This window comes from Phaseolus vulgaris, chromosome 7 (assembly GCF_000499845.2).
Source record: "Phaseolus vulgaris cultivar G19833 chromosome 7, P. vulgaris v2.0, whole genome shotgun sequence".
In the NCBI taxonomy this organism is placed as follows: domain Eukaryota; kingdom Viridiplantae; phylum Streptophyta; class Magnoliopsida; order Fabales; family Fabaceae; genus Phaseolus; species Phaseolus vulgaris.
The window spans coordinates 33,850,304-33,921,440 of record NC_023753.2 but is presented as its reverse complement, the minus strand read 5'-3'; the positions used below and the strand labels follow the sequence as shown (position 1 = coordinate 33,921,440).

General features: G+C 30.8%; 8 protein-coding genes across 8 annotated transcripts; 4 read left to right on the top strand and 4 right to left on the bottom strand.

Annotated features, from left to right (window-relative positions):
- Positions 1 to 6,374: 6,374 nt before the first annotated feature.
- On the bottom strand, positions 6,375 to 7,383 carry LOC137830226 (histone H1-like). The gene is made up of 2 exons (XM_068637419.1): positions 7,181 to 7,383; positions 6,375 to 7,112 (listed from the first exon to the last, which is right to left on the bottom strand). Exons 1-2 carry the CDS (start codon positions 7,238 to 7,240, stop codon positions 6,582 to 6,584), a joined length of 591 nt encoding a protein of 196 aa, XP_068493520.1. The 5' UTR covers positions 7,241 to 7,383; the 3' UTR covers positions 6,375 to 6,581.
- An 11,614-nt stretch (positions 7,384 to 18,997) lies between these two features.
- On the top strand, positions 18,998 to 22,177 carry LOC137830222 (uncharacterized). Its single transcript, XM_068637415.1, has 9 exons — positions 18,998 to 19,232; positions 19,338 to 19,468; positions 19,558 to 19,643; positions 20,062 to 20,156; positions 20,666 to 20,762; positions 21,129 to 21,243; positions 21,331 to 21,485; positions 21,589 to 21,714; positions 21,838 to 22,177. Exons 1-9 carry the CDS (start codon positions 19,051 to 19,053, stop codon positions 22,060 to 22,062), a joined length of 1,212 nt encoding a protein of 403 aa, XP_068493516.1. The 5' UTR covers positions 18,998 to 19,050; the 3' UTR covers positions 22,063 to 22,177.
- Positions 22,178 to 24,179: 2,002 nt separating this feature from the next.
- On the top strand, positions 24,180 to 30,412 carry LOC137830221 (uncharacterized). The gene is made up of 13 exons (XM_068637414.1): positions 24,180 to 24,430; positions 24,703 to 24,840; positions 25,020 to 25,101; positions 25,292 to 25,368; positions 26,012 to 26,121; positions 26,862 to 26,982; positions 28,067 to 28,183; positions 28,292 to 28,383; positions 28,654 to 28,720; positions 28,822 to 28,900; positions 28,972 to 29,063; positions 29,412 to 29,555; positions 30,177 to 30,412. The coding sequence occupies exons 1-13, from the start codon at positions 24,215 to 24,217 to the stop codon at positions 30,315 to 30,317; spliced, it is 1,476 nt and encodes a 491-aa protein (XP_068493515.1). The 5' UTR covers positions 24,180 to 24,214; the 3' UTR covers positions 30,318 to 30,412.
- A 7,935-nt stretch (positions 30,413 to 38,347) lies between these two features.
- LOC137828246 (uncharacterized) lies at positions 38,348 to 39,613 on the bottom strand. Its single transcript, XM_068634729.1, has one exon. The coding sequence runs from the start codon at positions 39,504 to 39,506 to the stop codon at positions 38,880 to 38,882; it is 627 nt and encodes a 208-aa protein (XP_068490830.1). The 5' UTR covers positions 39,507 to 39,613; the 3' UTR covers positions 38,348 to 38,879.
- A 3,501-nt stretch (positions 39,614 to 43,114) lies between these two features.
- LOC137830218 (uncharacterized) lies at positions 43,115 to 44,043 on the top strand. The gene has a single exon (XM_068637410.1). It carries the CDS (start codon positions 43,223 to 43,225, stop codon positions 43,799 to 43,801), a length of 579 nt encoding a protein of 192 aa, XP_068493511.1. The 5' UTR covers positions 43,115 to 43,222; the 3' UTR covers positions 43,802 to 44,043.
- A 1,320-nt stretch (positions 44,044 to 45,363) lies between these two features.
- Positions 45,364 to 53,274, bottom strand: LOC137830217 (uncharacterized). Its single transcript, XM_068637409.1, has 22 exons — positions 52,857 to 53,274; positions 52,688 to 52,767; positions 52,484 to 52,570; positions 52,319 to 52,369; positions 52,087 to 52,204; positions 51,941 to 51,997; positions 51,479 to 51,543; positions 51,307 to 51,390; positions 49,494 to 49,544; positions 49,344 to 49,406; positions 49,205 to 49,251; positions 48,718 to 48,787; positions 48,567 to 48,629; positions 48,074 to 48,163; positions 47,943 to 47,981; positions 47,518 to 47,667; positions 47,360 to 47,437; positions 47,192 to 47,277; positions 46,634 to 46,682; positions 46,455 to 46,535; positions 46,177 to 46,270; positions 45,364 to 45,981 (listed from the first exon to the last, which is right to left on the bottom strand). Exons 1-22 carry the CDS (start codon positions 52,972 to 52,974, stop codon positions 45,920 to 45,922), a joined length of 1,683 nt encoding a protein of 560 aa, XP_068493510.1. The 5' UTR covers positions 52,975 to 53,274; the 3' UTR covers positions 45,364 to 45,919.
- A 3,939-nt stretch (positions 53,275 to 57,213) lies between these two features.
- On the top strand, positions 57,214 to 60,705 carry LOC137830220 (uncharacterized). Its single transcript, XM_068637413.1, has 3 exons — positions 57,214 to 57,584; positions 58,097 to 58,194; positions 59,944 to 60,705. The coding sequence occupies exons 1-3, from the start codon at positions 57,459 to 57,461 to the stop codon at positions 60,404 to 60,406; spliced, it is 687 nt and encodes a 228-aa protein (XP_068493514.1). The 5' UTR covers positions 57,214 to 57,458; the 3' UTR covers positions 60,407 to 60,705.
- Positions 60,706 to 60,744: 39 nt separating this feature from the next.
- LOC137830219 (probable protein disulfide-isomerase A6) lies at positions 60,745 to 65,591 on the bottom strand. Its single transcript, XM_068637411.1, has 11 exons — positions 65,242 to 65,591; positions 64,153 to 64,237; positions 63,464 to 63,561; positions 63,288 to 63,343; positions 62,800 to 62,917; positions 62,640 to 62,667; positions 62,444 to 62,535; positions 61,868 to 62,024; positions 61,640 to 61,764; positions 61,335 to 61,434; positions 60,745 to 61,098 (listed from the first exon to the last, which is right to left on the bottom strand). Exons 1-11 carry the CDS (start codon positions 65,406 to 65,408, stop codon positions 61,033 to 61,035), a joined length of 1,092 nt encoding a protein of 363 aa, XP_068493512.1. The 5' UTR covers positions 65,409 to 65,591; the 3' UTR covers positions 60,745 to 61,032.
- Positions 65,592 to 71,137: the final 5,546 nt, after the last annotated feature.

Here is a 71,137-nt window from a genome sequence, read left to right as displayed (position 1 = left end):
TATATATTATATCCAACATAGGGTCTACATATCTAAGTATTTCAAAATAAGTATTCATCCACAATATACAGATAAACATATTAAACATAAAGTTATAGATTCATCCAAAACTACCTTTTAAATTGACAACATCTTTTGTTGATGTATCACGTACAATCACAATATAAGATCACACAAGAAACAACATAACGGTAAACTATTGAGAATTCACATCACAAAATATATATATATATATATATATATATTTATTTGTATTAATCATATCTTATTAGAAACTAACATTAAATACATTTGAAGCACACGATCTATAAAATTAAATTCCAAATATCAAAATGAGCTTATTGTACAAATAACTTCACTAAAGTCATGTTTCAATAATGTCAAACTCATCCTTAACTTCATACCACTCAATGTTTCAATCTATATTATATAGATTATTAGTGAAATAATGATATCTCCATGTAGTTATAGATTATATCTTCAATAAAAAAGTTCACTAAACATATAATCTCAAATATAAAATTTCAAACAATTCAATCAGAATTATTATATAACATCTCAATATTCATGTGCAAATCATATATATAAACATTTATAATCATTTAAACTCATTAGCAAAATAACTTTTAATATTGTCTTAAAAAAGGTTTTTAATTTACAATTATAACTATAAAATTTAAAGAGTTTAGTAACTATATCTTAGTAGCATAAGAAACAGTTATACAATTATATTTTATCTTACGGCTTATAAGACAACTATTATAAAAATTAATAATTATGTTTAATGCAATGTATAGTTGGATTATGAAACTCCTCGATCTAGCTTCCTACAAGAAAAATAAATTTTGTTTTTCTTTGGTTCCTAACAGTGCGTGATTATACCCAGGAGTAGGTGGGGTAGCACTAAAGTTAAATTTGACTTCCTAACATCAAAAAGTAATAGTTAAGGGATAATTGTCGCCTTCAATATTGGCAAGGATATAAACTAATTATTTTAAAGACTAAAATTTAATAATACAAACTAATTACATTTTGTATTTTCTTACTATTGGAATTGTTTTCCTCAATAGAGTTATAAATATAATATTTTAAAAATTTAAGGAGGTATATATATATATATAATTTAAAAAAGAGGTAATAATGTACTATTTTTAAAAAAAAAAAAATATGCTTGTTTTGAATTTTAGAAATGGAAGTATCCATGTGATCTATAAAAATATGAGAAAGTATAGGATAATTTATTTCATCCAAATTTTAATTTATCAGAATATATATATATATATATATATATATGAAAAATCTTTTTAATTATTATTAAAAAAAATATTATTGTGTAAAATTATTTATTAAATATTTTCATTTATTATTTTATTAATATTATATATTTATAAGCATAAATTTAAATTTTATTTTTATATTTTTATATACTTATTTATTTACAGTAAATATTAGTTTTTTTTCTTCTAAATGTTATACTTTCAAAAATTGTTGTGTTTTTATGAGATACTTAAATTTGAGATTAAAAAATTGTGAACAATAGTTTTTTTTTTTTTTTAATTTATACTTAAAGATTAGTAAACTTTTAGTTATGCTACATGGGTCATTATAATATTAGTTACATAAATTTTATGGAGTGGAGGTCACATACACTCGTTTTCAGCATGTCCAATGGAGGGTGAACCCCAACAAAATAGATTGACTCATATTATCACTCTTATTTAATTTTAACTTTTCATTATTTAAAATTAATAGCTCTTTTTATCTAATTATTAAGATGTGTCTTAACTTAATCAATTTCGTTTTACTATTTAAAATATTTTTAATTTTTTCTAATTTTTTAAAACGAGTCTAGAAAGTTCTTTTAATCAAATTAATGATAAGAACATTATCATGTTAACACGTCCAACATGTATATATTTAAATATTTGTTACCATCTTCTTAACTTAAAAAAATCAAATAAATTTGAAAACACATCTTATTAAGAATTAAATATATTTTTAATAACACAAAATTGATTATTGTTTTTTATTTAATTTTTTTAGATATTTATAATAAGTAAATTATTGAAATGACTCTTTATTTGTTTTTTTTAACATGAGATCTCCCGTTTAGATTATATTATAATACTATAACATTCACATCAACCATGACATCCTAGTCCACACTAGAAGTTTGTTTGTCTATTAAAAAAAGTTGACAAATAACACTACATCATTAAATATAAACCAATTTTAGAAAAAAAAAATGATTAGTTGTTATCTTGACTAAATTAGATACTATTTTATACACTAAAAAGATTATTAGTATCTAAATTATTTCTTATCATTGATAAATAGTTGGTATCTAATTAGTTTTTATGATTTTAACTATCAATTGGTTAGATTATAAAGTTGGTAGCTAAATAGATATCGAAAACTATTATCAATAATAAAAAATAATTTAGATACTAATAATTTTTTAATCTATTAAATAATATCTAATTTAGTAAATATAACGATTAATATTTTTTTTCTCTAAAATTAGTTTTTATTTAATGATTTTATAGTAATGGACTCATTCTAATAATTTCTTTATATAAAAAAATATAAACTTTAGATTTAGAATGAAAACTACATTAACAAAAAAATATATACTCTAATAATTTCCTTATTAAAAAAAATATATACTATAATAATTTCCTAAGTAAAAAAAAAATCTTTAGATTTAGAAGCTCTTAGTAAAAAATTTATTAAGTCCAAAATAAGTGATGTATGAGGAATTAAATTTTAAATCATATAATGAGGTAAAAAAAAATGATGTAAGACGTAGCAGTTGGTATAGCAGGAAGGAACGAGATAATGGAAACAACAGACACCGAAAGGATTTGAATTTGATGTTGTTTTTATTGTGGGACGACAATTCTGTTGGTGGCATTATTTGTCATTGATTGTGTTGAAGCAGAGATTGGTTATTTTCAGGTAGCTTAATATCAATTGTATTAATAATGCCAATTGTGTCACCACGTTAGGTATAACTTAAAGTATATGGCTACATCAACCACTAAGTGAAGTCTAAGGTGATAGTTAAAGGGAAGAATTTTGTGACGTAGGAGTGCACCTCAACTAAGTAAAGAATAGCAACAATTCAGAGACATTAAATTAGACTCCAGATTCTCTTTTACTTTTTCTGCTCAAAATACTTTGTTAATATATTTTTAAATATAAATATCAATGTAACTTAAAAGACATAATCTAAAAAACCTATAAGCTTTGCTTCTCAAACAAATAATTTTTTTTGTATATTTTAGTTCTTTATATTGATTTAACACTGTTACTATTTATTGTTGCAAAATGAAGGCAAACTTTAAGTATTTCACCCTGTTACACTATCTAATGTAACTTCTTCCCGAATATTTTTCTCTCTTTCTCTTTTTTTATTTATTTATAATTTTTATTCTTTTATACTTCGTTTATTTTAGAATTGGATTTCACCTAACAATAATTGATGAACCAACAATTAATCTCATCTTATCATATTTTTAAATAGAATACATTTTTATTTATTATAAATATATTTTTCTTTTATGATTTTGTCATCAATTTTAATGAAATCAGTTCAAAAAAGTAATCATTTCAACTTGTTTTATTATATACAGAAATTTTGTTATGTTTAAATACCTTACTTTAAACTCCTAAATTTTGGAATAATCTTGTTGTTTGGTTTTGAAAATTACTTTGATGACAAATATTTTAAGTAAGGAAAGTTATTTATGTTTTTTTTTATATAATTTTAGGATAACTTATTTAGATAAATTAATCTAGTAATTAAATTATGTGTACTAAAGTATAAAACTAGTTAAACCAAATTTGATTATAGTTTGGTGAATATAATAATATATATATATATGAGTTTGATTGATTTAGATTGATTGAAGGATGATATTTAAACAAATTATAGTTTGGATTAATATTTTGAACTAATTAGAAGTTGTTCCGTTAGAATATTTTTTTAAATATTATTAAAAACACATTTGATTATGTTATTGAGGTTGATTGTATATTATTTGTGCTCAAGCAAGACGATTCTCACTTCATCAAAAATAGTCATGCACTTAAGCTTGTTTTCAAACCTGTTTTCACTCAAACAAATAATTTTTTGTTAAGTGAAAACAACATTGGAAATCAACCTTCTTGACTAAATCTAAGTTAAAATATTTTTCTCAAACTAAAATAAAACTTCTTTCTTTTCTTGTCCAGGAATATTGGAATCCTAAGTCAATCCTCCACTTTACTTCCCTAATCTCTCTTTTATATATTTGTGCACCCTCCTCTTGAATGTGTATCTCTTCCTATTATAGTTCCGATACATCATCTTTATTACTCATTATTCTTTGGGATCTTTCCCAATTTGTTCGTTATGATGATAATATATCTATATACATGAATTTTTATTTTCTTAAGAACATAGTTATTTTTAAAAGTTGTAATTTAAAAATAAACTTATTCTGATATTTAATTTTAAATTAGTGTTAAATAATTTATTTTCTAATTCTCGAAAATTAGACATTTTATCTCTAAAACAGAAATAATAATAATTTCTTACATTTTAAAGATTAACAATTAAATACATTAAATTATAAATAATTTTATTTTTTTATTTTTCTGTTTTTTTTATAGAAATTTCTAAGCTAATGTTAGTAATAAAGAGTGAATAATAAATAACTTTTACTGGAAAAGATGTTTACCGGATGCTACAAGACCAAATGTGAAAACTGAGCATTGTAAGTAAACTGTTTTGATTCTTCTCCTCTTCCTTGGCCCTTTCATTTCGCTCCTATTACTTTTTATTGTTTGGAGTGACGGTGGTGTCCAACACATAAATATCATAGGGGATTTAGAAAAGGGTTTAGGGCATGTGAAATTTTCTAATCCTTCCCTAGATGAATTTTCTCATCAAAGTGCAGAAAGATAAGTAAAGGGAAGATATTCTTTCAGTTTTGTTGATCGAAGATTTTGTTATTCATGAGTCACATGAACACAAATCATGATAGTGATAATATTTTGTGTAGACATGGAAAATTTTAAATAACTCGCAAGAATATTCATGTTGAGTTTTATTTTGCATCTAGACGCTCTTTGGGGGTAGACGTGCTCTCAGACGCTTTCTATTAAACAGTATTCTTATACACTAAACAATGCTCTCAAACGCTCTCTGGTAGACGATGTTCTTAGACACTCGACGATACTCTTAGATGCAGTCTGTTAGACAATGCTCACTTTGTCAGACACTCAGTTTAAGAACCTATATATCCAGACATTGAACTCTATTTTTGCTAAATGAAAAAAACCAACTCTTTGTTTTTTGTTTTCCTTCTTTCTTGAGTGTGTTTTCCTCCCAATTAGTGGAGCATGATTTTTTCATGTATGGATATAGATGCATAGTTTTCATTTTGTTTAAAACTCATGATGCAGAAAATCCAATAGAATGTTTTGAAGGTACTTGAAAAATGATGATGATGATCAGGGTTTCATTTTCTCTAAAGTTAAGGGATGCTTTGGTCGTAGAATAAACAAGACAATGCTGGTTTTGAGGAAGATGACAAACAAAAATGCGGATTCACAACTAAGGCTTGGTGTTGTTGTTAAACGGGTTTGGGACTTGGGTGATTTATGCGAAACAAAGGGAGTTGATCAAAGATAGTGATCCTTGATTAACTGGGACTAGTTCATGGTTGGCACTAGCATGAAGGCTTAGGTAGTGATCGAGTTTTTTAGCTACATATCTTGTTTCATAATTTGCATTATAAATTGCCCTTTTGATGGAGCTTCTAGTCATATTCTACGTCTAAGAAAGTTGAAGCCGCAAGACTAAGCGTGTTGATGGCTCTAACGTTGTTTTAAGCCAAAATCCAAACACAAGTATAGAGACATGGTGATGCTGAGCATTATCCCAAACAACAACCACGATGGCTAGGCTAGTTTGCCAGAAAAAATACACATACAAAACAAGGCAACATCAAAATTTATAAGCACACTTATGCTTAAGGCTGAAGATAACAGAAAGTTACTTGGGAAAGAATATAAAAAGAATAATAGTGAACATCTGCAGAAAATATAAAGCATATCATTATCCAAATATTCAACGTTAGACATCTAAAGTTTTTTTTTTTTAATCAGAAAAAAGACAACTAAAGTAATCCGTTTCTAAAAACTCAAAAAGTTGGTTACTCAAAAGACAAAAAGGTAACAGACAAGTCATAAGATTTATTGTTTGGGTGTGGCAAATGAAAAAACACAGGATAATAAATAAGAAGTTGGAGAAAAAATGCACTAACCTATAATATCATCTTGCGACATGTTTGCTGATCCCTAATTTCCTTGTACTAAAACAGACAAAGACAATTCAAAATTGATTAGTTAGTAAACCAGATCCTTACAGCAAATGTCAGGAACATATTTCTATGCTAAAACTGAAATTAAACTAGCACATTGCGTTCGTCAACAGTCATAAGCTGATCATAACAACAATCCACTGCAAGGCAACAGAACTAAACAAACTACGGAGAAAAAAATTTTATCACACGACAAAAACTGGTTTCATTTCATTTCCTAGCTTTCTTCTTGTCCTTGGAAGGTTTAGGAGTGATCTTGCGTTTGGCAGGTGATAAATTGGGCTTCTTCTTCATGGCCTCGGGGGTCTTCACCTGACTCAAACGCTTCACTTTCCCTCCTCCGGAGGCTGCCACCGCCTCCACATATTTCTTCATGTTGGGGGCTTGCTTCAGTTTCCCTCCTCCAGAGGCTGCCACCGCCTCCACATATTTCTTCTTGCTGGGGGCTTTCTTCTTCAGAGCTTCGGGCGTCTTCACCTGACTCAGCTTCTTCGTCTTCTCCGTCACCTCCTTCTCTTTCGGAGCGGTTTTGGGGTTCTTGGTTTGCGTAGAAGAAAGCTTGTAGGAGTTCTTGACCTTGTAGAGCTTCTCCGATTTGACCAAACTTTTCAACTGAACGGAGAGAAGTTTCCGGAAGTTGGGAGGAAGAACTTTGCTGTGCTTGTCCTCGACGAACTTGGCTATCGCGGGTTGACTCGAACCCGTGCGTTCCTTCAACGACGTTATTGCGTCGGCGATCATCTAAAAAGAAAACCGTAACAAAATGAAAACGCTGTTATTAAAATCTGGAATAGGAGAGAGGGTAATACCTGGAAGTAGGGAGGGTGGAGCGCATCGGTGGATTTGTTCTTGCCATTTGCTTTTGCCATTTTTCTCGGAGAGAGGAGAGAACAAAATATGTTACAATGTAAAAAGGGATAAGTAAAGTTTCCGGTGTTACTGTTTTGACCCTGGCTAGGTTGGGAGTTGGAACTCGAAGGTGTGGAAAGAAAACAGTAACTGCTACGTGTCAGTGCCGAAAAAAGAGTTCACTTTATCGCCAAATTCTTAGTTTGAATTTCAATTTTCAATCAGAATTTGGCGGCTTAAATTGTTGGTATCATTGGGCAGCCAAAAATAAAAGAGCTTTAAAGTGGGCGTTTGTTTTTCCGAGTTTTGTGGAACTTGAAACTACCTTTTCTGCAGGTCGTGGTTGATATAGTAGGATGACAACGAAGTATGAGTACTTTTGTGGTTTTTGGAATGATATTTTCAATTTTACTGGAAATGGGCGACAAACTGGGAGGTGGATTTGGAAAATTTTCGTTAAGCTGAATCTTCTAAAAATTGGTAAGGGAGCTTCTTCAGAAAAGATCGAAATGGAGTATACGGTTCTATCACCTTCGTGTCAACCGTGGTGTCTTAGAGAGAGTCTTTTTTCTATTATATGGGGATGTACCGTTGACTGTCAAAGAAATTAAAGAATATTTGTTATTTGGATTTAGAGTTTTATGAAAAAAAAAGATATCTTGAATTTATTTTCATTTATTTTATTTTATTTTATTATTTATAACATTTTTTATTTTTTATTATTGTAAGGTTTTTTAATATTAAAAAATAATATTTTTTATTTATTTATATAAGATGTAATTTATTTTCTAATTTTATAGTATATATTTAATATTTTAAAAATTATATTTGTTTTTATTTAGTTTTTGTTGTGTTTATGTTAATATATTTTTGTGTATAATTATTATGTTTATGAGTTATATATTATACTTTTATTGATGTAGTATTTTTTTCTTTTTCATTACTAGTTGCTTTTAATATTAAAAAATAATATTTTTTTATTTATATAAGATTTTATTTATTTTTTAATTTTATAGTACATGATTAATATTTTAATAAATTAATTGAAGTTTTATTTATTTAATTTATTGAATAAATTATTTTTTCTAATTATAATTTTTAAATTATATCTATTTATATTTAATACATGTTTATTTTTTAATTATAATTTTTAAATCTATAAATATGTGAAAGTTGTTTATTTTTTTAAAAAATAACTCATTTCATTATTAAATTTTTTTAATAGGCAAGAGTAAATTTGTAAAATAACATTTTACATCTTAAAAAAAATAAAATTCTTTCATACACAAATTCCCATAAACTTTTCCCACACATCCAAACAACCTCACTTTTTTTTTCACATTTTCTTCTCACATCTTTACATGTTTACTTCTTCAAATCCTCACACATCCCCTCCCAAATCCAAACACACTCACTACAAGAAAATGATGAAATAGAAACCAATTTTTAGAGACCAAAATAATTAGTTGCAATAGTAACTAAATTAGAGACCATTTTGAAAACTAAAACAAAAATTGGTTTCTAAATTAGTTTATATTATTTTCTATTATTGTTAAATAGTTTCTAAATTGGTCTCTAATTAGCAACCAAGGTTTTAGAAACTAAATTTAGAAACTAAATAATTGGTAGATAAAACATTGGTTGCTAATTATTTTGGTTTCTAAAAATTGGTTTCTATTTGACGATTTTCTTGTAGTGACTCTTCATGAAATTTTGGAAGTACATATAGCTTTAAAACATGAACAATTTTGATTTTTTTGAAGTTTTTGAAGGAGTTCATCCAGATTTCGACCGACCTTGGCTAGAACATTTAGTACTCACCGTAAGGCTAGGTAAAACTTTTCCTACCTCCACAATATATATGTAAAATTTTCCTTATTTCACACAAGGTAACCACCCATGAAATCACCGTTCTAACATGCCAAGTATATCAAGGTTGCCTTTATATTTAAATGAGCATATTAATTTCTATTTTGTTATTATTCTCATCCATGATTGATCACCTTGAACACAAAAATCAAATGGTAATGAAAAAACATGTGTAAAACGGTCACATTACCATATGCTTAACAACATATATACTATTTATTCATGTATGGAAATCATGTTTTGTGATTGGGTGTTCAACTCCGTTGTTATAAGTTTATGCCATTGATGTTTTGTTTATTCTCTATTTTAAAATATCAAGAATTAATTTAGTTAATGAAATATTATTGTGATAATGATTTATAGACGTTATATTTTACCTATTAGGTTGATTGAAACAATTTAAGTACTAATTAAATAATTAAAGAAATAAAAAAGGAAAGCATTTGATATCATATTAATAAACTGGAAAATTATTATTATAATTTAATATAACAATTAGTAATATTTTGTTACATATAGAAGAATAAATATGGTCACACATGTTTCGATTAGAAGTGAGAATTTATACGACTATAAATTAATTATTTTAAAATATATTTGGTAAGAATTAGGTAAAGAGAATTTTGGAAATATTTTTAACATTTTTGTCAATGATGTTTATAATACACTTTCATAAGTTTATTGTGCCTTCGCAACCTCTGGTAATTTTTCTGAATTTTAAGAAGTTTTTTGTTATTCTTGAATGAATATTGTTTTCTATTGGTTCAATTTGTCATGTGTTGGATTTTATTTGGTTAAAATATTTAAGAGGAGATTATGCAAAACTAGAAGAAATGTTATGTTGGTTATATATGGTGTTTTATGATTTTTCCTTTACAATTCCAGTTAATAATTTTCTATTAATATAAACTATACACGGCAAGCTTTTTAAGTTTTACAATTTATAAAAATTAAAAAAAAAATTTATCATCCTGAAATTCTATAAGGATGTTTATAAATGTTTAAATATGTTTTTATTTTTATTAAGGTGAATTTCTTTTACTATAAACAAAGAATTATCTTTTATGATATTATATAGATTAGAAAACTTATACAAAGAATTTTTGAAAAAATAAATATAACTTACCTATTTATCCATACCTTTTTCTTCTCAAGTTTTTAAGAATATGTCATATTGTGTTATAAAAACTTACTATACAATGTTGTTCTTATTAAAGAAATAGTACAAAAGTAAGTGGAAGAGGAAAAAATAATGATGGAGGATTTAGGGTTTAGGGTTTACTTCTTTTAATTACAACCAATTAAACATTTATAAAATTCGATTGTTGATTTATCAAATTTATATTTGGTGCAATTTGATTCATTTCAAATTTATGTTGATTGAAAATAAGAGTGTTTATTTAATATACTATTTGGTGTAGAAGTTTGAAATATGTAGGAGTAGGATCGGTGGTCCAATTTAAAAAACCTCACTCGGGTGAAGAGCTTGGGGGTGCCGACAATGTCGATTTAATACAAAAAAATCTATGTTGATCATGGTGCCAAGCTAGATGTTTGGTCCAAAGAAAATCCATGTTGATCATGGTGCTAAGCTAGATGTTTGGTCCAAAGAAAATCCATGTTAATCATGGTGTCAAGCTAGATGCTTGGTCTAAATAAAATTCATGTTGATCATGTTGATCAACCCGCCAATTCATATTGATCTGATCTGCCTAATCCATCAACCTGTCGGGCCAAAATGGGGCAAATTGGGCTAGCCCACTAACCCACCCTCCTTTATATTTTTGTATCTTTAAATAGAATGTCATGCGTTTTGAAATCAAAATAGCTAATTGTCAATATTTTTTATAGAACTTTATTTATATTAATTTCTTTATACATTATTTTATTCATTGGACTATTGTTGATATTTACTTTGTTTTGTAAGATACTAAACCTTATTTCATTAGAATATTAAAGTTAGATTTAATTTTATTGTTCTCTCTTACATTTTTATTGTCCAAAATGTGATATCAATAATTATAACCACATAAATAGGTCAAAAAAAAGTTATAAAAAAATAAAAAAATTGATTTTTTTTAAAGCTTACGAGTCAATCTGCCGCCCATCCTTTGATAGGATAAGTTACCAATTTCAGTTTGTAGAACCTAGACAAATCAATCTGTCATGTCATATCATGTTCCTCTATTGGTGGACCAACAACAAATCTTGCTAAAACGATCGAATTGACTTGTTTTATCACCCCTAATTTACAATGAAAAGTAAAATTATTTAAATAAATTAAAAATATTTATTTATTTATTTTTAATGTTATTTTTTTGTAAGGATGATGTATAAAAATAAGAAAAAAATTATACGTAATACCTTTAATTTTCTTATACTCTTTTAGCACCTAATGCAAAAAATACTTTTACTTTTCTAGTTGATTCATCCTAAATTATTTATATTTTAAAATAAAAATATGATAATGTTAGTGTTGGATAGGTGTTTAGAAAAAAAATGGGGTGTTCGGGGTATGATCACCCTTTTAATAATATTTCAAAACACTTAATTGTATAATTGTTTTGTTTACTGCATAATCGTTTGTAGTAGCTCATCACCTTCAAACTAAAAGCCAAACATGGCTTTCTTTTTCTATTCCAGCCATAAAGGAACAAAATTTGTAGTAACACCCACGTAATAATCATCTGAATCAATGCCCAATAGCTATGTTGAAGCGAGAAGAGGCTAAAACTAATCTCTGTTTTATTTATTTCTCAGGCAATTATAATATGTGAATCCACTATAACAAGAATTACCTAGACAATGGATGCATCAAATGAATAAGTAATAGGGAAGGCAAAGAAAGAGCAAATAAAGGAAGAAGTTGAACGAGAAGTAACTCGGTTGCAGTGGCATCATTGCTGCCCCGTTGAGATAATCAATATCTACTCCTGGCGGATTCGGAGCAGCCGGTGGAATGAGGTATCCGGGTCCGTCTGGTGATTCCGGTATAGGGGGTACCAGTGATGGCACGCACCCACCACCTCCACCTTCACACGGTGGTTTTGGCGGTGGTGGTACAGGTGGCAGAGGCGACGGTGGAATCGGAGGTGGAGACAATGGCGGAATAGGGGGTGGAGGTGGACACTGTATTACTGGGGGTGGAGGTGGAAGTTCGCACTGATTGCACAAGATGCGTGGAAATTGGTCTTTCCCCAGTGTTGAGGTAGTTGGGGTAGCAGAGGATAGTGTTGATAAGAGATAAATAATGGAGGAGAAGGTGAAGAGAAGAGGAAGATGAGCCATGTTCTTGAATTGGATATGGTTTGTTCCAGAGGGAGTGAAATTGAAGGCTCAAATATGAGAAAGAAAAGAACAAGGGAATGAAGGCTTTTTTTGGTGGCCACACCATTTGTTGGTGTTTAATATTCTACCATATGGTTGGAGGATAGTTTTGTTCAAAGGCAATTTGGAATTAACTTATCCCTTATATATATATATATATATTAACTTTTAAAATAAATTAAAATTAGTTTATATATAAATTACTCAGTAAAACTTGTTTTCAACTAGCTTATTCAAAATATATTTTTTTAATTCATATAGATTAGTTTTAGATTATAAATTAATTAATTTTGTTTTAAATTATTATTATTATTTTGATAAATTTTCTCCGCGTTCCAAAGTTAACTAAGAAACACTTGTTTCCTTTTTATTGGTTAAAACTAATTTAAAAAAGAAGAATAAAAAATTGACAGAAATTGATCAAATTCATTAACATTTTCTTGCTTTTTGTTAAAAACTCCTCTCCTACCGTTAAGCAATTTCCTTTTTCCTTTGGTACATAAGAGGGTTGCTGGTTAGAATATAATATTTTTTACGAAACCCTAATGGTAGTTTTTAAACCAGATATTGATTAAAGTATTTAAAACACCTATGTCTATGGTAAAATATTTAATTTAAATTATAAATAAAATTGATAGATGAAATTTTGATAAAATTATTTAATATATGTTAAGTAAAATATTTTTTAGTAACTTTTATAAAATTAACTTTTTGTTAAGTAAAATTATTCATATTATCACTTCAAAATAACTTATCCATATAAAACTTATATTTTTTTATTTTACCTTTTAGCCTAATAATAGAAAACTCAAATATATCCAAACATTATTTATTGTTATTTTTAAATTACTTTTACATTTGTTTTAAATTATTGATTAAATGGTACAGTGATATATTACTGTTTTAATTATTTTTTCATTTTTAATAAAATATTTATTTTTTATTGAGAAGTGATAAATATTTTTAATTATAATGAAAAATAAACTTTTTATGCAAATATCACTTGAGGTGTGTAATTTATATAAAAAAATTAGATTATAAAAATATAAATTTATAATATTAAAATATGTATTTTGCCTAATGTTGAGATTTAATTTAATAATTAATCCTATCTTTATTTGTATTTTACAACTTACAATTAATTGATATGCTAATTACTTTTTTCAGATTTTGAAGCTCACTGCTGCATGAGATGCAAGATATATATAAAGAGAACAGATAAAGAGATATCACTCTGGAAGTTGCAGTAATTTATTTGATGGTACATTCAACAGTTATCAAAGACATGCACAAACCTAAACTAAACAACAAATTGACGCTTCAGTCAAGATACTTCTATTGTTTTTCATTTTCTTCCCTCTTCTCTTTCACAGTTTGTTTTCCTCGTTCACCGAGAGAGGAGAAGAATTATGGAAACAATAATGCATGTATCAGATGAACAAGTAATAAGGAAGGCAAAGAAGGAAGACAAAAATGAAGAATTGCAAGGAGAAGTAACTAGGGCTTGAAAAGTGTATCATCTTTGCACCGCTCATGATCCCGTCAAGATCTAGTGTTCCTGGAAGGTACGGAAGCCTCGGTGGCGATAAATATTTCGGTTCCTCTGGTGTCCCCGGTATAGGGGGTAGCAAGCAGTCAATACCTCCACCTCCACACGGTGGTCTTGGCGGCGGTGGACATTCAACAACAGCTGGTGGTGGTGGAGGTGATGGTGGTATCGGCGGCGGAGGTGAGGGTGGTGGAGGTGATGACGGTATCGGCGGCGGAGGTGAGGGTGGCAGTGGACAATTTATTTCTGGAGGTGGGGGTGGAGGTGGAAGCTCGCACTCATTGCACATTAATCGTGGAACTTGGTCTTTTCCCACTGCTGAGGTAGTTTGGGTGGCGGTGGCTAATGCAGGTGATGATAGGAGAAAAATAATGGAGGAAAAGGTGAAGAGAAGAGGAAGATTAGTCATGTTGTTGAATTGGAAATGGGTTGTTTCAGAGGGAATGAAAGTGAAGAAACAACGAGAAAGAGAAGAACACAGAGAAGAATGAAAGGGTTTTGGTTACGAGGTAGAGCGATATATGGTTGTGTATTAATGGCCGCACCATTTGTCGGTGTTTTATCCTCTACCATAGATATTGTCTCATCATCATCGTTTAACATTTCTCACAACAGTTAAAACAAATTATAACGATTTGTTTCTGTGGTAAGAGATGGACAAAAACCAGAGGAAGATATGTATGGGCTTTGTGAGATATTTTATAGGTTTATTGGCTGCATATACATATACATCGCATTCTTTATCACTGGCAATTTTAGAGAATCTTGTAAAAAGAAAAAAAAAACGTGTAATATTATTGCAGCAACTCTTGCTAAGCTAGCTAGCTGTGTACGTAAGTGAGTATGATATATTTCTATTTGTATTGATCCTATTATTCATAGTTTTGAAGAAGGAGAGTTGTCAATATGCTATTGGAGATTTCAAATTCAGAAAATGTTATAAATTCTTCTTGAATGAGCATTGAATGATATATGAAGAACCCATTTTCCTATACAACCATATTACAATTTCCAATAATATTATTTTAATATTCTTTTATATTATTTAATTACAAATTTATCATTTACTATATATTTATTTTTAAACCTCACATCATAATTTTACTATATTTTCTTTCTTGAATTATGTAACCACTACAATTGGTCCTGATGGTTTGGTAAGGAGTCTTACGATCTATTCCATTCTCATCACTGTATACAATTTTTTTTATCCAATTATATGTAAAAATAATAATTTAATAATACATTTTCAGTCAGATAAGCTAGCTTTTTTAATGATATGCCCTAAGTTTTATCACTAGTATTTATAATACCAACTTAACTCATAAAAGATTATAAATAAATATAAGAAAATTAATATTTTGACACTCAAATAATTATTTATAAGAACATGTCATTTAAATAAAAACTAAATTCACTACAAAAATAGTATCCGACAGAAAAAAAATGACCACAATAAAAAAGATGGGAACGTTCATACGTTATTTACGTTCGAATAGCATTGGTCAAAAAGCCTACCCTAAAAAGGTTGGAAACTACATAATTTAACATCGATCTTACAACGTGAGATCTATCTTTCAATGTGGGCCTAGTATCATATGATAAACGGACGCAAATCAAAAGAATAATATTGAATTATAAAATTTTAGAGTGGATTAAGTGAGCGCTATTGTTTTGAAAAAATAAATAAAGTTGGGCTAACCTAAATGAAAAAAAAGAAAGTTGAAAACATTGGTATATTTTAAATGTTGTTTGCTTTCTCATGGTTGAATTAAATGTTTCACTTGAATTCTAGGAGAATGTGTCATTTACCTCATAAATTGAAATACCATTGTTATCCAACAAATCTCCATTTGAAGTCTTATGTAACCGTCCTTCTTCTCTTGCAGATTTACCGGTCTTTGGTTGTGAATGTTACACGACCAATGTTCTTCCTAAACAAAAATTTGATCATCGTGCATCTATTTGTGTCTTATAGGGTATCCACATGGCCAAACGGGGTATACATTTTATTTATTTATTTACAAACCAAAAAAATATCCATCAGTCATGACATATTCCCTTACTTTATCACAATTCCGAATCACCTACACATTCCTCGGATGTTGCTATTCCAGAATCCTCATTCCCAGAAACAATCATACCATCCTCATCTCACTCTCCATTGCCTACTCTGTCTTCTTCCTCACCTTCCGCAACGTCAGAACCCTCCATTGTCACCAATTTCGACCCTCGATGAACCTCCTCTCCGCCGCTCCACTCGTCATATTCAACTTCTTTATGTCTTAAAGAAAATATGCAATGGATATTTTACAAAACATGGGATTATCAAGTGTGAAGGCAGAAAAATTTCTAATGGAGCAAAACTTAAAACTGACAAATGAAGATGCGAAATACTTCATGACCCGAGCAAGTATCGGAGACTGGTTAGAAGATTAATATACTTGACATATACCAAACCTGACATAGTATATTCAATACGTACCCTTAGTCAATTTACGAACACACCCCGAAAGCGACATTGGGAAACAGTGTTGCGGGTTCTTAGATATATTAAAGGGACGCCAGGTCAAGGTCTTTTTTCTACCATCTAAAAATAATTTAACTTTTAATGCATATTGTGATTCAGATTAGGGAGGAAGTCGTACTACAAGGCGTTATGTGTCTTATTTATGTGTTTTTCTAGGATCATCCCTCATCTCTTGGAAATTGAAGAAACAAACGAATGTATCACGTTCGTCGCCAAATACTTGTATGAAATTGGCTTGGTTGAGATATATGCTTCGGGATTTGAATGTTGAATTGCACAAATCGACTTCGTTATTTTGTGATAATCAACTAGCTTTATATATTGAAGCTTATTCAGATCTTCCCGAACTTACAAAACACATTGAGATTGATTGTCAGGGAAAAACTCCAAACAAGTGTGATTCATCCATGTTATGTTTCTACAACGGTGTAGTTGGCAATTATTTTTACAAAATCGCTTGGCAAGAGAGCAGCTTACACTCTCCCACTTGAGGAGAAGTATTAATGAAATTATATACCAGTTATTATATGATATAATTAATTATTAAGAAAATTATACATCAGCTATTATATGATATAATTAGTTCTTATATGACATAATCAGTTGATTAAATAGACATAATTAGGTTTATATTATTTCTTTGTCTATATAGTTACAATTTTGGAATAGATGAGATCAAATCTTTTTATATATACTACACTCTTTGATGCAAAACTAGCTTGTTTTGGCTTTTTTTTTTGTAGTTGTGTATGTTGCGGAAGAGTGGACTTGAAAGTGACATCAATGGCTGAATTGAAGTGTGGTGAAGATGAAATGAAGAGGAGAGGTAGAGGCTTAGAAGAGGTGTGACCAACTTTTAAGAAGATTCAAGCAAAACACTAATAGAAGTGCAAACTTGAGAGTGAGAATTTGAAGAAAAATGAGCTAGCAACTTGGGCAACATTTCGTTATCAATTCAAATATGATTTTCAAGAGGGCTAGCACTTGTGTTTATAGTGCTCTGTGTAGCCAAGGTGCAAACTTTAACCCTAAAAACTCTCCACTCATAGAAGGACAAATGACTCTCTCTAATTGGAGCAAATCCTCTCCAATTAGAGGTTGACAAGTGTCCTCCTCTAATTGGAGAGAATCCTCTCCATTAAGGAGATGCCATGTGGACCTTCATGCCTTCCTTGTCACTCCATGCTTTCTATTTGCACTCTAGTAATTTATTTGTGCACCCTAGATGGTCTAGAGTTGCATTGGGTCCAAGGCTCAATTGTAACTCTAGCTAGACTCTTTCTTTTTCTATTTACACCCTTCTAATTGGTCCAATACATGACCCATGAAAATTGACTCAAGATAATGGCCAAAATACAAGCCCAAAATAAAGCATATACTACTTTTTACAAATTTATAAGGTTAGGAAATTTGGAAGAAAAGTTAAAAATTAATTCTCCATAAAAATAGAGTTTTATGAATTCCTTCTTTTTCCATTCTTCTAGCCATGACTCTAGTTAAAGACCCAATATGTGTTCTTCCAGATGGTCTTCCATCACTCTTTCAATGAGAATTCATTTAATTTAAAATCAATCTCTTTATTCTTGTTTACACAGAGTAAAAAAAACAGTAAACTTATGTTTACAGGCACAATTTAAAATAAAAATAAAAATATATAATATAATGTTAAACTTGTGCTTTTAATAAACAATTTAAAAAATAGTAGAAAGAATTTTTGGAAACACGATTGAAAGTACACTTTTCTTTATAAACTCCTCTTTCTGTGCAAAATTTACTTTTTTTCCTTACAAATTTTGTAATTTAACCATTTTGATAAATTTAATAAAAGATTACACCCTTTGTTAAATTAGCCAAAAACATATTTTATTTCCATTTATTCACATGAATAGGTTTTCCCCCTTATTTTATATACATCATCTTATTTTTTCCTTCTTTTTTTGTTTGTTTTTTTATCACACCTCCCATGGCATCTTAATATTTTGGGTGATGATAACTATTCACATTAAAAAATATTTTTCATTTAAGAACCCCTAAAAATAATATAATAATATTTTATATGAAAATATAAAATAAATTTACATAAATATTAATTTTAAAAATGATTAAGTTTGTGTTTTTAATTTGAGCCATTGATGATATAGAAAAAGATATTTTTGTAATTTTATATAAAAATTGAAATTTTAGAAAAAAAATTGTATATTGAAGTATAATTTTTTTTAAGAAGTGAGTTGTAGTTAAAAGCGGGTTCAGAGGTTTTCTTTTTAAACATTGTGGAACTATTTTTTTTTCTCATTTTATTAAAATGAGGTCATTTTTTAAAAAACTAAAAATTTGAGTAAGTCGTTGATGAAAAAGCCATGCCAATTTGATGAATCACGGAAGAAGTTCACACGATTTATCTAAATTTATAATTTTTAAAAAAATAAGCTCATTTTGTTAAATAGAAAAAAAATGTCCCAGTATGGTAAAAAAACCCGGTTCAGAGGCTAATCACTGTACAGATAAAGATAAGGCACGAGATGAAGTGCTAAGAAAGAGAAAAACAAATAAAAGCAATGGAAAGAAAGTTGTCACGCAGAGCAAAGAAGATCATACCCTCTTCCATTCAAGAACTCTCCCACCTCGCTCAGCGATGCAGCGCCATCAACCTCGCCGAGGGCTTCCCCGACTTCCCCGCCCCTCCCCACATAAAAATCGCCGCCGTTTCCGCCATCAACTCCGACTTCAACCAGTACAGGTTTCTTCACTTCACACAGCATCAAACAACTACTACCATAACCTAACTTCCTTGCTTAACTTCTGCATGTCTTCATTTTCCCAACAATTGATGAAATTAAACTAGGCACGTGCAAGGTGTATGCGACAACTTGGCCAAGATGATGAAGGAAAGGCATGGTTTAGATATCGACCCTCTTACGGACGTAGCTATTTGCTGCGGTCAAAGCGAGGCCTTTGCGGCTGCAATCTTTGCAAGTGTGTTCTGTTTTCTTGTTCTCGTAGCATTGTTAGTTTAGTTTACAAACTTTAAGGTTATGAGTTGTTGAATGTTCTGTTTCAAACAGCAATTGACCCGGGTGACGAGGTCATACTATTCGACCCTTCCTATGAATCATATGAAGGATGTGTTACCCTGGCCGGTGGAGTCCCTGTAAGCTTGCTATCTTCTACCTTGTTTATGTTTGTATCATATATTGTTACTCATGATTTATGAACAATGATTAGTAGTGTAGCTTTCTTTCTGTGGGTGTTGTGTCCATTTTTCTGTGTACAATGCATGTTCACCTGATTCAATGATCCTGTAGAGATTTACACAAGGAAAGAGAAAGAACTCAGATTATGAAGTGTAAAATTAGGGAATTTACTTTTCTTCAATGATGAAGAATGCAATGTTTTATATAGAGTATCATCCTCTAAATAACAAACACAATTTACACTAACACACTTGCTCTTAGCAGGTTCAGGATGTTTGTTGTCTTCGGATGTGTTATTGATACTACATTTTGTAATTTTTTGTTTGTCCTTTATGTGTGTAATGTCTCCTTGTTTTTGTAAACTTAATTGGACAGATTCACGTGCCACTTGATCCACCTCAATGGACCCTGGATTCAAGCAAATTACTCGGATCATTTACTGAGAGAACTAAAGTCGTAGTACTGAACAGGTTACAAATTCATTATTGCCTCCACTTTAGATAGACTTCATCCTCATCTGGGGAAGCCTCCTTCCTCAGATTAGTTCCCTTGATATCCTTCAATTCAACCATTAGATTAGCGATTCAGTGAATTTTTTAAAGTAAAGATGTGAATTATAAATGCTATTCCTATCAATTTATGGTTTAAGCTTGTAATCATTTTAAATTTTGCATGTTACAAATGATTCGTATTATCCATTCCCAAGTATTACGCATCTGATATGCCGAATTTTGCGGAGGCAATGGCAGTATTTCCTTTTTTTTATGTGGTTGCAAATTTCTCTTTTGCAGGCTTATTAGAAAGGGTTAAGCATTGAGGAGATGCTTGTTTTCCTTTCATTATTTCGGATGCTTGCAGCGACTGTTATAATAAAAGCAATCACACACTACAAATTTTTTTATTACACGTCACAAATGTCTGTTAAAAATGTTCAGTTTCATGACATGAAATACAAAATGCTGACAAAAAGTTTAAACAGTCCTCACAATCCTACTGGCAAAGTTTTCACAAAAGGGGAACTTGAGATTATTGCTGGAGAATGCTGCAGCAGGAATTGCCTGGCTATAACAGATGAAGTATGTACTCCTTTACTTTGTACAATTTCAGGATTTAAACATGATATTGTGGCATGAATTAAAAGAATTAGATATACACGTCTGATATATGATTCTTCTTCTGCCCTTGCGCGAGCGCACATGTGTGTGTGGTTTGAGGGGCACAGCTTAGGCATGCTAACTATCTCATCATAGTATACTTATTTTTTTCTATTAATTGATTTCTCTTGGAAAAGTAATCACTTTTATCTGCTTTTAACTTGGATTGTGGTACTTCTCTGCATGTTTTAGCATAAGCATAGAAGTTACTGGGAATTTAAAATATGTAAGAGTAGAGCATTTCTTTATATAATGTATGTTTTGCCTTGTTTTGGATTCTTTATGTAGGTATATGAACACATAACGTATGACAATCTAAAACATATATCCCTTGTCTCATTTCCTGGAATGCAAGAGCGGACTATAATAACATCTTCTTTGTCCAAAGCATTTAGTGTCACAGGTAAACACGTGAAAGCTGGAAGTTTTTTAGCTTTATCATTATTTCTATGAAGAACTAACTCACTGTTGATCTGTCATGTATCATCAGGTTGGAGGGTTGGATGGGCAATTGCACCAACTTTTCTTGCATCTGCTATAAAAAATATCCACATTAGACTTACAGATTGTGCTCCGGCACCTTTTCAGGAAGCTGCGTTGAGTGCTTTGAGAAGTCCTCCTGAATACTTTGAATCACTACGAAGTGTAAGAGATCAAATTACATTTGATGGCAGTATTCACTCTCCTCAGAACAAAATGCTATATTTCTTAATTGTCTTTTTCCTGGTGTTATTTTTAATCTATGCAGGATTATCAATCAAAAAGAGACTATATCATAAATTTGCTAGGGGGAGTAGGTTTCAAGATTGAGTTTATACCTCAGGGCTCCTTCTTTTTATTTGCTGAGCTTCCTGACAATTGTCTACTTTCAGATGTATGTGCACTCTTTACTCTCTTCTCTTGTGGATATTAGTGTAGTAACTATTCCTTGACTCCATATAAGTAACAATTTGATTGTTCTACTGTTTTCTAGCAATAAATGTTTTGTTGTTCACAGGTAGAATTTGTGAAGAAACTAATACTAGAAGCAGGGGTAGTGGCTGTTCCAGGACGAGGATTTTTTCATACAAACTTATCATCAGATGAAGTTTCTAACCTACGTTATTCCTACCAGAAGAGATACATCAGGTTTGCATTCTGCAAGAGCGATGCGACTTTAACTACGGTGGCAGAAAAACTGGGTAAGCTTTTGGATGCTAAAGGACATCTTGTGCTATATTAAATTTGGAGAAAGAATAATGTAATGACAGAAACAGAAAACTATGATTGAGGATGGTCGAATTAAGAAGCTTGTATTACAGATTAATTTTAGGAAAACTACTGCGAAATTTGCTAAACTTTTATTTTCCTTCCCTTTTTTTCCCAGCCTTAAATGACATGTAGTTGGATCATAGCAAAATCATGCAAATGCAGTACCAAGAGAAAAAAAAGTGTAACTTGTTTTATGCACCATCGCCACCTAGGTCATGATTAATATAAAGTTGTGGTTTTAATAACGGTCTTAAGAGAGCTTATTGTCTGAAAACTAGGACAAAAATAAATTTGGTAAAAAAGGTAAAATAATATTTAATGTATTTTTTAATGCATTAAATATTTAAAAAATATGATTTGGAATGGTTGACTGATCAATTTTTGACCGGTTACAGTCAAAGGATAAAAATATTTAAAAAGTTAGTTGATTTCACTCTCCAAATTGTATATTTTAAATTATAATCCAAGAGTGTAAATTGTTTGAGTACTATTGTATATTAGAATTAGATAGTACCATTGTATACTATAATTGAGTTCAAACTATTATTAGAAATAATTAATAGAAACTAAATTCAAACGGTTCAATTGATCATTTAATATAATATTTAAATATAATATTGAAGACACATAAATTATATTATAACTTAGTTATAGGTGTTATATGTTATTATTATACAATTCATTTATATCTCATTATAACTATTTAATTTTTTAATGATTTGGGTATCTATAAATATGGCATAAATTGAATTATATATATATATATAAACAAAAAGTCAAAGAAAATCATTACTATTTTTTTTGACAAATCGAATGCAAAACAAAAGAAAAAAAAAATAGAAATCTTTAAAATAAAGAAGATACAAACTTTTAATATCTCAATTAGAACGGAAGAAAAATAATTATTAGTTAATGTAATTTTACAGTGAATTAATGCGAAAAACTACATATAAAAATATGATTATTGTGGATATATTCTCACTGATAAAAGACAAAATAAACTGATTAAAAATTTGTTTTTTCAAAACCTATATTCTCCGTTAAATTTTTACTTAAATACAAAAGATAATATTTTAATTACTATTCATTAAGAAATCACTCTTCCACCTAAGCAAATTTATTTGCTTCAACTCTTATTTACAAAAAAATCATCCATTTAATCACATTTATTAATAATTAATAATATAAACTATAATTGTAAAAGATTGGCCGATTATACTGGAGGCGTAGTCTCTTTCTTCATGCATCTCCATAACTCCTATCATCCCATTGTAAAAAGGCAAATTCTTCCTGCACCATATCAATTTTAACCTCCACCATATCAATTTTTTAAATTTCCAAAACTACCCTTATTCTAAATTAAAAAATCCAAAATAATAATTATAATTGAGAAATAACAAAATACATACTGGAAAAAAAATTCTGAACACAAAACTAAAAATACATTCTAGATTTTATAATTAAAAATTGTAATTTTTTTTTCTCTTTACAGCTCTTGGATCGTAATATACTTCTAAATTTTACAATCTAAAATATTTTTTTAAAAATAGATTATAGATTACAGAATTAAGAAAGTACTATTGGATCCAAAAATCCTTTTCGGATTCTATACTTTAGAAATATGTTTTAAAGATAAATCATTCTAAATTATAGAATTTTAGATTATATAAGTTGGAATGTATTTTTTAAAAGAAATTCATTTTGAACTCTACAATCCAGGTTAATTTATAGTACATTCCATATTTTTTAGACAAATTCTTCCTATACATAACATTTTTCAACTTTAAAATTCAAAAAATAATCTTTATTCCAAAAATGAAAATCCTGAATAGAAAGTAATACATTCCGAAAAAATAGATCGGAAGAATTTTTTGTGTTCTGGATATAAAAATTTGGACCCATTTCAGATAAAAAAATCCGCAAAACAACAAATAATACATTAAGGCATTTTCATCTTTTCCATTGGAATTGGGTGCAATGATATGGTGCAGGGAGCAATTGTGCATTTTTTAAACTATGATACGGGCTTCAGCCCAAATACAGAAGCCCCACCTAACGACAAAAGTACTAAAATAGCCTCGTGGGAGACTTGGAGTGGAACGAAGAGGAGTTCGTGGGAAGAAATGCCGAGTGAGGTAGATGATGGTGTTGCAGAAGAACAGGAAAGACCTCTCATCATCAACCATGATTTTGATTCTTCAATTCATATCCTTCATCAAAATGAAGACACTATTACTTCTTTGCCATTCAGTCACACGGACACGCTATCTTTACCCTCTCTTTCCGTTCCTAACCAACGCCTTGCTTCTCTCGATGTCTTCCGCGGTCTAACCGTTGCGGTTCGTCTCCGCTACTTCCTTCATCACTTCAATTACTTCATGTTTATCATTCAATCGAAAGCGCCACTAATTCAACACGGTTCTAAATACTTTTACTAGCTTAGCGTTAATTGCTTACCATCGATTAAACAACGCGAAGAAAATTAGCTTATAAGACAATTATTTTTTAATTTTACTGTCAGTTACTTACTTGTATCCATCTTGTGATTTCAATAACTGGATTGTAGTTGCTTCTTCTTGCATTAAAATGAATCTCTTAAACTCTGCTGCAGTTGATGATATTAGTTGATAATGTGGGAAGAGAATTCCCGTCCTTGAATCATTCACCATGGTTTGGGGTGACGCTAGCCGATTTTGTAATGCCATTTTTTCTCTTTGTGGTTGGCGTTTCGATTGCTCTTGTATTCAAGGTACGCAATCTCCCAAATTTTCGTAAAATTTACGAAACTCGTGTTCTATGCTGCGGGTTTGTACTGTATATCACTTAATGAGTGCTGTTTAGGGTTTATGGCTTTCTTATTTATAGGCGCTCAAATAATGAAATAACAATAACTTTGAATGAAGTTTTCGTTCTTGGACAATCTTTCAGAAAGTCTCTAGCAAACCGAAAGCCACGAAAAAGGTTGTATTGAGGACAATTAAGCTTTTCCTTTTGGGGCTGTTACTTCAAGGTATGCTACCCGCTGAAACTTGTCACGCAAGGTTCCCATGTATTCTTTTGAGCAACTTGTTATTCATTGTCCATATTATTTAAATCCAGGTTTTGTGTATTTGTAGTAATTCTCTCTCTATATGTATGTATAAGGGACGCAACTGAAAAAAACCCTTGCTTTAATGCTTTTGTCTGAAACTTATTCATAGGTGGGTATTTCCATGGACGTGGCAAATTGACGTATGGAGTTGATTTGAGCAAGATTCGCTGGTTTGGTGTACTTCAGGTAGCTGCTATCAGTAAATTTGTTAACCGTAACTTATTGCTTTTTTCTTTCGGTTATTTCTAATTCAGTAGGTTTTGTATTATTGTTGTACATGTAATTTTATTTATGATTCACTACATGCTACTAACAATTGGCAGTTTAATTGGTATTTTGTCAAATAACTTATCTGTTTTATCTATAGGTTAATGAGTGATTTTCACTTGCTATCTTTATAATGTCACTTTTTGACTATAGTCAATGCTTGGTGAATTGTGTTGGGAAAGTACATCCAATGTTTTCTCAGTAATGTTTTATGTTAAGGATGGTTTCAGATTTGCGATAAGTAGAAGGGTCATATGTCATTGAAATTAGTTGTACTATTTTAGGATATAGGTATTACTGCTGAGAAAAAAAGGTTGACACTTAAGAAAATAATCAATCACCTATCACTTTAATTTTTATAAATGTGTCATCAGTTTGATGCATAATTTTTTTGTATGGTATCCAGAGGATATCTATTGGATATCTATTGTACTATTTTAGGATATAGGTATTACTGCTGAGAAAAAAAGGTTGACACTTAAGAAAATAAGCAATCACCTATCACTTTAATTTTTATAAATTGTCATGAGTTTGATGCATGATTTCTTTGTATGGTACCCAGAGGATATCTATTGGATATTTCTTGGCCTCAATATCAGAGATTTGGCTTGTAAACCATAATATTTTGGTTGACTCACCGGCAGCTTTTGTGAGGAAATACTCCATCCAGTGGTTAGTTTACTTTTCTTGTGTTTAGTTTTTTTCAGGGGATTGAGCTTGGCAATTAAAAGTTTAGATTTCTATGTTGAATATCACTATAAAATACACATAACAATGCCATGCTTTTGTCATTTTCTTATAAATGTTTGTATAGTAGATGATTTCTTTATGCTAATTCTCATACATACCGATGCAGATTCTGTCACCTGATTCATGAAATGATGCATATTACTTTGGGTTCTATAATGCTCTTAAGTTTTAATTTTTGACATTATGAAATGGACGTACTTGTCATGTGTCATGGATCTTTTTGATATACAGTTCACTATGCTGGATTTTAAGGTGAAAACTTGATTAAGATAAACATTTTTTTCTGCGTATTCTGATTTAATTCCAACTTTTGTTGATTGGATTTTAGTCTCTTGAGATGAAAATGTCTCAGCTATCATTAGAACCTGACAATTCAATATAAACTAATGCTACAACTTGCACCTGAACTTTGTTACAAAAGATTAATAATGGACTAGTTGTGAATCATGAAATTTTGACCTTCACATTGTTAGGCTAAATGCGACCTTTATTCAAAAGCCTAAACATATCTTTTATAAACTTTTCAAGCTACTATTTGCAAAAATAAATATATAAATGAAATTCAGGTTACATTAATGGATCCAAGATACTAGCTCTCAGCATCACTACCTTTGCTTGCCTTATGATATTCTTTGGCGCTGATTGCTTGTTTCTTTATGCAGGATGTTTTCTATCTTACTATGCTCTGTGTACCTTTGCTTGCTCTATGGTCTCTACGTTCCAAATTGGAATTTTGAACATTCTAATTTGCTTGGGCCCAGTCATTTATCAATTATCCAAAGTGTGAGGATTGTCACTGTTTTGTTGAATTCTGAAAGACATATGATAAATTTTTTATTTATTATTTCTTCTTGTGCACTTAACTCATGACTCATTGCATACAGTAGACAAAGTCAACATATAATTTGTTTTTTGTTGCTGATATCCTTTGTGGAATCTGTGACAAGTATATAACCCCTATACATCTCCAATTCTGGTAAAAAAGCGACTCTTAAAATATAGTAGGGAGGTTTTTGTTTGGACTCTGTTACATGTAATTTGGGTTATTATTGCTGATAGTCAATATAATTTATGAAACCCCTCCCTTAATTTTCAGAAAAAGAAACTCATAATTTTTGGAATTATTCATAAACTGTCTATTGATCATGGTTAATTCTCATAGATCAGAGTGTTTACAATTGTTGTATTTTGTTTAGAAATAGAATTGCATATTTAGTATCCCCTTCTGTTTGTTAATAAGTTGCTTGGTTAACCAATAAGAGCATTGTTGTGAACTTACAACATTTATAATTACATAAGCTAAACTATATGCTAGTGAAAACCTCTTTTTGTGACAAATCTATTTTTTATAATTCTAAAATTGGCCAAACAGTTACCTTGGAAATTTGCTTATACTATCAAGTAGTTGTTTAGTATTCGGATGGCATATAAGCTTCTGTTTTGTACTTCAAAATATCACAAACCCTCTCTTTGACTAATCCATGGATCTTCGCTTTTTAAAAGTCAAACTTTAATTTGCATTTAATAAAATGAACTATCGTAGACTAGCAGCAAAGCATCTTGCTAGTTAAAAATGATGTAGCGTACTTAATGAACTGAGAAAACAATAATCTAAAGAGATTATTATTCATAGATAATCCATAAATATTAGAGAATAGATGCAGATGTGTGTAGTGTCACATTATGATGATTGGCATTTAATTTCATTTTTCATAGATTATGATGGGTTGGTTTTCGTGATTATTATCATTTTTAAATTATGTGTTATTTTTATGACTCTCCCTAGCTACGGGAAAAAAATTGGTTTGTAGTTATGTATTTTTGTTATCATGGAGAATGAACTCAACATACCATATTTGTTTGTCAGGTTCATTGTGAAGTGCGGGGCAGTCTTGAACCTCCTTGTAATGCTGTGGGATTTGTTGATAGATTAATTCTTGGTGAAGATCATTTATACCAGCGACCTGTGTACATAAGAACAGAGGTTATTTATCCTCTCAGTGACACCTTATTCCTTTATTGAATCTACTGCCGCCTCAAATTTAATTTATCTTATCTGTTAAATGATCTTATTCGTGATTTTCATTTTCAGGAGTGTAGTGTCAACTCTCCTGACTATGGACCCTTGCCTCCAAATTCACCTGGATGGTGCCTTGCACCATTTGATCCTGAGGGTATTTTGAGGTGGAAAAACATTTCCTGCTCCCTCCTTTTATCCCTTCTTTTATAATTATTAGAGTGCCATTGAAAATGATGTTTTAAATCTTATAATTTGAGTCACCAAAAACAAGATATTTTATTGATTTTTTGGGGAGTACTTATTTATGTTATGTTAATATGTTTTCACTGTTCTCTCGTGTATTGGTATTTTTATCCTTGAGATTAGATTGGCATTGACAGCTTTAAAATATAATCAATGTAATGTCTGCTAATTAATTTTCTTTAATCTTCCAGTTCACTGATGGCCGTGATTACTTGTTTCATGGGATTGCAATTTGGGCGCATAATTGTACTTTTGCAGGTTTCGATTATGATTCCTTTATGATGCCTTAGGTGGAAGATTTAAATTTGTCCCTGGGATATGTCTATTTCTATGATTCAACTGGTGTCTTGTCCATTCAGGATAACAAGAAGAGGGTACTTCTTTGGTCTGTGTTTTCCTTCGCTCTATTGTTAGTAGGATACATTCTGGAGATTTTAGGTACTCTTCTAATTATAAATTTCTTAATATAAAAAAAGGTTCTATTCTCTAACAGCAGAATAGTTTTTCAGGAATTCCTTTATCAAAAGCACTGTACACGTTAAGCTACATGTGCATAACAGCGGGGGCATCGGGCTTAGTCTTGACTGCCATCTATTACATTGTAAGTTCATCTTAGTGTTCTAAGTAGAAATAATTTATATCCCAGGAAAGCGGAGATTATAGGCAAATAAACAAAAGGTGGTAGGCCTTCATGCAGTTAATCTCCTACTCCCAATGGACAAATGTACATGTGTTTTGAGGGCCATTGTTTGGACCCATACAGCCCGATAGCCTTATGTGGTGCAGTTGTTGAGCCTATAAGCAGCCACCCACCCATTGTTGAGCCCATTTTTTAATCCAATTGAATCACTGCCAAAAAACATATTGACATTCTGTTCTTAATAGGGGACTATAATTGCTGGCTAATGTTTAAAAACATGCAACTTCATCGAAACATATTTTCTTGCAGGTTGACATAGAACATCACAGAAAGCCTACAATTTTACTGCAATGGATGGGAATGAATGCTCTTATTGTATATGCATTGGCAGCTTGTGACATTTTCCCAGCAGTTATCCAGGGTTTCTATTGGCATGCTCCTGAAAATAATTTGGTAATGTTTGTTTCCGAATGATTCTTTGAATATCTCCTCTTTTATTATAAGTTTATACCTAGAGCTTGTTTTTCCTTTGAAGATTAAACTTTTACTAATGAGAGTTAACATTCCCCATCCTAGATTTCTGTAAACTCCTCTTTGGAATTAGAATTAAACTGCTATTGCCCTGTCAAGTGGCATTTGCCCAAATACTAACCAAACCGTTTGCCTTCTTTGTTTGTGGAGGATGTGTAGATTATACTTGTTTGAGTACCTGGTGAATTTGGAATCATAAATTGCTTCACACTTGCTTTGTACGAGAAAAAAGTGACAGTGCTGAATGTACAGTGCAACCTATATACATAACTATTCACATATTTTGTCCACTGCAATTGAAATGATTCAAAGTATTTTTCACCCTCTACACAAGCAAAATGTAAACTAAAAGCTATTTAACTCCATTTTCATAGTCGAACAAATATAGCATGGTTTGTTTCCATATGGCGAGAATTGTGAAAACTACGTTTTTCTAGCATTCCTTAATTTGTCACAACTGCATTTTTGGTGGAGGGATATCGCTGCAATTACCTTTTTCATACTTAATTAGTAAATTTGGTTATTTGGTAATTTAATATGCAGGTTGACGCCACTGAAGCTTTAATGCAGGCCATACTTCATTCCGAAAGGTGGGGTACAATGGCCTTTGTAACGGTTGAGATTTTATTCTGGGGTATTTTTGCTGGTTTCCTCCACAAGAAAGGGATATATATAAAATTGTAATTGATGATGCAATCTCGCAAAAGGCAATGAATTGTACATATATATGTTCCTTGTGTATATCTTCCATTAGAAACTACCCATGCTTTTTTCAGTAACTACATATCTTGTTGGTTATATTTGTTGATTCGCCTATGACCAGTCAAAGTTGTCTTTCTTAACTTTACCTTGAGAGTGTCTGAAAGGCATTTACTTCCACTGTCTTGAAAATATTAATGCGAGTAAAATTCAGCATGCGACTGAAATAATGCTTAAATAATAATAGCTTTTGGACGTAAGCCCCCCAATACGATTAAGTTCCATTTTGCTTTACAAAACCAAGTTTGTTTAAGCGATTTGCCATTAATAGGGGGAGTAAATGTAGAGTTGACGAGGGTTACCCTTCGGCCAAGTGTTATTAGACAATTTCTTCCTGCATCATATCACTTTAACCTGCACCCTATATTTTTCAAATTTTTCAAAATTATCCTTATTCCAGATTTGAAAATCTAAAATAATAAATATAAATTACAAATAAAAAAATACATGTCGGAAATAAAGTTCAGAACACAAAATTGAAAATGCATTCTGGATAAGAATTTTCAAAATTCAAAAATGTGGTTTGGAAATTTAAATCTGGAATATTTTTGGAAATAAAGTTTTGAAAGTAATTTTTATCCACGCCCTCTTTTTATTTATAGTCATTTTTGTATTTTTGAGGAGATTTTTGTCATTTCAAATAGCAGAGATTGGATGTTAGAATTGATATGGTGCAGGAAGAATTTGACGTGTTATTATGCTTAGATTTTTCATTAATGAGCCCAAAGTGAGGTTCAAGTTGTACCACAATACACGTAGTTGAGATAAATCTTTCTCTGAATCAGGCAAACTGTTTCTCACTTTGAATCCTTACCGTTTGCTTTATCTGAAAATGTGTTCAAGATAGAGTCAGTACAATAAAGTATGTGCTCTTTTCAGTTAAGATTCTGCACCACGCATACAGTGTTGATTCCTGTGACCACTAATTGAAGCTAAAGGTTTGAATTGGTAGATTAAAAACTGAGTTAATGCACACATAGTCTCACCTTTGTTGTTCGTTCTCGTGCCTTGAGCTTGAGGTCTTGTATTCATGCATGAAGATAAGGTTTAATGGTTGAAAAAAGAGAAGAGATACGTCCATAATAATTATCTCAACCACATAACCGACTATGTGTACGTGTAAATAGACATAATTGGTTATACCTTTCGTTCAAATTTATGCGAGTTTGTAATGTGGCATGACATGTCTTTAGTTCAAAATGATACATAATCAACTGAGTGTGTAATGTGAGATGATCAGTTCAATTCAAAACGATACATAATATTGCCTAACCGATTATGTAAATTTGTAATGTGGCATAATTGATTATGTCTTTAGTTCAAAATGATACATAATCAATTCTGAGTATGTAATATGAGATAATCAGTCAGTTCAAAACTATACATAATCGATCATAAACTTATTTTTTATATCATTTTCAATCCCATCTTTTTAGGTACATAATCAATTTTGAACTATATTTTATGAGAGAATATATTCCTGAGTTACTTATCATCATGTCGATAATCGATTATAATAATTTTTTGTTTTATTTTTCTCATTGGATTAGCTGGACCGTGGGTTTGACGATGCTCTAACTTGCTTTTTTTTTACCTAGGATTGTTGTAAGTTGGTGTTTTTCTTTTGTGTATAGTATTTGTTGGTGGTGCTCGTGAGTCGTGATTCAGTAAATCTTTATTTTTTATATATGTTTAGATTGGTTTTTTTGTTTGTTAGTGTTTATTTTTAATATGTTTAGTATTTTTTTGTATTTATTTTTATTTATTATTTTTTCAGTATCTTAAAATGTATGACATTTGAATAATTTTTGTATAGGTTAAATATTTAATTTTTTTAATATGTTTAGATTATATGTTTATATTGAAAAAATATTATTGTTATGATTATTTTGAAGTTATGGTGATCTTTCGAGATCAAATGGAAGAGTGAATTATGAAGGTGTTTGTCTAGAATTCTGTTAGAACTCAAAATCACATATTTTAAAGCATTTAAGTTTATTATGCATGAAAATTGTTTCTCTCTCTTTTGATGTATATACATATTTCTTTTTGTCTGAAATTTATTAAGAAAGAAAATCTTAACAAATTTCGATAAGGTATATTTGGTATCGTTTTAGAAAATAATTTAAACTCAATTCAAATGGATAAAATAATACATTTTATAGTTTGAGTGCATATCTAATATATACGATATTTCCGATAACAAATTTATTACATATGTTTTCCATAATTATTATAAAATATTTATTAATTTCAAATATATGACGTTTTATTAGTGTTTTTCTAGTACTTATCGGTAACTAATTATTTGAGATACATTGTTATAACATGTCTCATAATCATGCAAAATATTAATTCGAGATTCATTGATTAACAGTATCTTTTATAACTATTTAACTATTTTTCAATTTTTTAAAGTCCATTTTGTTAGTTTTTAAATATTATATACTTTATCAGTGTTTTTAATTCTTATATTTAATTATGATTATTTTAGACATAATTGATGTTGTAATATTATTATTATTGTTTTATATTTGCACATGATCATTCAATCAAGGACTATGTTCGCACCGTTCTCGCATTTATTAGATGAGCCATCTACATACAAAACCCATCATTCCTCTTCAGTAGGGTCGTCCTGTAATTTTGATATGAAGTCAGTCAAACACTAAGATTTGATAGGCTATCTCGGTTCATACTTGATCTCGAATTTTGACAGCTCGACTGACCATGCTATCATTCTGTCGGAGAGCTCGGGTTTTCGGAGGACCTTGCTAATGGGACAATCAGCTTTGACGACTATTTCGTGGCTTTGGAAGTAATGGTACAATCTCCTAGCTGTGTGCACTAGCGCCAAGACTACCTTCCCGATCATCTGGTACCGGATTTTTGGATCTTGCAACACTCGGCTGACGAAGTATATAGGCCTTTGTTCGCATGCCCCTTGTGCGATTACAATGCTTGTGGCCTTGGTTGATACGACCAGGTACACGAGCAAAAGCTCTCCTTCTCCCGGATTTCCAAGGATAAGACCCTTCTCATGTCTTCATGGGAAGAGAAAGCAAATTCATAAAAAAAATTCCAAAGAAATAAATTTTCAAGATCCAAGATATTTCAAGGCAAGATCTAGTTATTTTGCAAACATCCATATGAGTAGGAGATTTGTCACCTTTGGATAGTACTATTCTTCCATGAAGGTGATACTTACCCTCTTCAAGATCTGTGAGATACACATCTTCATCAATATGAACAAATATCAAATCTTCTTTGATGCAAGGAGAATGAAATTGTGAAAGAGTGATATCACAAACATTATTCAAGACTTGTGCAAAAGTCTTCTTTTGTGCTTGAGCCACATAAGATGGTTTGACTATGAAGAGAAATCTTAGTTCTTAAAGCACCAAGAAAATTGAAAACTGAAAGAATTTGTCCTCATCCGACTAAAGAAAATTAGCGCTTCAAACGTCCGACAAATCGAGTTGCTAGGAAAAAAACACTAGTGACCTACCAACACAAGAACAGTGGTAAATAAGACATTGATCAGATAATCATCCTGCAAAACATACTACAACAAGAAATCTAGAAAAAAAATCCTAGTTGTAAACTGCCAATCACGCGCATCTAAAAAACAACATAGGATAACAAAATCCTAGCCGTCAACCATAAAACACCCGACTATCAAACCCTAATCGCTGCACTTTCTCACCAAAACTCTAGGAGAGCTTTATTTCACCATTAGAAAACACAATTTTAATCTATTCATATTGTTCTAAAATTTATTATTTTCTAAAATGTGTTTCTTATTAAAGAAAAGGTAAAAACGATTTCAAGATCTTAGAAAAATTGTAGAACTAATTTGAATAAAATAATTCAGAGAAATAATAAAACCTTATAAGTGAGATAGAGTAATTAAATTCTAGTTTATATATTAAATATAACATAAAATTTTAATTTTTTTAAATAGTTCCCATTAAACATTAAAAAAAGAAATTGGTCTTACAATACTAGTTTAACCTAGGGTCTCTTAAATCATATTATACATTACTTACTTCTCCAATTAAGAATAAAAGAAGCAAATAAGAAACAACAAAAGCAATCCAATCTTGTCTGCTGTTTTCTGTGCACTACAAAGTTCAGTTGGAAACTTTCCGCATAGAGAGTAGCTTGTTCATACTTACTAAGAACATTGGTATATATTGTTCCTTCTTATCCAAGTCAGTATATAAATAGTCTTAAAAGTAGTGAAGAGGTCCCTAGAAGTATTCCTTCTCTCTTTTATCATCTTTAACACTGGCCATGTCGTTCCCAAAATATCCAACTTTAAGTTTTTTTATATTTCCTATATATATAAAAGGTAGTGTGATCTATCCCCTTCCCTCCACAAAGTTCCACTTCTTCCTGTCTTGCATTATTCAGAAAACAAAAAACACAAAAGAATGTCTTCTGAGAAAGACAATGCTGATAACTCAGACAACACTGTTCAACCATCATCAAGTGTAAACAATCCTGAAAAATGGCACTTTGGAAGAGCACTGGCATATAGAGCAGTTTATGGTCTTCATGGTTCCAATCACAAAAAAGGTAGATGTAATGCTGCCAAGATATCACCAAGCAGGCTCAGCAAGGTCTCAGTGGCTACTGGTAACACACAGGATAATTCAATAGCTTGAAAATATGTTTTCTTCTATCTATTTATGTAACCTTCTACTTCTAGCTTGGATTATGATTTTTAGTGTTCTCTCTCTGTTCCATTTTTATATTTAGAGTGTAGAACAGAAATTGTTGTAACTTTATGCATTATTATTTTGATATCTTCTTGTGCATGTATATCTGAAATATATAGTTTTAAATAAAACCATATTGTTCCTTTTCTTGCATCACAACCAAGTACTGAATAAATGCAAAGTTCAGTCTGTTGCAAGTCATATATAATGACTAAAATTTCACATTTTCTGTCAAACTTTTAATAAAGAGAGTTTAATAATTGATTATGAATTCCGTCGAACAATAACTTATTAACTGATCACTGTTTCACATAATAAATTACTTTACATTTATATAATAATTCAAATATAAAGTAACTTCTTGATAGTCGATTATACAATAATTCAATATAAAGTAAAAGTTAATATTAGTAAATTTTGAAAAGAGAATGAAAAAAATTACAATTTTTTAGTGTGATCCGTTTCAATAATTTGAATTGAATTGACTTTTTAAAAATGTTATATTCACGCCATAAACTGATTAATAAAAAAAATCGCGTTAGTAGATGCTTAATTAGTAACATACATAGTTAAGTTTATAGTGTACTTATCAATCATGTTATTCAAATGTATGGATGACCTCTTGTGTAGGGAATGGAACAACACAATAGTCTTGTCAACCGTGGATAAGACTCAACCGTGGATAAGACAAGTAAGTGTCAATGACCTTTATATCATTCATGAAGAGAGTTAGTAAATATTTAAAACATGAAATAGTAATAATTGTCGACTTTTTTTCCGGGATGTTAGTGATGTATGATTGGATTTCACATTTCTTTGTTCAAGTGGGATTAATATATGAGGGATTTAAGAATCCATAGACATTTTCATTCTCATTTCAAGTGGGATTAATATATGAGGGATTTAAGAATCCATAGACATTTTCATTCTCATCAATGATAGAAACTCCATGCAAATACCTACAAATTATTAGTTAAAGTATAATCAATAATAATTTAACATAAAATAAATTAAAATATAAGTAAAGATACTTACATCATAAAAAATTGAAATCAAATTTATTGAAGGATTTTTCTTCTACTTTGTCATTTTGTCAATATTCCAGTTGGTCTTTTATATAGATATGGATAATTGTTTTCTGATTTCTTCTTACATCTCCATATCCACTTAGAAATGTACAATATATTCCTCCCTACCATCTTATTGGAAAGATTTCAGATTGAATGATCTAAAAAAAATTAAGTTATATAATTTAAAATTTAAAAAATTAAGTGTTGTATTTCGAATGGTATAATGTGGAACAAAAAAGAATAATTTTAGATTATATAATTTTGAAATTATTTTTTTCACTTCTTGTACAATTCAAAATTAATTTTTTCATATAATTCAGAATTAATATTTTTCTTCTAGATCCAAAATTAGCTCTCTTTTTTCACTTCGGAATTGTTAAATCTAGAAATTATTCTTCGGCCAATAAAGCGTTGTAGAGAATGAAGCATTTTGATACTTAGACCAAATATACATGTTCATAAGGTATCATGCTCATAGTATGCATGTTCACAATGGTGCCATAGCCAATGTTGCATCTACAATGAAGCACAAAAATGGTAACAGAAATAGATCACAAAGGGTAAAAGGGGTATTTTAAAATAATTTGTGGTGTAGTTAGAAAATATGGAGATGCAGAAAGTAGTCATAAAGTTACGAATATTTGAATGGGCAACATTGTTCTCTACGCTGGGCTGCTCCTTCCTGCACCCTCATACATTGTTCAGGCACCCATAAGTTTTGTAATTCCAAAAATACCTCTATAAAAAAAAATTAAAAATTTGAAGTATTTTCATATTTTTGTCCCTTCAAATTTTATAATCTGAAAGTATTTTCCGGTTTCAGATTAAGTTCTAAATTCTATAATCTCAAATATATGTTTTCAAACATTATATTTCGAATTACACCATCTCTCTCTGAAAGCAGCCTCTTTGGGTTTCATCCCTACATTGATTGTGGACCAACAATCTATACAAGGTGTTTTTAGAGAACTGAAATTGAAAGTATCAAATAAAAAAATTAATACTTGAAGCATAAACATTAATTTTTTATTTAACTTATTAGTTTTAGTAAATAAAAAGGAATAGAAAATATTTTTTTAAATTTGATTACTTTTTAACTATATGTAAAAAATGATTTTTTTCCATTTAAATTTGTGCAAAAAAAAATCTATTTATAGATTTGTGACATTTTTTAAGTATTTCTTTTCAAATTTTTTTCATTAATTATAGTTACTTCACAAAAAAAATTATTTTTAACAAAGATATATTTAGCATTTTTGGCGATTTTAACTCTCCATTAATTATATTACTCGCAATTTGTTTTTTCTTTGTAAGATATAGCATTACTAACGGATTACCGACGATTTTTACAATCCCTTAGAAAATAATTACTTTTCGACGATCTTTTGAAACTCTCGTTACTCCCAGTGATTTTGAAACCTCTGTTATTCCCGACAGTTTTTAAACACATGTTATTTTCGATAGTTTTTAAATCCCCGTTATTCTCAACGATTTTGAAACTCTCGTTACTATATACATGCAATTATCTAGTGTTTACATGAAAGTTTAATAGATTTGATTAAGGCAGGTGATTGAAGACTATGAAGACAATTTTGAAGAATAATGAATTTATTGATATGTAGTAAAGAAACAATGCATTCTATTTTTTAAATTAAGTTTGTAGTTTTAATTTTGAAAATTTTATCCTTATTATTATACTTAAAGACAAAATTTTTGATTTTGTACTTCAACACAACCATTGAAATATGTCAAATTTTGCTTTTGGGTCACTACTATTTCAATATACATTATCTTTCAATACTTTTTTTTTTTTCATCTTAAACTTCTGTAACTATAATTCTCTAAAATTAAAAAAATGTGTTTGTTACAAAATTTTAGAGAATTATTTTAAAATTATTATCTTTATAAAAACCATCTATTACAAATAGACACATTCCCTAGATCATGACTAAAAAAACCCTTTACCTAAAATTTTATATTATTATCTAAAATAGTATTTGTTGTAGGTTCTCTTCTTCCTAAGAACACCTCTCCACCACTTTTCTTCCATAGAAAATCTCTTTCCATCAAAGCTTCCACCGATTGAAAGTGCATCTACTTGATCAATCAATTCTTGATGAAAACATACAAAAATCGGATACAACAATTCTGAAGATATTAATTATAACTCAAATAAGAAAGCTCAATTTACTTGAATCTCTTGAACGTTAGCCAAGACCACAATATAGACTAGTAATAAGTAACTAGCTTATAATAGAATTACATAAAGTCTTAACTAATTCAAAAGAACATGACCATCTAATATCAGCTAACTATTAGACTATTATATAGATGGTCTACCACTGTAAATCGACGTAAGACATTCTCAACAGAGGCCATATGCAATCAACTTATGTCCTTCTGCATTTAGATTTTCTTCACAGCCACCTCAAAACTCATCTCTTTCAACCTTCCTTCAAGTATCAATAATGATTTTTTTAAAAGTACAACAACACTTTATACGTGTATGTATTTTTAAATAAAATCGTATTATATTTATACCTCTTTTTGAGAAAGGTTATTTTTATAATTAACCCTCTACCAAAAAATGGAAACAAAAACAAGATGGAAATTCTGGCTGAGAACTCCATGCATGCACAGGGTGCAATATCAGAAGCGAAGGAAGCACGAGACACGACATAGGCTGAAGTGGTTCATAACCCTAATGATCGCATGCTTATCTCTTGGTAATGGCTATCAACAACATCAAAGCGTTGCAACCTCATTTGGTGGTAAAACTCAGCAATGAATTCTTCCGCCTTCGCATCAATCATCTCATCCCCTTCTCCATCGTTGTTATCACCATTAGTATTCCTCCCCTTAACACCATCTTCTTCATTCTCCGCTTCCTGCACCATTTCGTTCAGTCCAACGGCCGAGGCGTAGCGGCTGCTACTCGGAGACGGCGAGTATTCCGAAGCAGAATCAAACGCATCATCTCCGTGATCTACGTCATTCTCAAACGGCGTTGAGGTGACTATCGTTTTAGATTGAGGAATGCTTGCACTGTTATGGTGCCGTGGAGATTGGTCGCCTTGCAGGTGCAGTGGTCGCATGGACCCCACGATCTTCCTCCACACGCTCTTGGACTCATCATCCACAAGCATTTTCGATTTTCGGGAACGCCCTCGCATCATGAACAGCGCCACCTTGAAAATGTTCTTGGACCCCCTTGTGTTCTTGCGGGATGAATGAATAGTGTTGTAGTTAGGTTTTTCATGTGGGATAATTGCATTTTGCTCATTTCTAACGATGATAGATTTTTCAGCGTTGAGCTCCATTATGTGTTGGAGAAATGAAATGAAGAAAATAACTAACAATGATAACAACAAGATATTTCACCCTGCTACAAGCAGGGTAAATATAAAAATGGCTTACGAGAAAACTAGGCAAGGAGAAAAGTTAGAACACATATTAGTATATATATAGTTTTTTTTTTTTTTTTGGGTTCATGGAAGTTAAGGAAGAGAAGGAGCCAGCACAGCAATAAAATTGTGTGACTGTAATAATAAAGAGTACGCGAGAGAAGGATTCGCAGGGAAGGTTTCTGTTTCGGGATAACTGTTACCATTAATTTTTGTTGCAGTTTGTATAGTAGAATCGGTCCTCCAGTTTTTCAGGTTTTTTTTTAAAACAAAAATTAAAGAAAAATAATAGATTTTTTATTATTAAATCTGAACAGACTGTTGACTAAATATAGGAATGAATTGAAAATACTAAAATTTTATATTTGAGAAAATATATTACTTACTTAAATTATCTTTATCTATATGTTGTATGAAAAATTAAAAATAAAAAATATATTTGGATTGATTAAGACTAAGATAATACTAAAAATTAATTTACCTAAAATAAGACTATTTTAATTTAATGTGGTATATAAACATTTGAAATTTATAAAGTTAAATTTTTATTTGAAACTAATTCAATTAAATTTTTTTATTGACAATGAATAAATTAAATTACTTTGAATATTTGAGTGATAATTCAACCGTATAAAAAAAAATAGAGATCCATTGTCGGCATTCTATTTATGATCATTCTCCATGCTAAACACGGTGTTGATGGCATGACATTTAGTTTTCATCATTTTTCAAACACAAAACTATCATCCCACGCAGTTTCCATCAACAAAACATTATAATTGATCTGACAGTATAAATCTTTGACTTTAAGTAATTTTAAACCCATCGATCATTTAATCATAACTTCAAGTGTAAATTGCCAATAAAAATTGTTCAAGGCCTCCTCCAATGCACAACCAATAGTTGTTCTCCCATTTCCCAACCTCTCAAACCCTAGTTCAATTAATAATACTTAAAAAGAATAAAAAGTTATAAATAAAAAATACTTACTATATAAAAAACAAAATATACTATCACTTATAAATAAGAAAAAACCTTTTAATTAAAAATTTAAAGTACTATTTTCCAAAGTTGGAACTTAATAACTTTCTGATGAGATGGACAAACAATATCTTGCTGATAGCAGCGGTAATTAAACACATTTGTTAATATTCGGCACATAAAGTTATCTTAATTTTGTTACACTCTGAATTAATTTTTAAAACAATTAATTAAAAATCATTTTAAATCTAATTCTTCAAATAATTATTATAAAATGTAATGTAGAAGCTTACTTCTTCTCAAACTTTCTAAGTAACTATCTAATAGTTAACATGATTTTAGTTATTAATTTTAAAATTTAAATAATTGATAATTAAAATCTTAATAATTAATTAGATATTAATTAAAAATTATTTATTAATCATAAAAATTAATTTAAATATTAATATTTTTTTCTCTAAACTAGTATTTGATTTAATCAATATAATAATAAATTGTTATTTTTATTTAATATTTTTTTAGTAATATACTAAAAATTAAAATTAATTTTGCAGGAAACTAAATGAAAAATAAAAACATATTTAATTAAATTTTGTAATGATTTAGAAAGTAAAAAAAAAAGTTATTATTTTCTCCAGAAACGTGACTTTATCTGAAAACAGTTTTGGAAGTAATTGATTTTTTTTTATGATGTTGGAGTGAGAAAAGAAAATGTAGGGGCATGATGATGCATGCCAGCTAGTACCTCTGATACACTTACTGCAAGCTCTTTCTGTGTCATTTTGTTTCATTCCACCACCTCACCCATTCTTTCCATTTCATCACAACAAGAAACAGCTAGCTGGAAAGTTTCAAACTATGGTGTTACCTGTACCTGTCACTGTATCTGTATGATGTTCAAGTTTTACACTGTCTTTTTATTTAACCACCTTTTCTAAATTCACTACAATTCAAATTATTTAACTTTACCAAGATATAAGACTACAGTTTGAGTATTTCTTAGTCCAAGAAACAAATAAATAGGTAAAAAAAATGTTTGATTGAAAAGAAAATGCGTAAAAAGATAAATAAATTTGTTTATTGTTAATAGATTTTTTTTTAATTCATAATAAAATATTAGCAAAATATAAACAAAAATTATATAATAATGGATTGTGGATTATGATTATGAATTATAAATGTTTAAAACACTTAAATGTCATATTTATATATATATATATAATATATATATATATATAATCTACTAAGTTGTAGACATTTATAAGAATAAATTTTCTCTCTTTTTTTCCATTTTTCTCTCTCTCCTCTACACATGTACTCATCTAAATCATCACTCGTCAATTTATTAATTAATTCATACAGCTCTCAACTGCTTTTCTTATACCAAAGTCAAACAGACCAATGATAGGGAAAAAGATGGTTGCTAATTTTAAAAAAATGATAAAAAAGAGAGTAACTAATAATGAATTATAGAATATCATTTTACTATTAGAAAAATAAGATTTTATAACTATTTATTATAACAGTTGAAATCTAATCATATAATAATATTTTTGAAATATTGTAAACTTTTTATATCAATTATCAGTTGATCCGACACAAAAATAATTACTTAGTATAATGAATAAAATCTTACACATTGTAGTAAATAGTTTGAATACCATTTTCTATTATAATCCACATAAAAAGTTTTTTCATTAGTGTGAAAGCAGACACTGAAGACAGCAGACAAGGTGCAGTTGGTAAACAACCAATTGCGCGAGCGCAATGAAACAGAAAGCTCCTAGATTTAAACGGAATAATGGAGCTTTGGATCCGCTAGCTTTTAATTTATATGAATATAAATAATCATGTTACGAAAGCGTGTACTTGCAAAAGTTCCTAAACTTTTATAATTTTGTGACTTCAGTTTGAAAGCATTCGCAACGGCGTTCTAGTATGATCCAACAAAATCCAACTAGAAGCAGCCTCCATTTCATGTGGTTGTGGGTCCCTTCTCTCTATTTTTTTCCATATCGTGTCGTATGTAATATGACCAAAAAACCCTTATTAAGGGGTAAGTGGCTTTGCAAAAGTGCTTGTTTTTTAAACTTGTGGTACAGATGATGACCCTTACTTACCATTTTTATCTGTTACGTAAATTGCAAAGCTCCAATCAACGACCTTAAATCATTCTAACTTGGGTTGCAATCTATTCTTTAACATGTAATGATGTGTTTTACTTCATTTCACATATTGATTATGGTAGATAAAGTCTCTTAAATGATTAGGTGGATAAGAAGAGTTGCGTGGGTTGGGTTGGTAAATCAATGATAACCTATACGAGTCGAGTAGAGGGCATTATAGTAATGAAGTAAACAACAAAAATTATATAATGTTCAGTCTGTCCAGCTTGATCCAACCGCGTACAGTGGAGACGTGTCCCTAACGAGTTGGCCCTTGGCAGTTCACATTTGATATGTGAAAACTTAGACTGAAAACAAAAACTACTTATCTGTCTCTTTCTCTAGTCACGCTACGCGTCCAAAATCCCCCAAAACCTTTTGATATATATTGAAAGAGCACCCAACATCTTTCATCATCTACTTAGCTTTGTGTTACAACAACATTAATTGAAGCACACTTGGCATTTATAGCTTATAACGGCTATCATGGGTTTGAAGAACCGTGGCGTTAGTCACAGAGCATGGAACCTGCTGCGAGTCACATTGCTGTGGGCACGTAAAGGTGGGGTGTTGAGGCGAAGGGTGGCAATGGAGCTGCGTCTCGTTCCAAAGTACTTGAAGCGTTTCGGCCACAGTAATGCGCCACCCAGCCATATTCATTACTTTGAGCGCGAGCTCTCCTTCGACAAGACCCCCATTTTCCATGTCAAGATGTACCGTCCGACCTCTACGCGCTTCCACTTGCCTCACATTCCTTGTATTAACCCACAAGTTGATTTTGAATATGATTTCAACGATGGTGATGAGGATGACGTTGAATATGATACCGGGAGAAAGAGCGCCCTCACGGCTGCTGGAGACCGTGACCAAGAATTTTATCATGATTATGAAAGACACCTGGAGATGGCCTGTGGTGAACAAGAGGAAGAACAAGCAGCAGATGCACTAGGGATAGATAAGCGAGCCGAGGAGTTCATAGCGAAATTCTATCAGCAAATGAAGCTGCAGCGCCAGATTTCTCTTCTACAATACAATGAAACACCCAATAGAGACACCACTTGTTGAGCATGATTTCAGAACTACGTGCGGCTTCACTCTTTTTTTCTGTAGCCAACTTCATTTTTTTTTCTTTTTCTATTGAGTTTTGATTCCACTGTCAATGCTAAGACATTTTAGTAAAAGAAATGAGAGAGAGTACTGCGGGATGCTGTAAATACCGGGAGCTACGCTTGAGTTCTAGTATTTACATTTTTTTCATAATTTTGCAATAAATGCTACCGAGCTGCCATTCATTGTTGAATTTAAAAGATTTTTTTTTAATCAGCAAATTTAAAAGAATGTGACTGATAGTGCCTGTGTTTATTACATCGAAAGAACTTTTATAAACTTGTGTAAAGCTATAAAAATAATTTGGAGTTCATATTTTGTAAGCTTATTTCATGCCCAGATTTTTAAGAAAAATTCCTGTGAGAAAGATTATTAAAAGTTAAATTATTTATATAGACACCACTTATGTCTCAGTAAGAAGAAAGAGGCTAAAATCGTGTGTAAAGATAGGAAGGACAAATTCTTCCTGCACCTTCATGCATTTCTTCATACACCCCCAACTTTGGAAAACATCAAAATTATCCTTGATTAGTTTTCTTAAAAATTTACATTTTGTATTATTACAGTTTATAATATAAATTTATATTATACAAAATTTATATTTTAGACTGTTTTGATTGTACAATCTGAAATATATATTTTGTGATGTAAAATACAAATTTTACATTCTGGATTATGAATTTCGGAATGAAAAAAATCATAAATATTAATTTCTAGATTTTAAAATTTGAAAAGTTTCCAGATTCTACATTTTAAAATTAAGAAAAGTCTAAAAAAATTTTAGGTGATTTTGGTATTTTTGGAAGTATGGGAATGCATGAGAAAAATATGGAGGTGCGCCAAGAATTTGTCGATAGGAAGCTGACAGATTTCATCATCCATAATTACCAACGCTGTACACTCCAATGTAAATATAGACATAGAATGGTAACAATAAGAATAATGATACCAAATTAACTGGTGTTTTAGCTTGGCACTAGTATCTTAAAATTAAAACTACGTGATCATTAGAGCAAATCCTTAAATTGTCATCAGATCTAAAAGAAGAAATTATGCAAGTTTCCTATACATGAATGTATATAGAACGGAAAACGTAGACAGCGGAATCTCAGAAAGAGTAATAACTATGTTGATCTGATGAAAATATCGATAAACATTTGCGACAGTTTAAAAATCGTACATACAAATTAACCATCATGTCATAAATCCATAATTCTAATTTTATCCTTAAAACGATTTCTAATTTTCAAAAATTATCGTCAACAAACCTTCCAAAATAATAGATCATGTAAATAACGCAAGTCCTAGGCAAACTTATATACATGTATTACCTCTTGGTTCTACTTACAATCGATGAAGAAAATATAAAACCTAACAAGCGAACATATAATGAAAAACATGGCGTATATTTGGGGTGGCATGGTGAACTCATCAAGCGAACATAATCTCTAACAGTAATACAAAAGTCCGTAAATGTCAAAGTTAATGGTCAGTACCAAAAAAGAAAGTAGTTGCTTAAATTGTAGAAAAAAAGAGCCATATTCATACTCATTGAATTATCATCAATACATTTTCATTTTTATTCTGCAATAGAGGTCGAAAAGACATCGAAAATAAAATCTTAAATTAAAAGGACATGGTATTACATCCGCGGCAAGCTGCACCCACTGGAAAGTGTTTGGCCACTGCCCAAATTTAGTTAGAGCGTGGCCAAGACTTGCCAATATAAGCAAAGTGAAGAAAAGACCTTCTGAGCCCTACAAAGTTCCTATTCTAGCTGCCATGCTTGATTGCATTATTGGTCACGAGCGAAGATACACTAGTATTTGCAACCTCCTTCAAGCATCTTGCCATAAAATGAATGTGAAACAAATAATGTGAAGTTTTCTGATGATAAAACAATGAGTGTGGAGGTGTGAATAATATTACTCGGCCACTAAGCTAGAGTAAGCATAGGCTGATGCAAATGTACAATATTACTCCTTTCTCCCCAACTTTTTTCCCTCTGGAGAACCAGTTTACAATGGGAAGATTAAAATATTATAGGAGAGGTCCTTCTAGTAACAAAATCAAAGATCAACTTCCATTTTGCCTACTAATATATGCTTCCAATTTCCCTGTTGCGGCCAATATGAGACCTACGTGCAGCATCATTAAATGTTTAATAGATAACCAAAACAGGAGTTGATGATAATAGTTAAAAGTTATTTGAAATGAGAAAGGCGAATTTAAGTGTTTGAAACTACTAACTCAACACAGATGGTGAAAATGACTTTTAATTCATTCATATATGACCCATAAGATATGAAAGGCGAATTAGTGAGTCGCAGTACCTAAAAACAAAGCAGATGGTCTCGCTGGCCGTGATTTGAATTCTGGATGGAATTGCACACCTACATAGAATGGATGACTTGGAAGCTCTAAGATCTGCACAAGAGAGAGAATTTCTGAAAATCCAGAAAATAGATGTAGGGTCCATGCAGAAAAACAAGTGCTGAAAGAAGCGAATTCTGTGGAACGATAAAATATAGGAACACAAAAACTGAGATTCTCAGCTTATATTCTAATTTAATATTGCTTCGCAACAACATTACCCAAGCTAAAAACTTACCTCCATTCGTTTTCCACTTTCATCCTTCCCAACAAATTGTAGTCCAGCTTCTTCTAAAGTTCCAATCACATCTGGATTTACCTGCATAATGTTGTTGTCAAATAACAGAACATGTAACACATCACACCCATCTCCCAAAATGATCGGACAGTCACAGAAAAGAAGATTCACAATCAAACCTCATATCTGTGCCGATGTCGTTCATCCACATACTCTGAACTACCGTACCTAGCAATTAGGAACAAGAGAAAAAATGAGGGGGCAGAGTAGAGGTGTATAAAAAATTTCCACAATACAGGTGATTTTTCAGATCCACAGTCCTTAAATTCTTTTTTCGATGTTTGGGGGGGGTGGTTTGGACAATAAGCTGTGCAATAGGAGCTATCCCTTACCCTTCATCTACATTGAATATAGATATGGAATCCCAAAGCCTTTAGTAATCAGGATATTGCATAGAAAATTCAGAACCAGTCCTAATTTTCGTTGAAATCAAACCATTCCCTGATGATCAAGCACTTTAGTTGAATAAACCCAAATTCATTTAAGTAACACCAAGCCTAGACTGAGATTTAATATTTGTCAATAGTCCAACACCTCTCTTAAAAAGCAATATAATTGGGGGACCGAGGTGAAGATAGCTATTTCACTAGAGGGATATCAGACCTGCTTTTCATTCATTATTTCATCATCATTAAAATACTACCTAATGGGATATATCATATAGCTAGGTCACATACAGCTTGGAGGTGAAACAATCAGATGTCTGTAAGAGTGTTCTTCGAGATCCAAGTCTCATGGTACTTCCCATATGCGTTCGTGAACCCTGTTTATGACAGTCATTACAAACAGACAAAAAAGTAGAATAGGGAAAAGGTGGAAGGGGGGAGCTCAAGACACGTACATACCTCTGGCATGAAAATCACAACAGGATTTGGTGTTTGGGCATCAAACTCTACACTGTTTGCGTTTTCCCAACCCAAAACCTTTGAATGAATGTTGAATTACAATATTAAAAACATGTAGTTAAAAATAACCAAACGTCACAAACAGATATGTTACTTACTGATCTAGCAAACTCAATTACAGCAATTTGCATTCCCAGACAAATACCCAGGTAAGGAACATTGTTCTCTCTAGCATATTTGGCAGCAAGCATCATACCTCTCACACCACGATCTCCAAATCCCCCAGGAACCAAGACGCAATCTGCGCTCTGCAAGTGTCAATTTTAGAAAAAATTGGCTGTCATCAGAGTTAAAAGCAATACATATTTCCTTTACTGTACAAGTCCAATTTCGAAGATGATCCAACAGTACCACTATCAATACTATACACACAAAAAACACGTTATTTTTCCCCCAACTAAAAAAGACTAAAATCTAGCAGAGAACACGTTAAAAATCTGAGATCTCAGCATTTGCCAACCATATATTCCAAATATAATTTGACTAAATTTTCAAAAAGTGCATGTTCTGCTGGTGCATTTACCTTCAAAGTCGTCCAGGCTGCAGCATGTGCTTCTGGTGTCTGAGTAAAAACACAAAATAAAATAACCCTGGCATCCTTCAAAGTGACAAGTAACCTAATTTCTTCAAATGCAATTTGAAAGAAATCATTACTGATTTTGCACTCTCATCTTCTAGGTCAGATGCAGCAATCCAGTCAATTGATGGCTTCAAAGAGCGTGCAACACAAGCATGCAGAAGGGCCTGTAAATAATCAGGCATTATAACAAATAAATAGATGTAAAATTATTCAATGCATTTCAATGACAGCCCTTGTATTGACTTGCCAAAAATCGACTGGCAAAAGCAAAATTTATTTGTTAAATGAAAAAGCCACCACGCTGCAATGGAAGTGGGTTAATGCTCCTAAATTGTTGTTTAGGCTTTACATTATATAAATGACATTATTAGATTAGTGGGAAAACCCAGACTTAAAGAAAAAAACGCCAGAATTAAATGCTATTATGAAGTTGTGCGTATATGATAGATTCCTCATTTTTAAAACCAAGTTAATAGCTACATAGTAAATATGATAATCTTCACTCAAATTTTCAATTAAGCATTATGCTACTCTTGTGATGAACATGAAATAAGAGATAAAACACACCTTTACAACCGATAAATATGAATCTGTTAAACCAACATACTTTCCCACCATTGCAATCCTCACCTGTAAATTTCAAGTGCTATCATGTTCATGCACAATTTATTATAATAAATTTGGAAAAAGTATTGCTAACTAAAGATATAATACTAACAGATTCAGTAAGACTATCAAAGGTCTCAGCCATCTCTGTCCACTGCTGCAAATCAGGAGGTGTAGCTTGGCTGAAAAGAATTTAATGTGTAGTAGATTAGTCTTTCCCATTATCACTGTAATTTTCGGAAGAAAAAAACAAGTATAATATATCCAGCACGCCTAAGTATGATCAACTATATTTAGAATAATGAATATATTCTGTCTCACTCCACTTATGATGTAGTATGGCCAGAGGGGTCATTTAAGAATATTACAGTGCAACTGTTCATGCAATTAAGCACAATTACTGTTGTTGACACTTCATAGTAGAATAACTTTATGAAGGGTTTTGACTTTGAAGGATGCAGAAGAAATAGGGTTTCATATCATCCTAGTAAAAGTTTGCAGACTGTAACAGACTCGATTGATCAAATTACATAATAACTTGGAAATTTTCTTCTATCTTTCTTGGATCAAGAAGTCGTTTACTTTCTAAAAAAACTCACTTGAGTAAGTTAAGCTGCTGCAGGATTGAATGGTGAGCATTTTGGTTCTGAAAATAGCAGCCAATCATTAAAAAAAATACACAATATAAACAAAAGAAGCCAAGCTTCAATGCAACCAAAAAATTTGATAAAGACCCACTCTCAATAACAGGGGAATATGCCAAATGTTTGGTACATCATGGATGTTCAGAATATTCTCAATCTGTGAAAAATCATACAGAAAATATAGATCAATTAACCAATAGAACAAAACTCTCAGACAACTGAGCTCAGTTCACCAACAACTTACTGGAACATGGCAAAATTTGGAGAGTTTTTCCTTGGTACTTTCTAGAAGAGGCTGCCAGATTCAAGAACAAAGTATTTCAGCTGCTAATATAACCAAACTAGCATCAAAGACAACAGCAAAAGTCAAAAAGTCAAAACAGAAGAAAACATTTCAAAAAGACTGAATTCCCAGTTTATTTTAACAAATAGAAAAGATGAACATAATGAAGTTCAAGCAATCACCACATTATCCTAAGAATAGAATTAGAGGTAAGAATGCGTCTTAACATAATAGCCCCAATTGTAACAACATAATTTCACTGGGGAAGCAAGAGCTAAACAAATTCAACATATGCTAATAAGTAGCTTAGCAGAGTACTCGATCTGTCTTGTTTTACCAAGAAATCATATTTCCTCAAGCAAAAATCAGTGCCCTGAGGTAATGGAATGAGAGAGAAAAGGCCAAAAATACAGGTTTTAAGATACATCTTTAAGTCATCAGACTTCATGTACCTATTTATGTTTACAAAAGAATGTTGCATGTATATGGTCGAGCCCAATATCCCAAGTACTAAATCTAACAACATTGATCCTTGTATCCTTTCTAAATCTTAACCATAATTCTAACAGGGTCCAATGCGTTAGTGCTAGAATAATGAACAAACACACCCAACCAAGAATTATACTACCTTGCCACATCTAAACCGATCAAGAACAACGACTTCAAATGTCATCATGTAGGCCTTTATAAAGACTGCATTGGAGCAACTCCGATGTAAGAATCTTATAAGAAACTCCCATGAAGTCTTATTTTACTTTAAATGGGTCCCATCATGGCACATCACTTTTAAGAACTCTTATAAGTTTTTTTCCAATGGGACTTGTAAAACCCACACTTCTATAATTTTTTATTTACATTTCAATTCTCAAGACATGATTGTTAATATTTAAAATTATTTTTTATTCTTGAGACTATACAAGACTCATTCTTAATTTTAAGACCTTAACCATGTCACTTTAGCAAAGGAATTTCTTATAAGACCCGAATCTTAAATTTAAGACTCTTGATAAGACCTTTGAATTGGAGATGTTTTGACATGTTAATCTGAAATAGAAATGTCATTACAATTTTGTTAATCTGAAATGGAAGTGTCATTACAGTTTTTAATCCACTGACCAATTGATTAATGGTTAGACAAAAACAAAATAAATGAACATTTATCAACTGTGTCTATGACAAAAATATGAAAAGCTTAAAAGAATCAACCACATTCAGCAACATTATTTACATCAGATTTTTACCAAATATTATTACTAGGGGGAACTAGGTAAAACCATTTTTTCTGACAGGTATCCGCACATTTAGTGAAAGACCCAACTTTAAAGGTAAAATGGACTTCCTTTAAGATGAGCATATTACAAAAAATATTAATCATAATTATATTCTTTGCTAAAAGAGGAACCTGAATTTTGTAACTGATGCTCGTGTCAATAATTCCCTTGACTTTAAAAGAAAGAAACAAATAGTATAGCGTGCAACTGGGCATGCTAAGATTAAGTGAGCAAGAAAGATATGTACTGCTACTCTCAAAAGACTCTGGAGTGAAACCTTACACACAAAGTGGAACCTGAATTTTGTAACTGAAGCTCGTGTCAATCATTTATTCGCTTAAAGAAAGAAAATAATAGTAGAGTGTGCAACTGGGCATGCTAAGATTAAGTGAGCAAGAAAAATCTATGTACTGCTACTCCCAAAAGACTCAAAAGAAAAACCTTACAATGCAAAATAATTTTTTTTAAATGCATCCCGGTGCTAAAATGGCAGAACAATATACCTCAGCAGAGCGACTTGTTAAAAGATGAGGTGTCAATCCCAATGCTCGCAGTTCCCTGACGCTATGTTGTGTAGGCTTTGTTTTCTGAAAGCATAATATTGTACTCGAAATGAGAAAAAAAATCAATTTAAACTAAGTCTGCAGCAGTAATGCACAAGTAGTTCAGTAGTACTTGCTCTCCCACTACACCCAACACTGGAATCAGGCTAACATGGATGAGACAGAAGTTATCGGGCCCTGAGAAGGAATCACGAGAATAAAAACATAGAAATTGTATTATAAATACAGTATCAAGATAACATTTCATTGCCATAATAAAAAAGTAAAACATGGAAAGAAATATTGTCAGCCAAAGAAAACATTTCGTTGGCATACTTGAACTGATACATTTTGTTCTTTTAAAAGTACATTGCCTTGGATATTAGGGTGAGTAGGGGAATTTTCAAACAGATTTAAAAGGTTTCTTAGCCAAACATGAGGGCAATTAACAGAAATTCAATAGTAATAAATAACTTTGACAAAACAAATCATGGCTGTAAAGGGGCAATAACTGTACTGAGTAGCATACACAGAAAGAGAGAGAAAAGCTATATTGTCTACCTTAGTTTAAAAGCAAAATAGACTATTGTTATACCTACTTGAAAGGACAATTGCCGTAGAGCCTCAATAAATGGCATAGATTCAATATCACCTGTAGAAAGACAAATATGATCCCGTATTATTGATTGAAGCGGATGGTGAAGCTTCAATAGAGGCATCGTAGCCAAGTAAAAATCTTACCCACAGTGCCTCCCAGCTCAATCACACAAACATCCGCAGGGCCCTCTTTTCCGTCCACTGGAATCACAGCAACGGACTCAATCCAATCTTTGATAGCATCAGTGATGTGCGGAACCACCTATTTTAAAATACCAATAATGACTCAAACCGGTCTGTACTATTCATAGTCCCATACAAGTAAAACAAATATGCAGCAACAAGAGTGTTAAATGGCATACGTTCGGTGTATCACCTGAACAGTTTTCCCAAGATAATCTCCTTTACGTTCCTTCTCGAGAACAGACTAGTCACACGAAACGAAACAGTTAAGCCACGGAAGCAAAACCACTCTCTAGCACCCTGTAACTGAGTTCCATAACCATTACAGAGGTAGAGCAATGCAAAAGCAAGCATGCACCTGGTATATTTTTCCAGTGGTGATGTTGTTATCCTTGGTAAGCGTGACATCGAGGAAGCGCTCGTAATTTCCCAAATCCAAATCAACCTTTCTCCGAGCCAAAATACAGCACATAAAGTTGAAATTGAGCACCAGCTCGGCGACATTGAAATTAAAGCATGCAGAGGTGAAATAAAAACGAGAAGAAGTAGAAAAAAAAAAAACCTCTCCGCCGTCGTCCAGCACAAAAACCTCGCCATGCTCGAAGGGAGACATGGTGCCAGCGTCGATGTTCAAGTAGGGATCTGCATGGGAGCAGTTGAAAGGTTAGAATTAGTAGAGCAGCGGCTACAGGAAACGGAGGAAATAGAATAAATTGAGGGAAAGAGAGAACCTATTTTGATGGAAGTGACGCGAAGACCACAGGCCTTGAGGACGACGCCGATACTGCTGGCGGTGACGCCTTTGCCGAGGCCACTGACGACTCCACCGCTGATGAGGACGTATTTCATTTGGTTTTGGGGGAAATGGGAGAAGTTGGTAGACCAAGTGTTTGGGTTTATTCCCGAGCGGGAAGGAAGGTTGAGACGGTTATGGTTATGGAGTGGAATGGGTTTAAGAGATGAGAGTGGTGAAGCTGACGGTTCCTTTCGAAATGGTATTTTAAAAAAACCTAAAGGAAAAAAGAAAAAGCCGTCTCAACTCAAGTCTCGTCTCCACCTCTTCCATCTTGGACTTATAGCAGCCTACCTCCCGCAACTGTCCAACTTGCTGCTTTGCGCATAATAAAAAGCCACTATTTAACTAACAGTGAACTTTTAGATAATAGGTTAAGCTTTTAACTTGGACTTTCTAAATAAGTGCCAGATTTTATTTTTTTCCTTTTCTTCACAAGTCAAATCTAATTTAATATACATAAATTTAATTAACTATGTGGATTTAAATTCTTCTTTCTCTTTAAAATAAAAATAAACCATAAATATATCAAAATCACACGAATCTAAGTCAACCAGCACAAAGGTAGCAAAATAAAAAATAAATCATCTTATTTTCTAATAATTTAACATTTTTTAAAACAGTTTAATTAAGTCTAAGTATCTGAAATTTAGAGTAAGTCTAATTTTGATTTATTTTTTTTAAATTACTCTCTCAACGCTGAAATACATACATTGTCTTACAATTTATAATATCTAAACACTAACTTTTACAATTTAAAGTTTAAGATTTAGAATTTATAATAATGCTTAACCTCTCAAATATAATGTTTAGAGACTAAAGTAGTTTCTCTGTCTAATCTGGGAGATTAAAAAAATAAATAAATTTTAAAATCAAAATGAGAATTACCTAAAATTTAGAAAGTAAAAAATAATTGAACCTTTACAATTTTTAAGATCCAAATTTATTAAACATATATAAATAACTCAATAATAATTTATTTATATACTGTCTTCAGCTTATTAACTGTAACTTAACAAATACAACAACTTATGTGAATAATAATAATAATATAAGTTTCTATTATTTATCCAACTGTCACTTCATATACACTATGTGCACAAATAAAACATTGGAATTTAATTTTTATTTATAAGAAGTATAATGAAAATTTAAATTTCATACATGATAATTTATGAGTGGTACATCAGTTAGTAAAAAAAACTTGTTTTTTACTTATTTAAATTGTGATGAAAATATGTGCATAATGATAGATTAAACTACATGTTAACAAGTCATATTTCTTATATGAAGAAACAGATATTTGCTTTCATGAGCCAATGCAATCATGCAATTCCCAAAGAATGAAACCAAATGCTTTGAGTTATTCCCTAACCTTTCCTTTGTTTTAATTTTTTTCTTACGATGTTTTTTTAGTGGCAGGGCCCAAGATATTCCTTTTGTATCCTAAGCTTATTTTGGAGGAAAAAATAATGCTCCTGAATTCTTCAGCACCGGTCATTGTCTTTCAGATATAAAACACTGGCACTACTTTTCTCCCACCACCAGAAAAAAAAAAACACTTTATTTGTCATCTTTTTCCTTTATACCTCTTCAAGAGAATCATATTCAATGGTCTCCCCTAGGGAATTTCACCCACTTTATTCCAATTTCAGTCTCGTTTTAATTTTATTAAGGTTGTCCTTCTCCTGAGCTCACTGATCCAACTTAACATGTTAATTACTTCATCAAGTTAATTAATTTAATAGAACAGATAAGTTTGATTTGATTTAGCCTGATCAATTTTATTAAATATTATAATTTTGATGATAATTTCTAAAATGCATACATAATTACTTTAAAATTATGTTCTTATTTAAAATCATAATTATCTTTATATTTTGCATTTAAATTTTCGTTGTTCTATTCAACTTCTGTTTCATTTTATTTTTTTAACGCATGAATGTGTGTTCAATTGGTAAACTTCAAAATATCTCAAGAAAAAGATAATTGGAAAATAAAAATAAATAATTTAACTAAGAGTAAACTTTTAGATAATGAATTAAGCTTTTAACTTGATTTTATAAATAAGTGGCAGATTTTATATTTTTTTTCTTCACAAGTCAAATCTAATTTCAAATACTTTAAAGAGTGTATGTTCCTATTTTTTTTTATTAAAGTACGTGTTCATCATTTAGTACTTTATTAAATTGTTATTCTTCGTTTTTATCATTTAAATTTAACTTCCATTTCACTTTGTTATGCAAAGAGTGTTTTTAAATCGTTTCCGATCATTTATTATAATATATAATATTTCCTTGTGGTCGAATACCATTATAACACTTAAATAAACATTTTTAATAAATAAATAACTATGAAATGTGGATAGAAATTGTATTTTACTTTTGCTTTTCGTCTTTTTTATTTAAAGAGTCACATGCGTGTCGATTGTCGAAGAGTTAATAATGATGTATGTTCACATGAAAAGGTATCTAATACTACCATAAGGAATAAAAAGATATAAACTGTTTATTTGAAAGTATTATTGATGAAAAATATGACAGAATTTTGAAAACATATTTATAAAAAAGAAAATAAAATGATTTTATTTGTAATTAAAATAAATATTCCAATAATGATTTTTAATTCTTAGTTGAGAAAATAGCAATGATAATTCAAAAATAGATAATATTTTTATTGTTTACCTTAATTTTGGTTTTTGGTAGTGAAATAGTGACATGTTTGAGACATACTCACTAGAGAAATATCACTTTCTAACATTGTGTAATTCTCTTCTAATGCACATATTTTTAGATTAGTGTGTATAGATAGTGATAATGTTTGATGTAAGAATTTAAATTGAATAAACTGAATTGCAAATTCATATATATTTTTAAAATAAATGATTTGTTACTATTGAATCAATTTTACTTTTTAGAAACTACAAATTAGAAATGGAGACTTGAATTTGATTAAAATTTGTGAAGGTCATATTAAAATACCAAAATAACCTTTTAGTTGAAAATATTGATACACTTTTATGATCATTTTAGTTGAATTTGTCTATCTTTTATTTAATAACTTTATATTTTGTGATCTTTTATGATGAAACTATATTTTATTCAATTGTGGGATATTTATTTTAGAAATTTTGAATGACATTAAATAGTTTTAAGTCATTATTTAAAAAGTGTACTTGTAATATTTCGAGGAATATTGTTCAAGCAAATTATATTTATATTTGCAATTAAACATGGTTATAAGTTAATAATATGCTGAAAAAAATTAATTCAGATATTATGATTATCGGAAAAAATATTGGTAAAAACGTTCTTATACTAAGAATGAACTTGTACGAAATATGAAAAAACATGTAAGAAATGATTTCCGAAGACAATTTCCATTGGTCTTTGCAATAAAAGTTAAGGATAATCACTTTTCAAAGAATTATCTTCTACATACAATATTTACATAAAATCAATTTTATGTGATTGTATTTAAAACCAAAACTAATAATAAATATTATTTATATCTATATATATAAAGTGAATTTCTTATAATAACCTTTTTTTTAATATTTTCTTTTCCAATTTTATTTTTATTTAATATATCTCATTTTATATTATACAATTAAGTATTTTTGTCATTTTATATGAATTTTTTTTAAAAAAGTAAATTAATATTAATATAATTTTTTCTATGACTCCTCATTCTTTTCTTAATTCATTATTTTAAAACAACAAGAGAAAAACAAAATACTCTTACACATTTTCATATCACATAAAATAAAGAATAAAAAGATAGTATACTCTTACACATTTTCATATCAAATAAAATAACATTCATTTTCAATAACTATTTACAATCAATTTTTTTCTTTTCAATTTCGATTCACAATTTTTTTTTCTGTATATATGTTAAATTTTTATCATCGTAAAAGTGAAGTAAATGAGAAAATGCGGATAAACAAACACAATCGAGCTTCTGTTTCTGTTAGTTATTGGAATTTAAGGTAAAAATGTTATTCTAATATATCAAATTATTTTTATTAATTTGCTTTGTTAAACTAATTGTGTTAAGTGTATATTAAATTGAATGCAAAATCACGAAGTACAAGATGATTTTTTCTCACATTTTCCTCAATCGGAGATAATTCGAAGACATACCATTTGTTTATGGATTTCTTTAAACTTAATGATTTTTTATATCATATAGATAATATTAACGTGTGTCTACGATGAATAATCTTTGAGAATTAATATTTGTATTATGCTAAACATAGGGAATAAAAAGAGAGTTTGATGAAAAAAAAGTGTGTAGCAACACGTGTCGGGAATAAGGTGCGCGTCTACGATTATAAAGTGGAGCGAAGAAAACATATTAGATTTCCCTCCGATCGTTTTTCTGAGGCCTTGAAAGCAAACCAACTCTGATACTGCTATGTTTCACTGTGACGGAAGACCGAAAGCGAAGCGTAAGCCTTTTCTGCTCAATAATTAGGGTTTCAGCATTTTTCCCACCCCAAAGAGAAATCCTTGGTTTAGATGAGTTGGTCTCAACAATGGGTTCTGATTCCAATTTGGGAGGGTCACCCTCAACATCCTCGCCCAGTGCCAAGCGCACCAGAGATCCCGAAGAGGAAGTTTACCTCGACAATCTTCGCTCCCACAAACGTTACCTAAGCGAGGTTACACACATCATTGTCTAATTTCCCCCTTTTGTCGTTTTATTATTTCTTCCTTTATTTTAATGTTTTTACACTAACCTTTTTCTTAATTGTTTTTTTCTTTGTCTGTTTTTCACTAAGTTAGACTTTTTAATCATTTTGCAGTTATCTTTGTGAAATGTCCAGCCATGGTGCTTTCATCTTCTGCCCTTTCTAACTGTATTTTTTTCAATATATGTTTGTGAATCTCGATTTAATTTATGAATAAATGGCTTTTTTTTAAGTATCTTTTAGATTTGAAAGACTTGTCTCGAGCGTCTTTTTTGTAAATTACGTATTACTTGTTTTGTATGGCAAAACACAACATAAAAAGGTGCATTTTTTGTTAGAACATGTGCTTGATTTTGTCACAGATATTTGTTTGAGTTCATACCGTTCGGTTTTAATATTTTATTTTCGTGCTTGTTTTTGTTGCAGTCGAATGAAATTATGATTAAATTAGAGTAACTTACATTTATTGTTTCTGTGCCCAGATAATGGCATCTAGTCTCAATGGATTGACAGTTGGGGATTCACTTCCTGATAATCTCATGGAATCTCCGGCAAGGTCTGAAAGCATGTTCTCTTTCAGGTAACATCATAAGTACTTTTCTGTGAAAGAAGTATTCACTCTTTGAGTTTTATGAATAGCTATTTCTATGGTTGAGGTTTATTTTGATGCATTTCAGCAGTAACAGTTGGATATTAATAGTACTTGTGTAATGTAGGAGCAAACTTCTAATTGCTCTGGATATGAATTATTGTCAGTTGCATTATTGCATTTAATGTACATGTTTTGGTTTGGTAGTGTAGGCTGGCTTTTGAAATCTTGTGTAAATTATACTGTTTTCATCTTCCTTATTACTTTTGTGGTTCTTCTTCTCTCCATTATATGTCAGAGTTCGGTTAAATTTCTTAAAATCATCATTTAGCCATTGATAGATACAGCAGATAGTACTCTTGGTATCTCTAATTGCAGATCTTGAGTTTGAAAATTAATTTTCACCTGTAGTGGTGCATGCCATTATGATATATATTTTTTCGGGGGTGGTGTCAATCAAACTAGTGTTTATGTGCATTAAGTGTTGAGCATGAGGAGCCCTTTGGTACCAGAATAATACAGGAATAGGATTACTAAAATTTTTCTCATTTTTGTTTTCTTGGTAAAGAAACCCCAAACCTGAAATGGGTAGAAGGCCCTTGTTTGTGTCTAGTCAAATGGTCATTTGGACACTAACACATTCATTTATCATTTTCTCTCATGCAAACCTATTATATCTAGTTTGGTAATATTACTCTCTTCACTTGGTGCTCTTTAAACATAACCTTATAGACCATGGAATTTTTGTCATTTTCATGGTCGAACGCACCCTCACTACTTTGCCTAAACCCTAAACCCCCTCACTACTTTGCCTCTGGACAGACTCAACTATGCGTATCTTTGGTTCAAAAAAATAAAAAAACTACAAATAAACCATGGAATCATGCATGGCTATTTTTATTTTGTGGAGGGGGGAACAAAGATTGAACTAGCAAGTAGCTCTAGTTTGCAGGGTATTGACTAGATTTCTTTGGTAGATTTCCAGCAGGATCAATAAACTGTGAAATGGATCTGGTCCATAGACATGCTGCTTGATTTCTCTAGCAGTATATATCCTTAAACATTTTCCCGTCTTTATATGATTCAAAATCTACTGAAAATATTTTCGAATGTATACGTACACGCCCGTAAAAATGATCACGTATGATCATTATTGTTGCTAACCCTATATTTGTTGTTTCATGTCCTATATTCTTGAATAATTGGTACATAATGTATAAGATCATGTGTTTCCACACGGTGTGTATCTTAGTTTATGGTTATATTCAAATATTATAATAAACATGACCGTAGACGGCTTTATAAAGTTCTTATTAAAAAGCCTGCACTTAGATCATTCATAGTCAATTAGATATATATGGGTTTATTATATCATAAATGCAGTATTTAACATATTCAACATGTCCAACACAAAAAATTCCATCTTATCATGTGTAGAAAATACTAGCAGATTAATCAAATAACTAGAAAATAATCGAAATTTATGAGGGTATAACTAGAAAAGCAATATAAGTATATTAATGGTGTAGTTCAGAGGTTAAAATTAAGGACCGAAAAAAAAGAGTTGTTTTGTTTTTTTATCTGATTTTCTTTTGCTTAGTTTGATGGTTTGAAAATTGAAAAAGACATATTTGACACAAAACTTGAACAGCTGGGTAATCTGTTGTTAAAATTTATTATTTTTATTACCCAATGATTAGGAACGTTTACAAAAAATTCTTTTGTTGAACTTATTTTCAGAGATGATATATCTTTACAATACTCACCTTTGTCAGAAGATTCCGATGACTTGAGGTTTTGTGAGACTCCTGTGCACAGTTGCTCATCCCAGCCCGACAGTCTTCCCAGTAGTCCAGTTTCTTCTCCACACAGGCACCAAAAACCGCAGAATGTATTATCTTCGGCACCTTACTCAAGTTCAAATGCTTCTCATGGCTCCACCGTTTCCGCTGCTACTTGCCCCCAGCCTCGTCAGCGAGGGTCAGATTCTGAAGGTCGCTTCCCATCATCTCCAAGCGACATATGCCACTCAGCTGACTTGAGAAGAGCTGCACTTCTAAGATCTGTGCAGATGAGAACACAACCATCCTCTGCATCGTTGGACCTGCCTTTTGGTTCTAATCAAGACCCTGCTCCTAACATAGATCCCGAGGAAAGATCATGCTCATATATGAAATCTCTAGTTGATGAGAGAGAGTACTGAAGAATGAGGACTTGTGTTAAGTCGCTTGCGGGGTTTTTAGTCAAAGGGTGTTCCTAATGTTAATTTTGCCACATTGGAGGATTTGTCAATCCAGCGTCTCCAATGCGGGATGGTTGTTTGTGTTAGCTTTGGCCGAAAAAGTGTTGGATGGTTTTTTATCTTATGGGATTTTTGCTAGCCCATTCCTATACCCAGCTCCAAGTAGTAAATAGTTGTATTGCTTCGGAATTTTACCTTACCTTATTAATATTGATTTCGTTAGTTTATTTTAATATAATTGAGGATTGTTTATGAGAAAACTGAGCAGAATAATCGAATGGATAATTGACATGGCTATATAAGCGTAAAAAATTTACGGCTACCATCAAAATAACTAAAGAAGGTCAAGGTAAAAGACAAAAGTAGTCCCCCAAAATTTGAAATCGCGCAGGTATAATAAGATGGGGGCGAAGAATGGTAATCTTTCACCCCCAAACAAGATAGGGTCTCGATGATACACAGACTCAAATTAAGCACTACAAGACTGCATGTTGAATATCTCCCAGCATTGTCGATATCAAAGTCTCACCAGGAGTCGCGGTGGATATCACAGGATTCCGAGAAAGATAGTTAATTGCACCATTGAGTCAAGCATACGTAGACAGGATATTTTTCTTTGTAGTTAACTCGTCGGCCTTTGCAGGGCTAACAGCCTGCATCAATCAATCGATACAAGCAAGTGAGTAGCCCGATTATACCTTCAATTTTTCATCTCACTTTACGATCAAATTTAATTATTGCAAAACAATTATTTCGAGAAAACAAGGTGATTCTCATGGAAGACTTGAAAATTGAACAATATAACATGTTTGGATTAGCTTCACAATGAGAAAAAATTAATTGTGATTCTACTTTATCAAGTATTAACGAAGAGGAATACTAATATTACCTTGTCAAGTATGCGCTGTAGGCGCTGGATTTCGTTCTTAGCATAATCGGAACCTTTTACCAAGTAATTCTTGGCAGCTTTCAAGTAAATCTTCCCGTGACTGATCATAAAAAGGTTAATTAGATTATTTCATATAGTTTTCTTATTTTGAGCAAATATTACAGAATATATGCAATACAGTAATATTCTAGAGTATGATGTTTTCTAGAATATATGCAACACAGTAATACAAATTAAGCTATTCTCTAAATGACATAATTAAAAGCATGTCACTTAAAAATATTATGTTTTTCTAGAATATTTACCTTGAGGCTGAACCCTGAAGCTTCTCAACTTCTTCTTCCATTCGGGTAAACACGGATTTCTTCTCTTCATCGCTGGCAGCTACAAACTCCTTCACCAATACATCCAAGCTTTCTACTATACCAGCCTACACAGAAATACCAAATGCAACAAGTTTAACTTCCATCTCCCACCTAAAGATAAAACAAAACAAAACTCTAGCTTTTCCTCATTGATGTGAATTCACTAACTTGGGAAGTAAGTTGTCCTTTTCCATCTCGACTTGTTCCAGATTTCTCATTGATAAAAGCCACAAAGTCATCTAAGTCTCTTCCAGCTCCGTACTCTTCACCAGCTTTATTGCTCTTAGGGAAGAACTTCAAGGTAGGAAATCCACTCACATCGTACCTGCATACATATTAGTCCAGCAAACTTCAATTATTCATGTAGTAGTCTTCAACCTTTACTGTTCGCTTAATGTTTTTTGTTTTCGTAACCACTGTAATCACATTAGCCATGTATCGACCTCATTAGCAGAGTGTTAGCACATCTATCTGTTTCAGCTCCTATACTGTTTTTTCTTGCTATATCGTATCAAATCCCCCCTATCTGAATTACACCGAAATGTATTCGCTAAACAGGTAACGATTCATATATCATCACATTAGAACAAGAAAAAAGAGGCAACTGCGAACGAGCACTATGAAACAAGCACCAACAGTCTAGGACCTCTAAAAGTAAGTTCACTTCTACTGGTCCTCGCCTCTAAAGTTTGATTTGTCAGAACAAACACAACTTAGAAAATAGATCAGATAAATAAAACTCACTTTTCAGCCAGATCCCTATATTTATCAGCATCCAGATTTGCAATAACTACATTTTCCTCCAATTTAAATGCTGTGGCAACTTTCTCGTAAGTCTGAAGGTAAAAAGAGCATAGTCAGGTTTCATATTATTGGCTTCAGAGAAATTAAAGGCCCCAACCTTAAATTGACAACATGAAATCCTTAAAGATATACTTACGGGAGCAAGACTTTTGCAATGTCCACACCTAGCAGAATCGTAAAATTTATTAGATCTAGCAGTATATGAGAGTTTTCAAATACTCTGTAATGTAAACTAATGTAATCAAAGCACGAGTTAATGATAAAAATAGAAACAAACGAAAATTATTGCTGAGTACCATGGTGCATAAAACTCAACCAAGACATCTTTGGTTTCATCCAAGACAACCTCATTAAAATTTTCAGGTGTTAGGACCACTACATTGGAAGGAGCTGTAGCAATCTTCACATTTGTTCCTGTAAGCATATTTTCCGGTTAGGAACCCATATAAATTGCAAGGCAGAAGCACAGAAAAGACACAGGGAAGACCTAATATTGATGATTTCTATCTCCAACATCACCATAAAAGCTTAAAAAAATCTAGGGAAAGTGTGTACACTAATGTTCTTCTAAGGTATAAATGAAACCTAAAAGTTAGTGAGTTTGTAAGTCTGTCCTACATGAAAATACTTTCATTTTTTCAAAGCTGGTGCAAGATGTCTAACTCCTGATATGTCCAATTCCATATACTACGTTTCCTAAGAAGTTACACAGACATCTTAACATCACAATGCCTTTTCCTTTAAAGATATTATAGCACAAGGTTTCAAAAACCTTAAACAGTACCTGTTTCTGTATTTACAAACTCAGCAAGTGATTCAGCAGTGCGTGGCCCTTCATACCTGTGGTGATTTTCCAAAATAAAGTATTGAATGAAAAAGTTATGATAGAAAGATAAACAACCATGAAATGAGACGAAAAATCATTTGAATGTTATATTCCAATAGCCAAGATCTCCTCACTTTTTGGGTTCAAGAGATCCTTTTGGAAACCACTGAATTGTTGGGTACCCAGAGACTCCGTATTTGCTGCACAAACTCTTGTGCTCATCACAGTCAACCTATAGTTCATTAAGAAGTAAGCTAATGTCAACTTAACGAGTAATGAAGTTCCTGAATTGTCGTTGAGAAAGGGCAAACAATAAAAACATACAAGCACATTCACAAAGTATGAAGAATTTTATGGATGTTCCTACCCCTCCTAGTTATAGTTTAAGACTAATAGGTGTGTGTGTGGTAGTTGACCTGGAGGATTGGATGAATATATAGTGGGCGTGAGAGGTGAACTAATCTTTGATTATATATAACTATACATGAATGGTTAAGATTGTTTTACTGAAATCTAATCTTGACTATCCATTTTGATTTTGTGTGTGTGTCTCTCTCTATCTCTCTATCTATATATAGTAGAAAAGATAATTCGAATAATTATATAGTAAATGTTAAAGTTTAGCTTAGACTTCTTCGATAAGAAGTACGTAAGATGAACATGCTTCATACCACACTAAGAGAGACTATCAATAAATTACCACACACAGACAATCATAAATAGACAAAATGACTGAAGATCAGAAAATACCACAAAAGAAATTAAAAGACAGAAAAAATGCAAACGATATTCAAAGTTTTGAAAGAAACACCATGGTGCTGACCTTCCCAATTAAAACAGATTTGGCTTTCTTGAAGCTGCTTCCAAGCTTTTCATATTCTGGAGCTAGCTTTTTGCAGTGTCCACACCTATAATGACAAAAGAGGGAGAGATCGTATTCAGAACGTAGTGTACAACATAACATAAGGAAATCCCTCAGTAATTAGTAGAGTGAATAGGTTATTCTCACGAAGTTTTAAACATAGAATGATTGATCAAAACCATTTGTTTCAGAGTTTTGGACAGGGTTTCTACCCATGAAGTTTTTTATGAACATATGTCGTTTGGGAACATTGATGTGTAACCTGTTTTGAAGGATAGTAATTAGCGGTTTTCTCTATTTTCTTTTAGCCCCCTCCCCCCTGTTAAGAAGATACCATCTCCTCTTCCCTGTATATGTCTTTTTTTAATTTAATCAAAAGAATATATATTACATAGCTTCTATTTAGCCAAAAAAAACCCACATTGAGACACATAATCTTTATCGTAAACCAAGGTACACAAACTTACGGTTTAACACTATAACATTCCTATAACCTTCATACTTTGTTTACAACTTCTACAAGTGTCCATTTAGCACGTGAGACAAGGCAAAAACTGACACCTGGAATTAGAATTTTAATCATCATGTTTAAAAGTTATTTTAGAAACGGAATCGTGATTCAAAGACCAATTTCATATAATTACAGGGGATATTATCCTCTAATTATAGTCAACCATTAATAAATTAGTAGAATCTAAATAAAGCCCAATAGTAGTTTTAATTTAATTTAATTTATTAATTTCAAAAATAAGTTCACAAACTAAACTGAAGGACAATGCTTAATAGAATCTAGAGGAACCAAATTCCATCAAAAGTCAAAACTGCTTCGTGTTGTATCATCTACAAATCGTTAACTAACTACAAACCAATAGAAAGTAAAACGACAAGTAGAAACGTTGAACGCAAAGAACACATGCGATCGGAACGAAACGAAAAAAAAAAAAACACTGGAATCCGTTAACAAAAACCATACCTAATAATTTAAAAAAAAATGGAAGAGAAATAGCTAATAGAAACAGCGGGGAAGAGATCGAGAAGATTGTAAGTTACCAGGGAGCGTAGAACTCAACGAGAGCTCCTCTCTCCAGACCAACTTCCTTCTCGAAGTTTTCTTCCGAGAGCACAACGACGTCGTCTGCAGAGGCAGATAGAAACAGCAGCGCAAACGCAAAAGCTCCCAACGCTATTCTACTGCACCAGATCTGATACTTCTCCATCTTCTTCTTCGTGGTCTTTTTCCCTCTTCTCGATTTCAGCTCAACTTCTTAGACACGTGCAGGGTTTTATACGAAACCCGTTTGAAGCAATAAGTGTATCGGTACCGTATTGGTCACGTGGCACCCTTTTATTGCGTCTCTTGTAATTAAACTCGTCGTTGGCCTTTGCATTTCGCATTCCTCGCGGTGCTACCACATCATTCTACCTTCTTATCTATGACGTCTCGTCGTTGACGTGGCAATCTTTGAGAGGAACACCGTGTCCATATCCAGACATCTGAGCCACGTGCAAAAGACACGTCATGATAGTAATACAATATATGTATCTGTATTCGGCGACGGTTTTATAATTTTATGATTTTTTTAGAATTATTTTTGTTAATTTAAAGATTTTTATTCCTTCAATCAATAAAATAATTCTAATTGAATTTTTAGAATTATTACTGTGAGTTTTGAATAAGTTTGTCATATGTAATCATTTTAAAAATTATACTTTTTCATGCATTTTAATTAATTGGACTCTTATTTTTATTTAGTGAATTCACAACAAGTACGTATACGTGGGATATAGCAATATTTCATTTTTTTTTTTTACCAATTACTTAGAAATATTAATTCAATAATTAAAATATAATTAAAATAGAAGAATAAAATATTTAAAAAACACAATATCAAACCCTCCAATAACAATATTTCATTTATTAATATCAATATTCACATTTTATACATTATGTCTACTTTAATTATAAAAATATTTACTTAAATAATTCATTTATTAATGCTCATTTTTAGAAATATTATTAATGTTTTTTTGTTTTGTTTTAGAGTAATATAAATAATCATCCCTTAATTTATATATTAACATGATTAGATATTAAAAAACTATTTAATGTGGCATAAATATGTGTTACTAATTTAGACATTTGATGGGATTACCCATTTTTTAATTTGTTGATGTAAACGAATTTTGGTATATTTATCGATTTTTTCAACTTAAAATTTTTCATCCTGCAGTTGAATTTGAGAACACTTTGGGTCAAACATTGTTCAAAGTTTTGCTTGATGAACAAACTAAGTCCCTTGTGGATTTTTGTTGGTTGTACCCTGTAATTTATAAGTTTACTCACTTTCATGTTGCACAAGGGCATAGGTACAATAATAGAGATAAAAAGGTTAAATGTACTATCCTCTCCCAGTAATTACCATGATTCCACTGCTGAAGTTGCGAATGTTAATATAGTTGAGGTTGTTGTTAGATGGAACTTAAGTTGTAATAAAAGGGTTTAAGCATTGTGATATTTTTTCCAGGTAGACATAGGTGTTTGTTATGAATAAAGTAAATGAAAAGATGAAAGAGACAAGAGTGGTTAACAAAAAGGACGAGTATTATTTAAGTAAACAAAAAAATTGCAAAATGACTTTAGATAAATGTGGAACAATATCAGTCATGAAAAATTGGGTTTTGCAGGAGCACGCGTGAGACAGGCCAGGGAGACTTTATGCGGGTAAAATGTGCCAACTAACATGGGCCAAGTTTACACGTTCAAGTTGTCAAATTCTTCCTGTACTACTCCTATATTTCTAAACGTACTGATATTGTTGATTATGAATTTTATAGTTTAGAATGCAAAATTTATATTTTGAATTCTAATTAGGAATACAAAATTTTAAATCTCGATTTGTAAAACTTGGAGTACAAAATTTGCATTCTAAATTGTATAAACACAAATTTGTATTCCGATTTTTACAATTCACAATTCTAGTTCCAAATTTTAAAATCTAAAAGACATTAAATTTATTAATTTGTATTATGAATTGTGTAATCAAGAATATAATTTAGATGATGAAGGTAAGCACTACAAAACTTGAGGTGGAAAGTTGTTACACTGGTAGCACCGAAGGTGGACGGTTGCTCCGGCAATGAAAGTTGGAGATGTGCTCAATGAAAAAAATAACAAAAGAGTAAAATCATCATGTTACTTCTTATATGGAGGTGCATGAAGAATTTTCCACTCAAAAATGGTTTAGGGGAGATGCACACAACACACCCAAAAACTTAGTTCCGAGTTAAAAAAGTTAAAATGAGACATAATTAATTATATAATGAATCCACGACTAAAAAAAGTAAAATAAATTTACTTCAAAGATAGTTTCAAACGAATTAGAATATGGTCCCATAAATTTTTTGATGTTAAAGCACATTATGAATCATACAAGATAGTTCTAAATCATTCAATACCAAATAAAAGATAACTGATAAATTAAATTTTGATTTTATTTCCTAATATAACTTACATCTTTCAAATTCCAATTTTAAAGTGAAATTAGTGTTATATATACGGGTGGAAGAGCATTTGTTAACGAGCTTTTTCATGTATTTAAGAAAATTACAATAAATTCATTTGAAAGACCATATTAAGATAATGTTTTAGTTTAAATAAATTATATTTGATACAAGTTTGAACTAAATTGATTTATTAAAAAAAAGTAGACTTAGAAAGATTTATTTTTCATAAATATTTTTGAACAAGTTTTGTCCAATAAGATACAAAAGGTGTATGCTCAACATCTCATGCCAAGTAGGATCAAAGGAGTTATATTTGAAGACTTATTTTATTCTCAACTCTGCTAGTATGATCAACACACATTTTGTAACTCAATTGAATCACTATATTAGTATATTTGTGTGTTGTTTTACCAAGTGATCATACCATAGTTATTGCGCCTAACCACTAAATACAAATGTAAAACCAATACTTAGTTTTAAATACTTTTTAATAAAAGCGTTTAGATTCGTATTCTCACCGTAACTCTCCTACTTAGATTGGTGCATATGACAATGACCTGCGAAATAAAGGAGATAAGAAAGAGAGAAAATACACGTGAAAAACAAAAAAGATCACAAGAGAGAAGGGTTGAATTATTATTTAATTATTTTTTTAAAAAAATCACATAAATCATTTTATTGATAATGTTAATATTTGGTTTGTAAAACAATCAGACTAAAAATCTTTCATCGGATGTGTCATGTTAAACACACTTCTCTGAATCATTTGTCAAGGTATTTTCTTATTTATTCTAATTAAAAATTAGACTGTGATTCTTTTATATGACAGACGACATTTGATGCATGTTTGACTTAAGAGGGTTCATTAAGAAAGGTGAGCTTAAGTAGATAGTTTTTTACAAATATTTTTCAATAGGTTTTGTTTGATAAATCATAAAATGATTTTCTTAAAGAAAACTTAGAACAACTATGATCAAATAGACATATTTGATCACTTAATTTATTTTGAACTCTTCCAATTCAAAAGATCAAGTTAGACGCAAATTTACAACTAAACTAAATCACTTGACTAACATATATTTGTGTTCACTTTAACAAGTGATTAGATAATAATTTTATTGTCTGTCTAGCTAGACCATAACAAACTGACCACATAAGCGAATGTCAAGCCCTCCCTATGATACATGCATGAGACGATCTAACTCTAGCTAGACCCCACCAAACTCACCCAAATTAACGATGACTTCAAGCCCTTCCTTACCTACATACATGAGACGGTCTAGTCCTAGTTAGACCCTATCAATTTCATAACATAAGCAACTATCAGACCCTAGCTTGTCTTTCTCAAACTAGCATCTACTTACCTTAATTTTTTTCTCTTCAAACATTGTTCAAGTCAATTTAAAGTCCTTATGACCGACTCTAACATAGTCCGCATTTTGATTGTCATGTCTCATTGTCTTCAATTATGTGTATTCTTGTAGTAAATTACAGTAATTTTTGTAAAAATTATATCAACTAGTGATTATAAATGAACTACCATGTACTTTTAATGAAAATATATAGAATTAAAATTAACTAATTGATGATACTTTTCTTAATTACATACTTATATGTTTTAAGCTCTTCACTATTTTTAATACATTTTTTATTTGAATAATTGTTTAATTTGTATTTATTTATTGTTTTACATTTTGTATTATTGTTTAAAAGACTATTATTTCATAAGGTTATAAAATAATTTCCCCATATTTCTTCAGGAAAATACTAATAATTAAAATACATATTAATACAAGTAATCTTTATGATAAATTTTGAATATAAAATTAGTTTCGTAACACATATCAACTTAGTTTACATTTACATATTATTTTAATAAAATTATATTTTTAAAAAATATTATAAATATTATATAGCACCCTTTCAATACACTTTTTCATTGAGTAAATTTTATTAAAAATAAAAAATATAATGAGTCTCACATCTTATTTAATGCCTCCTACAAAATATATGAGTTTGAAACCTTAAAAACAAAAGAATAGTGTTTGTGTAACTTCTTTGAAATAAAATAAAAATATAAATTTCATTCTATTAAAAAATGTGAATATTTATTTAAAATTTAGAAGAAGTTTGACTTAAAAAAAAATAGAAGATTCAGAAGAGATAAATACAATTTTTCCCAAAAAATTATTGGTGAAATAAAAAATTGACAACCTATAGAAATTATGATGACCATAAATCATTCATACTATGCTATAATATTTTAGTCTCCTTTATTATTATTTGCTGATACCTAAAAACCTATATAAATACTATTTTTAAATGTTATTTCTTATTTATTTTTAAAATTTTATTTTAATAATTATTGTAGTAAAAAAAGTTTACAAAGATTCTAACTAGAACCTTCAAAACGAATCTTGGGTCTATGTAGAGACACAAAGAATTAGGAGTGTGTTTCTTTTATTTAATGGATACCACGTGTTTATTATTGTTTTTCCTTTTAGTCATGTTATGATTTAACTAGTTTGATTTTTTTGGAATTTGTTCCAATAATTTGTATAGATCACAATATTCTAGGTTATGAAATATATGAGGATTCAACATTTGGTTGATGGTGGATCATTGACTCGTATAAAATTTGGACCAAATTAAATAATCTATTTATTTATTTGTGATGGTACATAATCTTTCAACAAGCGATTATTAGTTCTAAAATATTTAACAATAATAGGCGCCATAGTTTACAAATATTAACCCGAACAAGTTGAAAATTGGTATATTGGTGAGGAGTATATAAGTTCAAGAGATAAGATAACAAAATATTACAATAAAAAAACAATAATATTTTCTAAAACATTTTGTCCTTTAAGAGGCGAAACATTAATTTTTTTTTACAATAAGTAAAAAAATATCTACTTGAAATTTACATAAATATGTTTGACAAATTTTAGAGCATTAGATAATAGAATGGTTTAAGAATAAACTGCATGACTTTTTAGTTTCTTATGGTTAAACATCAATAATTTAAAGTATCAAAATCGTATATAACTTATAATCTGAATTAGACGCAATAATGATTTAAAGATCGACATCGTATCATTCATAACATTATTAAAAAAATATAATCCAAATCTAAATTCATATTTTTTATAAAAATAATTTTGAATTTTTTTAAAAAATAGATTTAAAAAAAAAAAAACTATAACATGTAAAAAGAATAATATTATATAAATATTAAAAAAATTATTATAATTTAATAATACCAAAAGTTAACACTAATAAAAGTTATTAAACTTTAATTATCCAAAATTCTCCATGCACTCTTTGTTATGATAACGAAATGTACAGTGATAAATGTTGACACAAATTAAATTATGCAGGAAAGACTGTATGTGTCGCCGAAAAACAAGTGAAGTCGTACATTTTATTGATTGAGACCTAA

What these genes read in the sequence shown, in the direction of transcription:
- LOC137830220 (XM_068637413.1), top strand. Translation starts at nt 57,459, where the DNA reads ATGGGTTCTGATTCCAATTTGGGAGGGTCACCCTCAACATCCTCGCCC. An exon ending in ACAAACGTTACCTAAGCGAG is followed by an intron (nt 57,585 to 58,096) that starts GTTACACACATC and finishes TTCTGTGCCCAG; the next exon opens with ATAATGGCATCTAGTCTCAA. An exon ending in GAAAGCATGTTCTCTTTCAG is followed by an intron (nt 58,195 to 59,943) that starts GTAACATCATAA and finishes ACTTATTTTCAG; the next exon opens with AGATGATATATCTTTACAAT.
- LOC137830219 (XM_068637411.1), bottom strand. Translation starts at nt 65,408, where the DNA reads ATGGAGAAGTATCAGATCTGGTGCAGTAGAATAGCGTTGGGAGCTTTT. An exon ending in GGATCTCTTGAACCCAAAAA is followed by an intron (nt 63,344 to 63,463) that starts GTGAGGAGATCT and finishes AAATCACCACAG; the next exon opens with GTATGAAGGGCCACGCACTG. An exon ending in TACAGCGCATACTTGACAAG is followed by an intron (nt 61,099 to 61,334) that starts GTAATATTAGTA and finishes TGATTGATGCAG; the next exon opens with GCTGTTAGCCCTGCAAAGGC.
- LOC137830221 (XM_068637414.1), top strand. Translation starts at nt 24,215, where the DNA reads ATGCCGAGTGAGGTAGATGATGGTGTTGCAGAAGAACAGGAAAGACCT. An exon ending in TGACTGCCATCTATTACATT is followed by an intron (nt 29,064 to 29,411) that starts GTAAGTTCATCT and finishes ATTTTCTTGCAG; the next exon opens with GTTGACATAGAACATCACAG. An exon ending in ATGCTCCTGAAAATAATTTG is followed by an intron (nt 29,556 to 30,176) that starts GTAATGTTTGTT and finishes TTTAATATGCAG; the next exon opens with GTTGACGCCACTGAAGCTTT.
- LOC137830218 (XM_068637410.1), top strand. Translation starts at nt 43,223, where the DNA reads ATGGGTTTGAAGAACCGTGGCGTTAGTCACAGAGCATGGAACCTGCTG.
- LOC137830226 (XM_068637419.1), bottom strand. Translation starts at nt 7,240, where the DNA reads ATGGCAAAAGCAAATGGCAAGAACAAATCCACCGATGCGCTCCACCCT. An exon ending in TCCACCCTCCCTACTTCCAG is followed by an intron (nt 7,113 to 7,180) that starts GTATTACCCTCT and finishes TTTTCTTTTTAG; the next exon opens with ATGATCGCCGACGCAATAAC.
- LOC137828246 (XM_068634729.1), bottom strand. Translation starts at nt 39,506, where the DNA reads ATGGAGCTCAACGCTGAAAAATCTATCATCGTTAGAAATGAGCAAAAT.
- LOC137830222 (XM_068637415.1), top strand. Translation starts at nt 19,051, where the DNA reads ATGGAAAGAAAGTTGTCACGCAGAGCAAAGAAGATCATACCCTCTTCC. An exon ending in AAAGTCGTAGTACTGAACAG is followed by an intron (nt 20,157 to 20,665) that starts GTTACAAATTCA and finishes AAGTTTAAACAG; the next exon opens with TCCTCACAATCCTACTGGCA. An exon ending in ACTTTGAATCACTACGAAGT is followed by an intron (nt 21,486 to 21,588) that starts GTAAGAGATCAA and finishes TAATCTATGCAG; the next exon opens with GATTATCAATCAAAAAGAGA.
- LOC137830217 (XM_068637409.1), bottom strand. Translation starts at nt 52,974, where the DNA reads ATGAAATACGTCCTCATCAGCGGTGGAGTCGTCAGTGGCCTCGGCAAA. An exon ending in GCAATTGTCCTTTCAAGTAG is followed by an intron (nt 51,544 to 51,940) that starts GTATAACAATAG and finishes ATTCCTTCTCAG; the next exon opens with GGCCCGATAACTTCTGTCTC. An exon ending in TTGTGATTTTCATGCCAGAG is followed by an intron (nt 47,278 to 47,359) that starts GTATGTACGTGT and finishes TGTCATAAACAG; the next exon opens with GGTTCACGAACGCATATGGG.